Source organism: Notamacropus eugenii, chromosome 2, assembly GCF_028372415.1.
Source record: "Notamacropus eugenii isolate mMacEug1 chromosome 2, mMacEug1.pri_v2, whole genome shotgun sequence".
Classification (NCBI taxonomy): Eukaryota; Metazoa; Chordata; class Mammalia; order Diprotodontia; family Macropodidae; genus Notamacropus; species Notamacropus eugenii.
The window spans coordinates 30,899,189-30,971,277 of NC_092873.1; the positions used below are offsets into that span (position 1 = coordinate 30,899,189).

Below are 72,089 nucleotides of genomic sequence, written 5' to 3' on the forward strand. Positions count from 1 at the left end.
CAACAGTCTACCAGCGTCCCCATGATGACCTCCACAGTGAGAGATTCTATTTCAGAGACTGTAAGAATGACAGTTATGGTGGACATCCCTGCAGGCTCCGCTCCCATTTGGGGTACACTTCTCATTATGGCCATGATCATAAGTGGGCTCAGATCTGAGACATCCAGAAGACCAGTAGATTTTCCCATAAAAACATTAGTTTCACCTAACAGATTCTCTGGAGTGATCCTGGTTTCTCCCATAAACCTCCCATGCTGCTTGTCTCCCGTAGAGCCCACAGTCAGCCAAGGATCTAGTGAGCCTTGAAAGGCCACACTAGTGGCATGGGATACTCAGGCAGGACCAGAGGCAGGTTCGGCTGCCTTGTCCTTCACTGCTCCCAGCACCACCCCAACAGATGGTGGAGGGGACATAAGTCCTTTCTTGTTGTCTGCAGATGGGCCAACAGGAGGTCAAGTGGTGTACAGCAACTTCGTACAGAGCACAGACCTGAACAGAGGCCTGAGTTTCCCTGGAGCTCACTGCATGAGGTGTGAGGGAGGGATGGTCTGACTGCAGTGGGCCTCCTCTCCTGAACTAGAGTACAGGCAGGCTCAGTGGTTGGTGAACTCTGCGTTACTGTCTTCTCAATTCCCGTGGCTGAAATAAGGTACACCTGGAGTCCTGGTGTTGGTGCTTATGGGTTTCACTCCCTCTGGGGTTCAGGATCTCCTCCTGGTTCTCTGAGCTTGGCCATCTGGGACGGCCACAGCAACGGGGTGTCTCCTTATGATTTTCCTAGTCCCTTGAACTAGGAGACTGTTCACCCCTTCAACTGATCCCACTAATTCCAGGACTTTTCCTGGAGAAGTATTCTCTGGGTTTTTGAAAGTCAACAAGGGGAGTGTCCAGACACTTACAGATCACTCTGCTATCTTAGCTCCCAGAAGGTCAGGTGAGTGACTTACATTTTATCTGTGGGCTTATAGTCTCAGGAGGAGCTGACTTTGAGTTTCCGTGCTTCTCTCTCCCTCAGTTCTGCTGCACTCCTGTCCTTAACTGATATGTTTGAGAATCTGCACTGCTGTTTCTGCTTCAATCTGCCCCTGAGGTTCCTGCTGGTATGGCCTGTGCACTCTGGGCTCTCCCGGTTCTGTGTAACAGATCCTTCTTGTCTACCTTCTGGCCAGTCCTGGACTGGAAATCTGCCACATTCCTGTCTGCCAGTGGATTCTGTCACTCTAAAATTTGTTGGGATAATCTTTTTTAGTGATATGTGAAGAAAATTGGGGTAGAAGTTAGGTGAGTACGTAGTCTCACTCCATCACCTTGACTACACCCCCCTCCCCACTTATCCTGTTTTTGTGGGGTTTTGTTTTGCGGGGAATAGGGAAGAAGAGAGCAGAAAGATTTCAGCAGAAAACTCGAAAAGAATTTTTATAACTAGTGTTTGTGATCAAGTCCTCATTTCTAAAATGTATAGAAAAAGAATTCGAATTTACATGAACAGAAGTCATTCCTTAAGTGGGGAATGTTCAAAGGGTATGAACAGGCAGTTTTCAGAGAAAGAAATTAAAGCTATTCATAGTCATATGGAAAAATGTTCTAAATCACTATTGATTCGAGAGAGGCCAGTCAAAACAGCTCTGAGGGAGCCTCTGTTGATCCACTGAGATGTTCGCAATCAGCAGCAGGCTGATGATAGATGTCAGCCCAGGCTTCTCCAGCAACGACAAAATTGAAGAAAAAGACATCTGTAAGTAGGCTCGTCCTCATCTTCAATTAAAATTCGCAATTAGTTTGGCAATTGTATATCAATAATTAGTAAAACTGTCTATCTTTTGTTAATTTCTTAAATAGAAAACACATTACAGCCTTTAAAGATAGATGACTAAAGAATTTTAGTCAATTTAGCGGTTTCTAGAGTACTAGTAACAATTAACAACTTGGGGGAGAGTATTACAAATATAAAGAAATAGAAGTTTTTAATAAACAGTTGTACATACATATGAACACAAATATATACACATTGTACATATTCAAACGACACAACATATTTTAAAATACATTAGGAGTTTTTCACATTCATATTCTTAGTGGAAAATCATTACACATTATTAAACATAGTTCATTACACAAATGAACATTATTTCTTCCTTTCAAGTGAGCATTATTCTGGATCTTGATTTGGCTTTGGCATTCTGGAGGAATCCGATCCTATTGGAGATATAAAAAAAAAGTTCATCAGTAGCTGGTGGAAAAAGTAAGAAGAACAATTCACATCATACACGTGTGTGTGTGTGTATCTGTGTACACACAACATATTTATGTATGTGTGCAATTTCTAAATTTTGCTTGGAACAAATGATTCATGTGAAAAAATTCTGCATGCGAGAAGCATGAAAACGGTCAATGGTCCAACGTTTCCTGAACACTTTGAAGTCAAATGACTTGCCCATGGTGTCATGGGTAGCATATATCATCGGATAGGGAGGACATGAACTCAAGTTTACCTGGAAACCATCTACCGTACAGAGTTGTATGAAAACTCAAGTCAGATCATGTCTGCATAATGCTTTGAAAAGTTAAAAGTGCTTTAATAATGTCAGTAACTATCATTACACTTAAGATGTGTGTTGATTTTGGAAGAATTCATCAAATTGTTAATGTAATACTGCTTTGTCATCCTTTGCAAAAATTACTATGAGAAGTACAATTATAAATATGTTCGTGGCGATCTGTTTACTTATGGTCACAATGAGCTCTATCTCCTACTTAATTAGCATAACGAATTGCTTGACTTTTACCTTTGAGCTCACAATCCAACCAACCAGGCCAATTGTTTCATTTGACTATTTGAGGAAAACGCGAACCGCACTTCCATTTAGCTACAATTTCTATTTTTTGCTTAAATTGTTGGCAAGGGTTTCAGTATGAATATTGCTTTATTCTTTCAGGAGTATTGGTCACTGGACAACCAGAATAACTTAAGATTCTAACACTTCAACTGATATTCGTAGATGGTTTTTGAGTTGTGGGATTCTTAGTATGTTTTCCTCCTCTCATGACCCTCCTCTGTAAAATCACAGTAGAATCACAGAATTAAATAAAATAATAGAATTTCAGAAATGAATATGAGTTTAATGGCACTCTAGGCCAAACAAACCTTGAACAGCAATCTTGATTGCATTCTCCTAAAGTCACTGAATAATTTCATATCTGAAGATCAGAAGGCCCTACATAGAATTGAGGACCGATCGCTCTTCTGTTTCATGGGATGCTGTGGCCAAAAACTGCATTACCTACTGACCAGTCTTCAGGATCTAAGTCACTCTGTAATTGGCCAGCCTTGTCTTCTGGAAACAGCCAGAAGGTGGCTCGTGCTTATTCTAGCCTATTGGAAAAAAATCTGCTAGCTTATTGGAAAGAACCTGTTAAATCACCTGCATAGAAGAATCCAAGGTTACTTCAAAGTGATGAAGAAGAGTGAGATGACACTGAAGCAACAACTTTGTGAGAGAGTTCCAGCATATTTAAAAATCAGGTAAAACATCAAATCATAACATTTTATCTGTGAGCAATTTGGACATACCATCGTTAAGTTCCCTAGTTAATCTTTCTTCATACTCCTTCTGCATCTGAAATAACATTAAAATGCAAGTCAGAACGATGACGTACATGAGGAATAGCGAACTCTAGATAATACACAGAACTCAAAATCTCTTAAGAAGGGGAAACCAGATTGTTGATCAAGGAGCTGAAGAAATAAGAACACATGTATAGATCTTACACCAAAAGATTCAGTGAAACTAGCAAAAAAGTAGTGAAGATGAGCTGATTCTCAAAGCAAAAGAGTAAATATAATTCCTGTCTATGTACAAGTAAAACAAAGTGGCCAACTGATGGTCAAGAAGGAGACTTTCACGTGGCATATTTTACTCAAAATTGCAAAACTACTGCTTTTCAAAATGAATATTTTCATTCAAGTCTTCACAGGGAAGACGGGTTTATTAAGTAACATTCATGTTTCCTTATCATATCTAAATGATGCAGTTGTTGACCTCAAAAGTTTAATCCTTTCATCTTTATGAATAGATCGATTCATTCAATATCTACATTTTTGGGGTATTTTAGCAGTGTCATCAAAAAATCTAAACATTTGCTGGATTAAATGTTTACTGTATAACATTTAGCTTGCTAGTACTGGGAGGTCCTTAGTAATGGGCATATTTTCCAAAGGGAAAGATGTCATAGACATCCAATATCTCGTAAACTTCTAACCCTAGTTGAAGAAAGTCTTTATACAAATATGAACTAAAAAAACTGAATTAGGAAATAATTCTTCATAGTACATGTGATCGCTTTGTAAAAAAATTTCTCTGTGATATTGGGGAAAAAAAGAGGGTGCGTTCCTGTGGGTAAGGTTTTTTGTGTTTATGTAGTTGTTTAAGAAGGTCTGAAAAAAAAACCCAGAAAAATCACAGGTAGACTGTATTTTCAGTGTTAAGATGCCATTGCCATGGGAAAGTAAATAGGAGGAGATCAAGCCTCTCTTTAAGTACTGTCTGGTGGGGAAATAGTATTCCATGTAAAAAATAATTATATGAATGCCACTTGTCAAGGTCACATAAATTGAGTAAAACTAGGTATAACTATTTCTGAGAAGTTCACCAACGATAGTGGTAGATCTAAAAAAAAAAAGTTTTAATACTCAAGATTTAGCACTTCAAAATATTATTAGGTAAAAGGACAATATTTAGTAGATCATTTTAATATCTCACAAAAATCAATATGACGCATTCAAATATCTAACCAGGTAATTTAACGAAGATTAATTACTTTAGATTATAGCTTTAATATAAAGGAAGACAAAAAATTCCAAATGACTAACCTTTGCCAAGAAAGCATCCACACTCCTTTGTGAAGATTTTTGGTTTCCAGTATATTAAATTTCACGAGTTGTTGTCTCGTCTCAGCTAGCCTCTCCTTAGTACTCTGTGCTTTCAAAGCACAAAAATGGTTAGAATTTTTCGTAAATGTTTGGTGTTTTTTTTTTTATTACTGCTATCATTATTGTGTGACTTTTGCAAGAAACTACTGAAAAGAATTAAAGTATGTAGGCTATTAAAGTTTTTCCATAATTGAGTTATTTCCATTAAGATCCTTTCCCAGTAAATGATATTAAAAAAAATTGAGTCAAGAAAAAGGTTTTCATACTGTCCTCGGAAATTAAAAAACCAAACAGATACGTGTAAATCTGAGATTCCTTACTAACCTGATTTTAAAGAAACCGTCAAACTTGCATTCCATAAATTGATATTGGAAATTAGTGGGTTGGTTTTCAGGGTAGCAAATCTGGGTGATTATCCCAGGCAGTGCTTGTGCAGTCTTTCTCCCAGGATTCAAGTAGCACCAAATGAGTCAGGGATGCAGTCTCTTGAGGGGAAAGGAGGTGACTCAGCCGAGGCTAAAATATATTCCTGAGGCTCTGAACTTTATAGGCAGCCTATAATACCTACTAACCATTGTCACCAGTATTTATAGCAAGGAAGATTGCTCCAAACCTTTTTCATGAAGAAATAGTGTCTTCTGGCTGTCCAAAACTCTAATCTAAAACCTCCTGCAATATTTGCTTTCTATCCCTTCCCCTCCAATAAATTCCTTAGATGAGTTTTCATCTGTATAGAAACTGAAGGGATTAGACAGTAGGGCAATTGAGGGACCCAGTTTGACTTGCTCTGGGTTAATAGGATGTCCCTGCATTCTTCAGTTCTGCTTGTCACCATTGGGAGAAGATTATTTACAAAGCGTTACATATTTCTGTAGTCCTTTCATACATTTCCAGAAATAATTTAGACCTTGAAGTGTTGTCATTCAATGAAATGAGAATGATATTCTAATATTCAAAATATCTGCTTCATCCTAGAAGGACTAATCTGTAGTGGACAGTAAAAAGAAAAATATGGTATACTTAAAATAATTTAATACGATTATATATTTATTGAGAACTGAAAGGGATCTCAGAAGCCTCCTAATCAAGCATGCTCATTTCAAAGATGAAAAAAAAAACACCTGAGGTCTCGGAAAGTTAAGTGACTTGTTGAAGGTCATAAGCATCAAAGGCAAGATGTGAAGTCATATCCTCTGTCTCTACAACAAGAGCACCATTTTGCTAATGTACCACACTGCATTCCTTTCTACTTAGTTAACATTAAAAAAAATTTTTGGTTTACCTATATGTGCCAAAATATAGAATCTCTACAGCTAATACTGATTTCCTAATGAAGACATCTATTTGTGCATCAAGAATTTGTTAAAAATCAACATGGAGAGCTTTGAAAGCAATCTGAGAAGTTGATGGACCATTTTAAGTGTCTCTGTTTGGGCTTATAGTTGCTTCACACCCCTCTGGGAAACAACATCTCCTTTTTCATATTCTCACCCTCTTTTTGTATTACTTTATTAAAATACTGACTTTATTTCACATGTATACTTCTGTCTCCCCACCATTTCCATTTGTCTGACCACCACTACAACCATGCCCTAAAATAACATTCAATATACACTTAAATGAAGCAAAGGGTGGAGTTCCATCTTTGAAAACTAAACACGCATTTTGGACAACACATTCTTGGCAACGTAATCTGGATGACATATTTCAGACTGGGTAGGGAAAGTTCTCACTCTGCATTAGAAAAGGACAGCCAGATATCAACTGTTACAGAAATAAGAAGGAAAATTTTAACAAACTGTTCAAACTTATTTTCTTAAAGAGATTTCCTCCACAGCCCGAGATCTTGAATAGCCTCCTGATCAGACATCCAGAAGCAATTCTTTACATAGTGGATGAATTTGCCTTCCACTTTTGGTAGGGAACTACCCTTTTCAATGCTTATGTTCATTTTTGCTTTAATATCCTCTCGAGGAGTAGGTCCTGTGATAGTCTTGGGAGTCTTGTCCTGCTTTCTGAAGGATTCTTGACCTTTTGGTTTTGTTGTGGACGGCTTTGAATCTTTTCCATTTTGATTTCATTTTTGTGCATTTTTTTGCTGCAACATCACCAACAGATTTCTTCTCTGGAAGAAGATGCAGAATCAGATGATGAAGAGGAAGATGTTATGAAAGTCTTAAATATGTCTGGCAAACAATGTGCTCCGGGAGTTGCTAGCAAGATTCCACAGAGAAAATAAAACTGTCTCAAGAAGATGAAGATGATGATGAAGAAGGTGATGATGATGAAGATGATGATAGCTTTGAAGATGAGGAAAGTGAAGAAAAGATCGCTTCATATTCTCTTAATTTATTGTTTGTTGTTATACACAGGCTTTTATATCTGTGAGAATGAACAGAAAAATTTAGTGAAACTTTTTATAATTTAAATATTATACAAAAAAGTCTTATTTTTGATCCACTCCCTTAAATTATTTTCAGTCATAGAAGGGAAAATAAATCCGTAAAGAGTTCTTGACGTCACCCAACTCAACGGACAGTATTTTGTTAACTAAAGCAGAGAAACAGACGCCTCACTAATCGCTTCATTCATCCTCAGATCCTGACTAACATAACTTCATTGTAGAATATTCGCTAAATGATCATTGGTTATGCTGTCATATTTGCAGAAAAAGGGATACCTTCCAGTAATACATTTATTTTGAAAAACAGATATTTTGCAGTAATGTGTTGTGCCTTGGTCATTTTAATTGTAGATCTCTGTAAAGTAGTTGGTGAAGTATTCAACGGTCTCAGTCCACAAAACACTAATAATGTCATTTAATATTAGAATACAAAATTTCATTTAAAATGTTCCTTTAGTGATGTAAATATAGGAAGTCCCTAACTTGAAAAGTCAATTGGATCCCAAAAGTTACTCTCTGAATTGACTGGTTGGAACAGGGAATGCATTTGGAGCTAGTACTCCAAAAAGGAGTTCAATAGAAGCCCGCCAAAACCTAATTTAACCATAACACAACTGAATTACTGTCGTGGAAAATGCATGATGATTTAGAAACTCTCCTCCGCCAATGAAATGGCAGCCTCTAGCCTGTGGTCAGAGGATCTTACATCTCAACAGTGATAGGCTTTTGCCCTGTTCAATTAAAATTCATCTATTGTAACTCAATTAGAAATCATTAAATGCTTATGCTTAAAGGTTGTGATGGAATACAAAATTTAGACAGACCCTGGTTCATGCTTTCATTCAAGTGAAATGTAAGATATATGTGTAGATAACTGAGATATAGAACAAAATGTAAGAGCTTTGGGGGAGTGTAAGAGATATTTTGATGTCAAATCTGATGATAAAGGTCATTCATCATCAACAACAGAGATCAGAATAGGCCGCAAGGAAGAGGTGGACTTGGGGGATGATGAGTGCAGAGGGCATGGGTGAATATCACAGGCACAGGGCAGAGATGGGAAAGCACAGGGCATGTTTTCAAGGAGAGAGAATAGTACAGTTTCACAGCACCTTACGTTGTAGAAGAGGGAATAACATAATTTAAGTGTGGAAAGGCAGGCTGCTGCCACATTCTGAAGGGCCTTCATTTCCAGGGCAAGATATTTTGTAGGGTCTAGCTCAAAAGTCATATCCTTAATGGAATGTTGCTGATCCTACAATGTCAGAAGAAGCCTATGTCTCCTTCAGTCTCTGACTTCATTTTCTTCGGAAAAATCTTAAGCACTTACCTCATTCTTATTTGAACATCTTATTTGAGTCCCTACGTTACCTCTTTTACTAGAATCACCTTCAAAGCAGGAACTGCTTAAATCATCCACCTCTGTCCCTCCAGAGACAAATACATTACTTCATATGCAACAGATATTGAATAATACTTTTTGAATGAGTGGCAAATGAACAAAATGAAGTAAACAATGAAGGAAATAAATTAGGATGGAAAACCTAGAGACTTACCTGACAGAAACATTTATGTGCAGAAACAGTATATTTAACAAGAGACTGTCAAATGCTGTATAGTATAATTCTAGAAAACACACTTTAAGGTACAAGTGCTATACAGAATTTTACTATAGCTTCAAAGTCGCAGGGCAGAAGGCTTGTTTTCCAGCAGTAATTTAGTGAATAAAATGAAAGTGAAAAACTCTTTCTTCACTTCGAGTTATACATATTGTAATTGTTGATGCAATGGTTAATACATAAAATGAATTTGTACTTAGGATGTAACAAAATAATTAAGTCCTTGCTTACTTAATGTTTGGATGAAAAAGCCTACAAAAAGGAGTCTTACCCACTGAGCTCTTTCTCTAATTCTTCATTTCTCTTCAGTTCTCGTTCTAGACGATTTTCCAGGGACTGATTTAATTCAGTGAGTTTCTTCAACTTTTCCCTTTCAGTATAAGGCTGTAAAAATATTTTTACAGAGAAAAATGTTACAACTCAACTGACATTTCTAAAGAGGATGCTTTTCATCAATTCCAGATACAACTGTAAATGTTAGTTAAAGCATAGTTTGTAAAACCCAAACAAATATAAGGAGATTTGAAAACGATTCATCTTACTTTAAACAACAAAGCTTTCCTGAGATTTCACAACAAACTCTTTCTTTTTTTTTAAATCAATGAAAGTTCTCATTTGATTTCAATAAAAGTATTACCTATACTAATAATATTAATAAATTTAAAAATGGTAGAAATGCATAGTATGAATAGAAAGGGGGTCAAGTTTTCCAACATACAACACCGTGGTGGAACGCTGGCTTTTCTCCTTTCTCTAGAGCCAATGGAAAAGTTCCCTTCATCTTCATTCCGCCTCAGTGTTGGCGCAACTGGCCCATGTTGTAAGCATTCCTGTGCTGAGATGTCTATATATGTATTCTCAGGTAAGACTGGAAAACTACTCTCCAAATCTCTTTCTACTTGACTACGTGAGATGCAACCCGTCAATTGGTTTAGATTATGAGCCAGGTAATCTTTTCTGTGGTACACAGGAAAAAGAACCCTCCTCATTCTTCTGAATTCTGCTGCCCTTTCTAGATTCACTCCTATTTCTCATCTTTGCTTCCACACTTCTCCACTGAATGATTACAACAGCTGCCATTTCTTCATCTCTTATTCCTATTTCATTCGTCTATTTACCTAGGATTGTTCACTTATTTATTTCATATGTACTGTGATTTAATTGGTATGCGGAATTCTCAGTGAAAAATTCCATCTCTCAATGCAAGGAATTCCTGCCCTCAACCTGCAATTGAGAATCTGCAACTCTAAGAGTCTTGGCGAATGACTTCGAGTACCCAGAGGTTACAAGGCTGGCCCAGGTTCACACCATCATTTATGTTAGTGTTGGAAATCTGTATTACCTTCCCACTACTTAAAATGCATTCCCAATAGGCACAAGTTCTCTCTGCCAAAATCTTTTTTCTAAGTCCATGACTTCACTGAAACATAGGATTCTCTTGCTCTTATCTGATTTGTCATTTATTATCCTTTCACAGTGTTTGTCTTTCCTCTTCTATCTCATGGCTACCACTTTAGTCTTGGACTAGTACCTCAAAGAGAGGATTAAAAATTGAGGGGGGTGGATATTTTAATCCAACTTTCTCATTTTCCACATTGGGAAACAAGCACAACGATATTGTCATTCGCCTGTGGTTTAATTAAAACCAAAAGGACTACAGGGTCTTTCTGTTCTAGTTTTACCCCTACACCAAACCTTACTACAAGACGCTAAGTAAATCATTATAAAACACTGTTTAGATCATATTGGGACTGCTATGTATGGGCCAGGAGATTGAGGCTAAAATTCTCTGCCTTCTTTCGTCTAAAATCTGACCTCATTCTTTTTTCCCCAACTTTTACTTCTAGTTTCTTTACAGCAACCCTCCTCACCCTCCTGTGCTTCTTCTAGTTTCCTGGACTTTACTGCGCATCTGTCCTGTTGAACCCTTCCCGTATATCAAAGGCAACTCATATTTCTAACCTTTCTTCAAAGCTTTTCTTGGTATCTTGCAACAATGATCCTTGCCTTCACCATATTCTTGGATATTTTGTTCGGCAGCACACAGAGAGTATGCCATTCTTGTTAGTTTTGAAATTTTGTACCATCACTCACTTACACCTTTTATTATTTCAGTATCTATCGGTGATATATTGTGTAAGAATATAGCAGGAATTAAATAAATACTTTTTCACCGTAGATTTACAAGAGCTGACTAGGCTAGAAGTAAGGAGCAACAACTGCAGTAAACTCGCTTATCATCGTCAGAGTGTTAGAGCAAAAAGGGGCCCTAGTGTTGAGCTAGTACATCATTTTAGAAACGAGGAATCTGAAGCCTAAAGACAGAAAACCATTTGTCAAAGTCATATGGATGGCAAGGTCCTGAGGCAGGGCTCAAAATCTGGGAAAAAGGCACTTTCAGGTGTAGGTTTTATACGTGTGTGTGTATGTGTCTGTGTGTGTGTGTGTGTGTGTATGCAAAACATAAATTGAATTTACCTATTTGTCACTTGTTCCAGTAGAGTTGCTAAGTCAGTAAATTTGCATTGAGTAGTATTTTGTGTTGAGAAGAGCAGGACTGGATTAAATACCATCTGCTCTAATCTCCAGCTATAGTGATCTCTACTTTTTATAAATACTTGCATGCTTACAATTCAGTTAGCAATTGTTAATATGCTACCACGTATTGTAAAGGAACTTCCTATATTTTGCGCTGGCATCCCAGAGAGAATGCACATTCTTCAAGGAGAGAGGGCATGTCTTCCACATAATTTTGGTAACCCAGTCTGCACCTATCATAGGGTAATTTACATAATTGGCATTCACTAATTGTTGTCCGTCCTTCGTTGACAAAGAAGACAATGCCATCAGAGAAATAATGACATGATTTGCACTTCACTCTGTTTTTTTGAGTGAGGGAGAACTGTGCAGGTCACCAGCCTCATTTCTCCTCCAAAGTCGTCTGAATCCAGTGACCAGATATTCATCAGTATGACTGGAGATGACCCAAGATGAGGCAATTGGTGTTAAGTGACTTGCCCAAGGTCACACAGTTAATGAGTCTCAAGTGCCTGAGGTGAGATTTGAACTCAGGTCCTCCTGACTCCTGCACTGGTGCACTATCCACTGCACCACCTAGCTGCCCTTCATTCACGAATGAATGAAGTGTTGAACCACAAAGAAATAGTCATTTGGATCAAGTATCTTATAGTGGAAATTGTCAGGGAAATTAGAAAAGCAATGGCTTCAGTTTGCCCTGAATTGCAGTTAACTGTGCTAATTCATATTGCTAAAGATGGACTCTAACTTATTGCTTCCTTGTTATATATTCTAGGGCTCACTTCACACCTAGTTTCTTGACTGCAGCCTGATGCCAAAAGCTTTTGAAGGTTAATATTTTAATCAATATGGGTTAAAAAGAAGATGAGGCAAAGAAAGAGAATGAGTGACAGGGGAGGTAATTGGGAAACAAAACTTATTTCATTCCAATACTGTCTTCTGAAACTTAGAAAAATTTCTCAAGCATAAAAATATGAAAGAAAAGAAGTCTGCTGAAGAATGAGATTGGATCTCACGTTTATTTCTTAGATAAGACAAGTATACTGAAGCTAATCAAGTAAGAGAACACTTTTGTAACATTAGGAGGAACTTATCAAAATGTGGGAGGCAATGATTATTTGCATATAATGGACATTTGCCTTTACGTTTTCAGAGCAGAGAAACAAGAATTTATTAAGTGCCTACTATGTGCCAAGCACCATGCAAACACTTTTACAATTATAATCATTTGATCCTCACAACAACCCTGGGAAACAGAAGCTTTTATAATCCTCATTTTATAGTTGAGAAAAGTAAGAAAGATTAAGTGACTTGCATAGGATCAGATATATAAGGATCTGAGGTCACATGTGAAGTCAGGACTTTCTAACCCCACACCCAATATTCTATCCATTTTTCCCTCAAGGTACGTCTAAGCAGAGAAAAAGCTCATCATCAAAACCTATTTTGGGCCACTTTGGCATAGATTTCGATGACTTTACCATCGGTAATGGGTACTCGCTTGAAAATGTGTTTTGGAGCATATGAGAAATATCCATTTCTGTACTTTTTGGCTGGTGTAATGAAGAATGCCACACCTGTCACTGCCTGTAAGTGTGAGACAGCAACTGATGATGGAAAAATATATTCCATAGTAATAAAGGGAACACTTTAGGAGAATTTGACTGAAACTCTTCTATGCTTAACGTTGCTTTCATTCTAATGATTTTTAATAATAACAACAAAATGATTTAATGCTAAATTTCTATTTGCCCTTCGGGAACTCTGGGAAATTGAAAATTTATAAAAAGTCAGACTAGAAATTCTCAAAGTGCTTTAGTACAAATATCACCTTGGAGAAATTTTAATTTCAGTCAAAACTTCAACTCATGGCAAAGTCAACAAATAGATATTTAGTTTTCTTGTTCCTCTCCTTCCTCTTCATTTTCTTCTACTTTTGTTCCTCTTCTTCCTCTTACTATTCTTCTCCTTTATCTTCCTCTTTTACTGCTACTACTACTACTACTGCTACTACTACTACCATTTCTACTGCTACACTATCACCACTTCCACTACTATTACTCCTAGTACAATAATAACCATTACTTCTTCTACCTACATGCTGTGAAAAGGAAGTTCTATCGAAAATAATGGAGTATAAAAAATCCCTGTCCTCATGAAATTACAATCTAGTTGGGTAAACAAGACATAGACACAGGAAATGATAGTTTGAGAACAGATGTGAACATCATAAGAAAATAAATATAGAGTTAAATACTAACCTATATGTTGACAATGAAAAAGTGGAGCTCAGAAGATTAAGAAATCAATAGGGCTGAAAAGTCACAACAGACTTGTGGCAAAAGAATGATAAGTTTGGAATTCAAAAGCTTCTTAGAGGTGAAGGTGGGTAGGTAGCCTACATGGGGAGGTGTAACTAATCAAGAACAAAAACATGATGAAGTTAGGGAGATGGGAATCAACAGGGTGAGATCAGTTTGATTTAGAGGATAATTATGAGAATATCCATCTAATTACTTTAATTCTCAATTTCAGTTTGCATGCATAATTTCTATATTTACAAATTGTGAAGAAATATCATTTTCCATTTTTTCGAGGAGTAGTTTGAATAAAAGCATACAAATAACTTCTACTTCACAGAGCTGTTTTGGAGATTAAATGAGAAAATGAATGTAAAGGGCTTTCTAAATATAAAGTCGGATAGATATGAAAAACACTTCCTTCTTTGTGTCAGGATGGATAAACAAAATTGTCAACCCCATAAAAAGTGAATAAAATTACTAAAATTTCAGTGTACAAATGGTGGAGGTTATAGGTTTTGTTCTGTCAGTTTAAATGAAAGGCACAGAGTTCAAAAAATACGTAATATTGGTGAAAAAAGAAATATCACGCTGAACACATTTTTCATAAATGGGAAGTTACTGATTTTTTGCATGCACACTTTGTTTTTGGCTTCATCTCTTTCCTTCGGTAGTTTTTTCTCAACTTCAAAATCATTTCGAGCAAATGATGTAACCTCTAGTGAAGTGTCGGTTTTGTGTTGTTCTTTTAAGAAATCAGCAAGTTCTTGTTGCCTTCGTACTGTAGTCTGATAGAGATATGTCCAAATAATTTCTCTTACATGAATCAATATCAGCTCATATAAAATGAATATACCTACAAAATTAGTTGATATCAATATTCTCACATGCACCTAAATTTCATCAACGTATTCATAATTATCATAGATTAGAGCTAGAAAAAATCCAAGGGACTATTTAATAAAAGTACCTCATTTTGCAGACGAGAAAAACTAAGTCTTAAGAGGTTAAATGACTTATCCAAGGTCATAATGGTAATAGTTAATAAAGGAAAGGATTGGAACTTGCCTTCTGAGATTGCAAAACTCTTTTGACTATATCACTCACCCTCCATTCAGCATGGATCAAATGCTATCCTCCGACCTGCTGAGTACACTCCTCATAAAGCAGTTCATTCAGCCTGATTTCCCCATTATCTCTTTTGAGAAGAATTATATCACCTCCAAAGCTTCTTAGGAGCTAATTTTTTTATGCACAATTCACATGGAAGGTGATGGAATAGGGTAGGGAAGAATATACAGTTTCTTATACTTGAGAGAAACATTAGGAGTTTCCCCTTCTATTTTTGAGAAAAGGTAACAATCTTATTTCTGTGCAACTGTAAGAAAAGGTTTCATTTTCCTTGCTCTCATGGTTTCCCCTGGAGAATGAACATAAGCACTGAAACGCTTGTCAGGCTTGGTAAAAGCACTTGATATGAATGAACTGGTCTGCCCAAAGCCAAAATAACCAAAAAAAATAAGGTTTTTTAAGGTGAAGGCTACACTTCACATCTTCCACTGTCTTTGCCAAGTCTTCAAAGCAGTTCCTTTTTCTGTTCTGATAGGAATTACACTCCTGGTAGCAGTCAATGGACAGAAAAAGAGGAAACTATCGAAAATATGGTAGTTCTCATACTTATGTATATATAGTGTAGTGCAGGGTCTCAGTTTTGTAGAAAGGAGGCATGCCATTTCATTTTCTACCCTAGAAGGAAGACGTACATACATGTATTCAAGCATACATATATGTACATATACGTACATATGAATGCATGAATATATACACACAGAAATGCACACTTGTATATGTATATACAGATATGCTACAAAAAATCCTGTTGGTTTTCACTATACAGCAAAGCAAATGATTCCAAAATTACTTATAACAAACGAAGCCAAAAATCAAAAGAAATCAAAACTTTTCTCTTTTTAGATAAGATTAAGTCCCTTGTAAAAATAAATTTAACTAAAGTTTGATAAATTTTTTTAATGCAAATGCAAAACCAATGTACAGTTGTGAAGGATAAAATTGACATAATTAATTGAATTTCTACAAGTAAACTAAATTCTTGTATGGAATGACTAGATTCAAATACATGATCATACACAATTAAGCAAAATTTGAAAAAAATATTTATACAAAATTGTTACCCAGTGTAATATTTCGTAGACCTGCTAGCCACTCCATGTATGAAAAAGCACATATAATGAGAACATCTATTAGACTGTGAAACTATTCATCATCAACAAATAAAATCAGTGATTCCAGAAACTCTAATTTTGCAAACTGAGCAAGAACTGTTAGTAAAACATTGTTTTAAATGGAGATAAATAAAGAAATTAGTAGGGAAGCAAAAACAATTTTTTTGAAAAATGGACTTAGTACCACAGGCAAAAAAATTAATGCTTAATGCATAATCATATCCTTTTTGAATAGAATTATTGTCCTAAATTTTAAAGGAAACTAGTAATTGATCTTTGGAATTTCATTAAAACTTAATCCAGATGTTTCTAAAAGTAGTTCACAGCAGGTTGAATTAAAAGTAGTCATACTGATGAGTATGGTTAAATAGTTATAAAAAGGGTAACTGTAAGATCCAAAACTTGCAAAATAAGCATGCAATGGTCTCAGGCCACAGAACAGCTCAAAAAAGATTTTGAATATCAAGTAAGAGAGTTGCAGGAATAACTGGGAAGAGAAATGAGAGCAATGCAAAAAAAATCATGAAAAGCAAATAAACTGCTTGTTAAAGGAGACCCAGAACATGCTGGAGAAAATGAAACCTTTAAAAGTAGGCTAACTCAAATTGTAAAAGAGGTCTGAAAAGACAATTAGGAGAAGAAGGCTTTCGAAAGTAGAATTAGTCAAATGGCAAAGGAGGTTCAAAATCTCACTGAAGAAAATTCTTCTTGAAAAATTAGAATGAAGAAGATGGAAAGTAATGACGTTATGACAAACCAAGGAATTACAAAGCAAAACCAAAAGCATGAAAAAGTAGAAGACAATGTGAACTGTCTCATGAGAAAAGCAACTGACCTGGAAAAATAGATCCAGGAGAGACAATTTAAAAATTATGGGACTACTTGAAACCCACGATCAAAAAAAAAAAAAGAGCCTAGATATCAGCTTTCATGAAATTATCACGGAAAACTGCCCTGCTATTCTAGAACCAGAGGGTAAAATAAATATTGAAAGAATCGACCAATCACCCGCTGAAAGAGATTCGAAAAGAGATGCTCCTAGGAATATTGTAGCCAAATTCCAGGGTTCTCAGGTCATGGAGAAAATATTGCAAGCAACTAGAAAGGAAGAATTCAAGTATTGTGGAAATACAATCGGGATAACACAAGGTCTAGCAGCTTCTGCATTAAGGGGTCGAGGGCTTAGAGTATGATATTCCAGAAGTCAAAGGAACTAGGCTTGAAACCGAGAATCACCTAGTCAGCAGAACTGTGTATAATAATTCAGGAGAAAAAATGTCATTCAACGAAATACAGGATTTTCAAGCATTCTTGATTAAAAGACCAGAACTGAAAAGAAAAGTTGACTTTCAACACAAGAATCAAAAGAAGCATGAAAAGCTAAACAGGAAAGAGAAATCCTAACGCACTTACAAAAGTCGAATTCTTCACATTCCTACATGGAAAGATAATATTTGTAACTCTTGAAACATGTCTCAGTATTTGGGTAGCTGGAGGGATTATATACATATGTCTATCGACAGAGTGGACAGGGTGAATTGAATAGGAAGGGATGATATCCAGAAAAATAAAATTAAGGGATGAGAGAGGAATATATTGGGAGGAGAAAGGGAGAAATGGAATGAGGCAAATTATCTCTCATAAAAGAGGCAAGAAAATGCTTTTTCAATGAAGGGTAAAAGGGGGGAGGTGAGAGGGAGAAGGTGAAGCTTACTCTCAGCACTATTGGCTTAAGGAGGGAATAACAAGCACACTCAATTTGGTATGAAAATATATCTTCCACTACAAGAAAGTGGGGAGAATGGGAGAAGTGTGGTGGGGGAATGATAGAAAGGAGGGCAAGTGGGAGGAGGGAGTTGTTAAAAGTAAACAATTTTGGGGGAGGGAGAAGGTCAAAAGAGAGAATAGAACAAATGGTGGGCTGGATAGGATGGGGGGAAAGATAGGTAGTCTTACACAACATGATCATTATGAAAGTCTTTTGCAAAACTACGCATTAATAGCCTGTGTTGAATTGCTTGTCTCCTGAGTGAGGATGGGTGGGGAGCAAAGAAGGGAGAGAAGTTAGGACTCCGACTTTTAGGAACTATTGTTTAGAATTGCTTTTGCATACAACTGGAAAATTATAAATAGAGGTAATGGGGCATACACATTTTTCTTGCCATGCAAGACAAGAGAGAAGAGGGGTATAAGGGAAGGCAGGGGTGTGATAGAAGGGACGGCAGGCTGGGGGAAGTAGGTCATCACAATGCACGGCTTTTTCGGGTGGGGAGGGAAGAGATGGGGAGAAAATTGGGAACTCTAAATTTTGAGGAAATGAATACTGAAAACTAAAAAGAAATGAACATTTTAAAAAGGGTAACTAATATTTCACAGTAGTTCAATTGAGATGTCTGACTTGAATTGTTATATTATTACAAGAAAAATTTTGTAGGATTTTCTTAAATTTTATCATGTCAAATTATTTATTCCATTGTATAATTAAATTGGAATATTAGGCATATTATTAGAATGATAAATTTATCAGTATTTATGGAAAAGTAACTAACCTATTTACTAAATCAAAATTGCATGGACTACATAATTTCTTTAGGTAGAGTGAGTCATCTTATCTAAAAGATGATTAAATCATTTCATTTTTAATTTATTTTACACTATTATTGTGATATTTATTATTATTCTCATTTATTCAATCAATTCTTTTGATTTTATTGCATTGTGTTACCAACTTTATAACTGTTATATTTGTATTTCATTATTTTATTATGGCCTACATCCTACTATTGATTCTTATTCTCCTTTCTTACATATCAGAATTTTTACAAGGAAAGTTAGTCACATCATCTGCCAGCTATAAATTCAAATTCCTAATTTATCTTCATGAATATTACCTTGAATTTCATTTCAAAAAGTTAAATACTTATCAAATTACATTATTTAAAGACCTACTTTTATTTCTGCTTTCTCCTTTTTATATTTATGCATCTTCTCTCTTAAGTAGTTATATTTCCTGGGTAATTCTTCATTTCTCTCTTTTCTCATAAGAGCTTGCTTTCCAGTATCACCATGAACGTAATGGCAGCGATCCATAAACTGTCCACAGCTCTCACTCATTACCTTTTCTTTAACGAAACATTTGTTTTGGGCATCTTCAAGCTGTTGTTGAAGTAACACATTTTCATTCTCGAGTTGGGCTAATCTTTTTTGGATAGATTCATGTTTGAAAATGTATTTGTCCGTTTTTTCCTTTTCTACTCGATTTAGGTGTTCAAGTTCATTTGCTTTGTGTTGGGTCTGGTTTAATTCTCTCTGTGTAGTTTCTAAAGTGAGTGTCTTTTCTCTGAGGGAATCATGTACACAGTTTAGCTCCTTTTCTAAACTGCTGGTTTTACCTTCAGCCTTCCAGAGCTTTTGAGAAAGAACACCATTGTTCTCTCTTAGACTACCCAAGTGATGAATTAGTTCGTCCTGTAAACGAAGCAGCTCGTCTCGTTCTCGCTGAATGGTTTGTTCATGGTCTTGATTAGATTTGATAGGATTTGATATCTGACTTCGTTCATGATCGTGAAGAGCAGAAGTCAGACGGGAACGATATAGAGCAATTACTGTCTCTAGTCTGTCTGTTCTTCGTTTTGCCTTCTCCAATTTAGAATTCAGCACTTCATTTTCCGTTGTCAGAACGTTTAGTTGTCCGCTGTATTGGCATGTGATTTTTGTTAATGCTTCTTCCTCCAGTTGTAATTTCTTTTGAAGTTCATCAATCGTTTCTTTTAAAACTTCAGTGTCTTCTGTAAATTGATTTTCTTTTTCCTGAAGCTCCATTTTTACTCTGTGGAGTTCCAGTTTGAGCATGACAACTTCATCCTGTAGGATTTGATTTTTATCCGACAGATCTTTTCCTTTTTCATTGCTTTCAGGAACCTAAACAAAATAAACAGGAAAAAAATGATACTCAAAATATAATTATGCATTCTGATTTGTCCTTGCTATTTCAAAATAGAGCACAAGGTGCCAAAAGGCATAGCACATTGAAAGAAAAAGTAAATTGAGGGAGTTTCACCAATATCACATTTCTGTCAGACTCAATTTTCCCGAAGAAGAGTTCTTAAAAGTGTTTCATCAATCAGAACATATATACTGTATTTTGGGAGCTCAAATCTGTCTGCCATTCAGCATATTTGATTTCCTTTGCTCTCTCCATTCTATCCCACCCTGGCTACTCATGGTGTTACAATAACAATAACAGCACCTAATATGGACACATATTAGTACCTAATAAGGTACTTTGCTTAGTACTTTCAATACATTGTCTCACCAAAGCCTTGCAACATACTTACGAGGGAAATATTCATATTACTCTCTCGATGTTACACTGAGGACTTAGATGAGGAAAAGTTATTAGAGGATCTGTCCATTGTCACACTTACTAAGTATTCTAAGAGGTATTTCAATCCAGGTCTCTTCAGACTCCAAATCTAGCACTCTTTTCTTTTTTTGTTTTATTTGTTTTCACTGTTCTACAATGACTTCTGTATCCCTTTGATTTCTCCCCTCCCTCCCACCCTTGCCCCCTACCTTCCCACTCCCTTCCTGAGACAGAATACAGTTTTATATGGGTTCTGCACATACATTTCTATTAAATACATTTTCACCTTAGACATGTTGCATAGAAGAATGAAAATGAATGGGAGAAATCACAGAGCAAATCAAAATGTAACACAAAAGAAAATGATCGGCTGCATTCTGCAATCAAATTCCATAGTTCCTTCTCTGGATGTGGAAGGCATTTTGCCTTAAGAGAGCACTGGGAATTTTTTAAGTCCTTGCATTGCAATGAAGTTCTAAGTCTGCCAGAAAAATCCTCACACAAAGTTCTCCTGGTTCTGCTCCTTTCATTCAGCATCAGTTCATATAAGTCTTTCCAGGCCTCTCTGAAGTCTTCCTGTTCATCATTTCTTATAGTGAAATAGTATTCTATTACATCCATATACCACAATTTATTCAACCATTCCCTAATTGATGGGAATCCCCTTAGTTTTACGTTTTGGACAACCACATAGAGTGTTGCTGTAAATATTTATGTATGTGTGGGACTCGATCCCACTTTTATGATCTCTTGCTGATACAGTCCTAAAAACAGTATTGCTCAGTCAAAGGGTATGCACATATTTATAGCCCTTTGGGCATAGTAACACATTGCTCTCCAGAATGGTTGGATGAGGTCACAGCTCCACCAACAATGAATTAGTGTTCCAACTCTCCCACATATTCTCCAACATTTATCATTTTCCTGTTTTGTCATGTCAGTTAATCTGGTAGGTTTGATGTGATATCTCAGAGAGATTTGGACTTGCAACTCTCTAATTAATAGTGATTTAGAGCATTTTTTCATATGAATATAGATAGCTTTAATTTCTTCCTCTGAAACATGCCTGTTCACATCCTTTCATTATTTACCAATTGGGGAATGACTTGCATTTTTGTAAATTTGACTCACTTCTCTCTATATTTTAGAAATGAGGCCTTTATCACACACACTACCTGCAAAAATTCTTTCCTAGTTTTCTGCAATCATCTGAATCTTTGGTCCTATTGGGTTTGACTGCGCAAAAGATTTTCAGTTTAATGTAATCAAAAAAAATTCATTTAGCACTTCATAATGCTTTCTATCTCTTTTTCAGTCAAAAATTCTTCCCTTCTCCATAAATCTGATGAATACACTATTCCTTTCTCCACTAAATTGTTTGTAGTTTAAATCTTTATACCTAGATCATCTAACCATCGGAAGTATCTTCTTGTGTATGGATTCAAGCACTGGTCTATGTCTGGTTGCCGCCACACTATTATCCAGCTTTTCCAGAAATTTTTGTCGAAGAGTGGGTTCTTACCCCAGAAAATGGGATCCTTAGGTCTATCAAACAGTAGGGAACTATATTCATTTCCTGCTGTGTCTTGAGTACCTAGAAATATTCCACTTGTCGACGCCTCTGTTGCTTAGCCAATACCAGGTACTTTTGATAATTGTTTTATAATACAATTTCAGATCTGGTAGAGCGAAGCTACCTTCCTTAGCATTTCTTTTCGTGACTTCCCTTGATATTCTGGACTTTTTGTTCTTCCAGATGAATTTTGATATTATTTTTTCTAGCTCTAGGAAACAACTATCTGATAGTTTGATTGCTATGGCACTGAATAAGTGAATTGATTTAGGTGGAACTGTCATTTTTGTTGTATTAGCTCAGCCTACTCGTGAGCAACCGATATATTTCCACTTATTTAGAACTGACTTTACTCGTGTGGAAAGTGTTTTCTGATTGTGTTCATATAATCCCTGGTTTTGATTTGACAGATAGACTCCCAAATATCTTAGAGTGTCTGTCCTAGCTATAAATGGCATTCCTCTTTCTATCTCTTCTGCTTGGCTCTGTTAGTAATATATAGATATGGAGAAGTTGTGTGTCAGTTTATTTTGTAACCTACAATATTGATAAAGTTGTTTATTACTTCAAATAGTTTTTTACTTGAATCTCTTGGATTCTCTAAGTATATCATCATGTCATCTGCCAACAATAATAACTTAGTTTCTTTTTTTCCAATTCTAATTCCTTCAATTTCTTTTTCTTCTCTTATTGTTACAGCTAATATCTCTAGTATCATATTGAATAATAGTGGTGATAATGGACATCCGTGTTTCACCTGTGGTCTTATTGGAAATGCATTTCATTATCTCCCTTGGATGTAATGTTTGCTGAGGGTCTTAGGTAGATGCTGCTTATTATTTTATGGAAAGTTCCATTTATTCCTATGCTCTCCAATGTTGTCAGTAGAAATGGTTGTTGTAGTTTGTCAAAAGCTTTTTCTGCATCTATTAAGATAATCTTGTGGTTTCTGTTAGTTTTGTTGTTGATATGATCAATAATGCTAATAGTTTTCCTAATACTAAACCAGTTCTGCATTCCTGGTAGAAACCCTACCTGATCATAACGTATTATTCTTGTTATGAGTTGCTATATTCTTTTGCTAAAATTTTATTTAAAATTTTTTTCAAGTGTATTCATTAGAGAAATTCGACTATAAATATCTTTCTCTGTTTTGGTTCTTTTTGTTTTAGGCATCAAAATCATATTTGTATCATAAAAACAATTTGGGAGGACTCCTTCTTCCCCAATTTTTTCAAATGACCTACATAGTATTGGAATTAGCTCTCTTCTAAATGCTTGATAGCATTCATTTTTGAATCCATACAGCCCTGGAGACTTTTTGCTAGCGACTCCATTGATGGCTACTTCAATTTCTCTTTCTGAGAAAGTGATATTTAAGCCTTCAGCTTCCTCTTCTATTAATTTGGGCAATTCATATTTTTTAAAGTAATTCTCCATCTGATTTAGATGTCGAATTTATGGGCATACTGTTGGACAATATAATTTCTAATTATTATTCCAATTTCCGACTCATTGGAGGTGAGTTCACCCTTTTCATTTTTGATATTGGTAATCTGGTGTTCTTCTTTCTTTTTTTTTTATAAAAATTGACCGAAGTTTATCAATTTTACTGCTCTTTTTATAAAACCAACTCTTAGTTTTATCGATTAATTTAATAGTTTTCTTAATTTTAATTGTATTCATATCTCCTTTCATTTTCAGTATTTCTAATCTGATTATTTCCTTGGTGATTTTCAATTTGTTCTTTCTCTAGCTTTTTCAGTTGCATGCCCAATTCATTGATTTCATTTTTCTCTACTTTATTCATGTAGACATTCAAAGATATAAAACTTCCCTTAAGAACTGCTTTTGCAGTATCTCACAAGATTTTGTAGGTTGTCTCATCATTGTCATTCTCTTGAATGAAGTTGTTGATGGCTTCCATGATTTCTTATTTAAAAGACTCCTTCTTTAGGATTAGACTATTTAGTTTCCAATTTCTTTTTGGTCTATCTTTCCCTGCGTTTCATTAAATATTATTTTTATTGCATTATGATGTGAGAAGGATGAACTGACTATCTCTGCCTTTCTAGACTGGACCGTGAGGTTTTTATGTCCTAGTACATGGTCAAGTTTTGTATATTTGCCATGTACTGCTGAGAAAAAAGTGTATTTCTATCTATCCCCATTCAATTTTCTCCAGAGATCTATCATATCCGCCTTATCCAGAGTGGAATTCAACTCCTTCTTTCTTGTTTATCTTCATGTTAGATTTGTCAAGTTCAGGGATCGGGAGGTTGAGGTCCCCCACTCGTATAGACTTGCTTTCTATTTCTTCCTGTAACTCCCTTCACTTTTCCTCTAGGAATTTGGATGCTATACCAGTTGGAGAATATATGCTCGTTAATGATATTGCTTTGTGGTTTCTTTGTCTTTTAGTTGGGATATTGTTTCCTTCCTTATCTCTTTTGATTAGATCTATTTCTGCTTTAGCTTTGTAGGAGATAATAATTTCTACCCCTGTTTTTGTTACATCAGATGAAGCGCAATATATTCTGCTGCAACTTTTTACCTGGATCTTGTCCTTCAGTTATCAGTTCATGGATCAGGGGTCTGATCTCCAGTAATTTCAGCACATCCTTCCCAAAGTTGTACCTAAGTCTCCTAACAGTCCAGCCGCACAAGCTACTACTACATCTATGTGATCCTCATCTGCAGCAATGTGATCGATGTAGGAAAGAATAAATTCTACTCTGGACTGCATCAGGCTCGCAACCAGGTGTACATTCTCCTGGTCTCCCTTTAATCCCTGGAGATTCTGGTGTAGGCTTCCAAACACCTTTCCCTTCACTCATTCAGATAATACACCATGTCGTAGTGCAAATTGTCCACCTGGGCTTAGGAAGCCTCCTAAAAAATATTCACTACCACTTCAAGATACCTCTTCAACTCTTCTCCAATCACAAGGGAAATATCACCAAATACTGACAGAATCTGTGGATTGACAAATTTATGGACATTTTCATTTCTCAAGTTCACCAATAGCAACTGCATCACCTCTCACTGAAAGGTAAAATGTTGGAATATAGGGCTTGGCACTAGTCTTCCACCAGGCACACAACAGCCAAACAAACCTGGTACTCAGCATCATTCTTCAAACCAATGCCCAAGAAGTGTTTAAAGGCATCCATCTATTTCAGGATTTCACCACCCAACATTTCTACCAATGTGCTCACGGCCATCAGGGCATCTTCTTAACTCTGCCCCAGACCCAGTTGTGCTCTGGAACATCCTCAGCAAGGATTCATGGCCACATCAGAAATCGGAAAAGCGTCCTGGTGCTGCACTTTCCAGAGAACATTCTGAAGAGAATCATAGAGCAAAGACTGAAGGTCATTAAAATGAATTCTGTCTGATGTGCTCTGTATGTGAGACTATCTTCAGCACTTGCTGCAGTCGTTCCTTGATGACCAAAGTCGTTTCCTGGACTGCAGAATAACAGTCCTTGGCACTGTTTTTCATTATTTCCATCAGGGCTTCATATGCAGCACTCCTCAAGTTATTCTGGTGTTCGTTAGGTCTGTCCGTGGTCTCTAGAAGTTGCAGGACCATGAGTTCAAATGAAGTAGATAAAGAGTAGGTAGTTGGGTTTTTTTGATCATCAGCTACATCTGCAGCCTCACAAGCAGCTTCAATCACACTAGAGAAAGCCCAGCACACGTTGCAAGCCACACTGGGTTCAGCGCTGAGGCCCTCTCAGAGACACTATAGTAAAGGAGCAAGGTAGACTCCACTGATGGCAGCCTCAGGGAGCAGCTCACAGATTCTGCCCACTGTCCAGGCAGTTGTGTTTCGAACCACCGTGCTGGGAACTTTCATTAAGCCTATGTGAGTGGGCATTGCCTGAATAACTACAAGTTTGAACTGATTCCAAGATGCAGACAAAAGCCACTGCATCCCAGTCTTAAAACTTCTTAGTATAAGTTGTGGGAAAAATCGGTCTTTTGATGGATGCATAGCATCTTCATAGCATCATTGATTTAAATTTTCTCGTCCAAATCACTCATTTTAGGGATGGGAAAAGTGAGACCTGGAGTGTGGTCAGTAGTGGGTAACCTAGGCCTAGCCATGCAATTTAAAGGAGTAATGAAAGAACCGTTGAGGCCAAAGTATAAAAAGTTGATATTGCACTCCCATCATAGTAAAACTGGTCCAGGAGCATTGGTCCCCATTCAGGACCAGTGGAAAGAGCTATATCAAAAAGCTAAGAAGCCCCATTCTAGGAGATCCCTTCTGTAAGGCAAGGGGGATTGTGTGAAGAGGTAGCAGCTGAGTTAAATGAAGCTCTCCAGTGACCAGGAACCAAAGGATTACTAAGGACCAAAAACTCAAAGGATTTACCTCAAACCACTGGGGAACAAAAGAAGAAAATGAAAAATTCTAAATTTGCCATTTGATGAACATGTGTTTCTATCATGCTAAGCAATGATGAATGCAAATGAATGAATCCTTGTAATGGATAGAGCTTTATGTCAGAAATCTAAGTGAAATTCATTCTTTCTGAAAATACTTTTATTCCTTCTCTTTCATGAAACATGAGCGAGCAACAATGTGAAGTAGACCAAACTATTAACATATGGTTTGGTGTAACCCTTCCTCTCTGCCCTGGAAAGCAGAAACAGAAGAAATCACTTAATCAAGGAAGAAAAGTGATTTGTGTATGAGATGTCCCCTTCTGCCTGGTTGCACTCCTTTCACCCCCTAGGGACCCTGAAGAGCTGCCCTTTTCCCATGTCCAGAAAGGGCCAAGGCATTACTGAGAAGCAGGGATTTTTTTCAGTAGGAATAACCTAGAGTCTCTGGGGCGATCATGCCATTCAAAGAAAAGAAACAACCGAGCAAAACAACCTGTGCTCATTTTGGTCACCACGTATGTCCCAACCTGTCTGCTGCAGACAGATGGACGTGACTGAGGATGACAAATATGTTCCAAAATGAGGAACAGAAATCCTGACTTTTCAAATATGTCGTTAAATTGGAAAATGACCAAAGTGAATACCTCAGAAGTCTGAGTCGCTTTGGAAGCAACTGCTTCTTTTTCTTTCTGCTTCCAAAGAAGATTATTCAGAGTTGACTCTTGCAAAGTTCTGGCTCTCTGCTCGTGAACAAGTTGTCTTTGAGTGTATTTTAGCTCTTCTTCAACCTGGGGACAACAATTTCATAAAATTTTTAATCATCTTTTTCCTTCAAAAGTCAGCAAATACATTTTACCTTTAACTGGAATATAGAATCTCAAAAAGGAAGGAAAATAGATTTTAAAAAATTAGGAAAAGTAGGCTACTGAAAATGAAAGTAACAAGATGGATAGTAATTGAAAATTACAAATGAACCTCGACAACTGTTTAGTTCAATCCATACCATCGTTATGTATCTAACTCTTACCAAACGCAACTTGAAGTCTTCACAGGTGGGGGAACTCTCAGGGAAACTCATTCTATTTATAGGGGTTCTATTTGTTAGCAATTTTCCCCTGACATTAACTGTAAAAATGTACTTTTTTGCCATTGCATCCATTGCTCTTAGCTCTGTCCCTTACACTGAAGAAGAGCAAAATTCACTCTTCTTCCACCTGACTGTCCTTCAATAACTTGAAGATATAAGGATAAACATCTCTAGTTCCTTTAACTGATCCTCACATGCAATAGACTCCAAGGGCCTTCCTCATTCTGTTTTCCATCCTGCTTACTAGTTACCTTAATTCTGTGGGAGCCACAAATGAATTCAATAGTACAAACAAAGTCTATTCAGGTCACAGTAAAGAGACATGTTTCGAAACTACGCTTCTCTGAATGGGAGGCAAAATTACACTAGGTTTTTGGTGGTCATATAGCAGAACTGACTCAACTTCAGCTTAGAACTGACTAAGATTCCTGTATCTTTTCAGACAAAATGCCATGTAATCATATTTCTCCCAGCTTCTACATATGAAACTATTTTTGCATCTAATTACATAATTTTACATTCATCCTTACTGAATTTCATCTTAGGCTCAGTCCAGTGCTCTGAGTAATGAAGACTTAGCCTTTCCTCCATTTAGAAAGACTTGAATAATGTTAATTGCATAAGAATTGCATCAGTAAAAGGTAAAGATGCTAGAGAACAGTAAACTATTCTGAAAGACGGAAGGATTGGGTGCTAAAGTGTCGCACAAGGGACAGAAAAGGGGATTGAACTTGCAATTTCATTGGCTTAGAGAATCTTCAGGTAAGGAATCTCTATCTACCAATGTGCTCTGGAATTTATATTCTTATCGAAGCTGAGGATAGAGCAGTGCTGTCCATTAGATCCCCCACCCCCAGTACTGGGGTCTGTGGGCAGCTTTGGGGGAATTTGAAACTTTTGGCTTGGGGTCCATCTAGATTGTCTACCCAGGGTCAATCAGTCAGGAAGTGTCCATGGCAACATTTGAACCCTCCTCCTCATGGATTTGAGGCCAGCTCTATTCATTACACCATACTGATTCTCTACTGTGAAACACACTTTCAAAAAGTATCAGCTTCAATTTATTTTTTCCATGGGCATTTAGACTGTAATTTTACATTCAAATGCTAAAATAGAGGCAACTGTTCCTTTTTTAGTTACGTATTTAAGAGTACTCATTTACAAATCATTGAACCCAACCTACTAATACCAGAAATAAAAAGCATAGCCATTTTTAGGATTCAAAAAAATGCAGTATTGATCCCCCCATTCCCAGGGAACCCATACGTATTCTTAACAAGAAAAAATTGAAATAGTGACTTTAGATTCCAATTTACCTGCTGAATATGCTTTCTTACTGTTGTCAGTTCAACTTCCAGAGATCTGGCACTGCATTCAAGTCGCTGGGTGAGATCCACTATTTTGCTATATTGCTCTTCTTCTCTTCTCAACTGTTCCATATGTTCTTCAAGTAGCATTTTTGTAGTCTCTAGCTTTATTTTCCCTTGGTTCAAGGTAAACCTAGATTAAAATTGCTGTTTATAAATGACAGGTCAGTAGAAATAAGGAATAGAATGCCATTTAAATACAGTCATCTGAATGACTAAAGGAAAAGAATATTAATTTAGGGGTAACTGGATCCATGTACGGAACTCACAGTCAAGAAACTCCTTTTAATGATGCAAATTGAACGTTCTGAGTTTTGACGCATTTGAATGACTCTGGTAAAAAGTGTAAAGGGGCATGTAGATAAAATTCAATCCATTTTCCCATCACTATGCATTATTCAGATTTTATTTTTGACCTCATTTTGAAAAAAAAATAAATTGCAAGGAAATGTGCTATCGTTTTGATAATTCACTAAAAATTTAACTCATAGATGTCCATGGAGTAACAAGGAATAAGTAGGGCTTATTCATAACATTGTTTTTCCCTTCCAACTTCAAATTCGCTGTCACATTTCTTCAACGTTAAAAGAAATGCTTCCAAGCCTTTATCGAAAATCTTGAGTTCCATACCTGATGCTACAGAGTTCTCTGTTGCATTCTGCTTTTTGATGCTCCAACTGGGATTTCATTTCTATTGTTTCTGACGTTTCCTTCTGCATTCCACTAATCATGTTTTCCAAATTCTTAACTTTTCTGGCGAGTAGTGTACAATGTGATTTTTTATGATCGACTGATTGATCATATCTTAGAACTTCATCCTTAATTTTCAAATATATAGTAGGATCTATGCAGAGAAAAATACAAGTCAATACAAATTGAGTATTTTAAAATCTGCTGAAGACTAGCAGTACATTTAGAATTCAAATGCTCTGGGAATTACAAAATAATATCTATCCATATAAATCCTACGATTATAGTAAAACACTACTTTGTCACAAGATTTACATTGAATATGAAAATAGCCTACTTCCCTGTGGGCACTGTGGACAATTAAGAAAAATCTCTAAGTTACCCATTACTTTATCAAAAAAAAAAAAACACTTGAGAGTTCCTGATTTTTCACAATATGGGAGAAGTATATGTGAGAAGTAAATATTCGGGTGTGTACTCTGTGTGGACAAATAAGATTAATAAAATGCGTCATATACTTAATATCTATGCATTACAAATATACTGAATTATTTTATAAGTAGAATAAATATTTTACTTTAAATCGTTGTCTATAAACACTGCTTCTTCTTTAGAGACTTATAGCATGAATAAGTATGTAACATGCATACAATAACATCTGTCCTCATTTATTCATTGGTCAGACTTCTGGTAACTTTAAAGAAAATATAGCTGAAACACCAGAGGAAAGTGAAAAAATCTTCTGAGCATTTTGTAAAATAGCTGCTGTCCCTTTATTTTTCAGAGAGATATGTCACCCAATTTAGACCTAATCCGGAGTTAGAAATGTATCAAGTGACAGATTCAACAGAGTTTGTTATTGGGTTTCCCTTGGTAATTTTGAAGTCTTCATATATAGTGTTTAACAGAGTTGAAGCAATGAGAGCTAACACAGTTGCTAGAGGTAGACACACTTATTGGAGCACGAAGTGAAGCTGACAGTAAAGGAAATGATAAGCTCAAAGATTCAAAGCAAAGGAAGAAACTGAGGCACAGAGAAGTGCTTGTTAAGGTTCACAGAATTAGTAGGTGTATAAGGCAGAATCTGAACCTAGCTACTCATGGTGTTGTGTCCAGTACAGTGTCCTATATGCCATGCTGACTGAAGAATTATTACAACGAGGCAGAACATTTGCAAGACTGTTGATACTTTGGCCCATTTTGTGAAAGATTTTAATATTTTGATTGTTTTTTCCATGAAAGAGCTCACTGCCTGTTACCTTTATACATCTAGTCATGTCATTCTCTTCAAATGGTTCTTCTATTACCAACCAAGCAAATCATATTCACATATCGTATCCTAGCATGCAATATTAATAACACATATTATATAATACAGCACGTAGAGCCTTACAAAATATATCCCCCCACAACAATCCTGTAATATATAGCATTTAATAGGTGAAGAAACTGAAGCTCCCAGTTTGAGAGATTTGTCTATAGACAAAATCTAGGCCCTCTCCATTATCTACCTTTCCCTTTTATTTCTTACTGCTATATATTGTCCAGTAAAACTGGATTTTTCACTGTCATTTCCTGGCTTTTTACTAAAAGTTTCCATGCCTGGAATGTTCATTTCATCCCCCTATACTTTCATGTTCTATACTGACTGAGTTCACACCAGTCCTTTAAATCTCAACACAGATGGTACGTTCACACATAGGTTATTTATTCTTAATAGTAAATGTTCTTTCTACACTGACCCTCATGTAGTAATATGACTGTATTCCTCCAACACATATATATTTTAATATTTGAGTTGTCTATGTAGGTTATATCCCCTATTAAATTGCAAACTCAATGAGAAAACTTATCCAAACTTTGTATGTTTCCCACACAGTAGGTACTTAGTAATTCCTTTTGAACTGAAACAAATAGAAGGTGGCTGAGAAATTTACTAGTCTGCAGTCAACATAATTCCTTTCACTTTGGCCACGGTCTGCCAGAGATTAGGCTCACTTCCACTTTACTATGAGTCAGACATCTCTGATTTCTGTTTAACACTGTTATTCTGTCAGAAAATTTCAAAACGTTCTTACTTTTACAATCGGCACTAAGTTGTTCAATCAATATGAAAACATTCTTACAGTTTAGGGGAGGTAAATCGTAATCCTCTGGAGCTGTGTCAGATGACTGAATGAGGTCATCATGATCATTTGCATCTCTCTGTACTTTGTCCTGTAAAATATATAACAGCAGGGTAAAATAACGCAAATTTTAAAATAATAATAACGGCTAATATTTGTGTGGCACTTTAAGGTTTTCACAACACTTTATATACATTATCTCATGCCATCCTCACAACCATTTTGTGACACAAGCATAACTGATAATGATTTTACAAAAGTTATGTGGCTTGTCCAGCATCCTACTAGACATACAAAGCTAGGAGCCCACGGATAGATTCAAATTCAGGTCTTTTTTGGTTTGTTTTCAGTGTTCTACATCCACTTCCATATATCTTTGATTTTTCCCCTCCCGCTCACCCCTCTGCCCTACCTCCCACCTCCCTCCCTGAGATGGCTTACAATTTTATGTAGGTTCTGCACATTCTTAAAATGTATAATGCATTAATACATTCTTATTACATTCTTAATACATTTTTATTAAATACATTTTCACCTTAGTCATGTTGCATGGAAGAATTAAAATGATTGGAAGTAATCATAAAACAAACCAAAATTTAATACAAAAGGAAATGATCGCCTGCATTCTGCATACAAATTCCATAGTTCCTTGTCTGGATGTGGAAGGCATTTCGCCTTAAGAGACCATTGGGAATTTTTTATGTCCTTTCATTGCAATGAAGTTCTAAGTCTACCAGAAAAAATCCTCACACACTGTGGTGGTTGCTGTGTACAAAGTTCTCCTGGTTCTGCTCCTTTCACTCAGTAGCAGTTCATATAAGTCTTTCCATGCCTCTCTGAAGTCTTCCTGTTCATCATTTCTTATAGCACAATAGTCTTCGATTACATTGATATACCACAATTTATTCAACCATTCCCCAATTGATGGGCATCCCCTTGATTTCCAGGTTTTGGCCACCACAAAGAGCACTGCTATAAAGATCTTTGCACATGTGGGACCCTTTCCCATTTCTATGATCTCTTGGGCATACAGTGCTAGAAGCGGTATTGCTGGGTCAAAGAGTATGCACATTTTTGTAACCCTTTGGGCGTAGTTTCAAATTGCTCTTCAGAATGGTTGGATCAGTTCACAGCTCCCCCAACAAAGAATTAGTCCTCCAACTCTCCCACATCTTCTCCAACTTTTATCATCACCCTATTTGTCATGTTAGGTGTGCTGTGATATCTCAGAGCTGTTTTGATTTGCATCTCTCTAATCAATAGGGATTTAGAACATTTTTTCATGTGACCATTGGTAGCTTTAACTTCTTTCTCTGAAATCTACCTGTTCATATCCTTTGATCTTTCGTCAATTGAGGAGTGACTTGTGTTGCTGTACATTTGACTCAGTTCTCTATACACTTTAGAAATGAGACCTTTATCACAGACACTAGTTGCAAAAATTCTTTCCCATTTTTCTGCTTCCCTCCTAATCTTAGTTGCATTGCATTTGTTTGTGCAAAAATTTTCAGTTCAATGTAATCAAAATTATCCATTTGGCACTTCATAGTGTTAGGTCCTCAAGACACAGCAGTCTATGAATCTAGCAGTCTCCTGTTTCATAAACCCACGGATGCCAGCTTCTCAGATAAGGACTCACAGTTGGCCAAACTCAGGTCTTCTTGACTCCCTCTACTATGCCACCTAACTAATTGGAAGCTAAATGATTTAGCTTATAAAAATTATCATAATCATAACATTTCTTTCCACTTATAAATGGTCTTCATTTTATACATGTGGGAAATGAAGGAAAATCCAGCAATATCATTAGGTTTCTAGCATTCACCATGGACACATTTCACTAAGAGACTGTTTTTAAAAGTATCCGTTTTCAGACGAAAGATTCCTATACCTTATTATGCAAAAAAGAAGTCCTATGTGTTCAGTGAAAAATGCATTATGTTTTAAACCAATTTAAATGCATTTAAAAGCAAACTAAGTCCTGAAAAACTTTCAGTAACACTAGCATGAAAAGCAGCTTTAGTAAAGTAAAATATCAGAAATTTGAATGTCATTTTTACATACCTGTTGCAGGTCACTTTTATCAAAACTTTCTGAGCATTCCTCTGATGATCCTTTAAATTCTAAATGTCATGTAAAATTGATATGAATATTTAAGTAACAATTTATATTATTCAGAATTATTTTCTTACATAAATAAAATCCCATATATAATTTACCTATTTTAATCTCTTTTAAAATAAGGAATAAATAACAGAAATTCATACTAATTATGCATTCATCAAATTATATTGTATTTGCAGTCTAATGAAACAATTTACATTTCTAGTGGGACAGTCTTTTCAGACCAAATCCCAAGATGTGTGAGGATAGATTTATGTGGTTAATCTAGATGAAACCTTTATAATTCAAAATTCAAGGTAAACCAAGAGACAGTGATCATACGTGATCAATCTACTAGTTAGGCCAGCAGTTATCAATTAACTGGGTCACTTGTATTTCTCACTAACCAAAGACAACAAATCCAAGATAGGATTACTGCCATCCATGGAATTTGGGGAAATATAAGAGAACAAAGAACGGGGACGGATAGGTGGGAAAACAATGAGTATACAGCATCCTGGGAATCAGGACAATGTGAGTCACGTTGGAAATTGGGAAGGAACCATTAGCAACAACCACTTCCTTCTCTCTTGTGACTAAGAAATATTCATTGCTTGAGTCTGCCTGCAGGGTCAGAGACAGAGGATCTGATTTCTTTCGATAATAAGCCAGACATCCTGGAAGGATAGCTTGGTGGTATAAAGATACTTGATCAGATTCCGTGGTGTCCACATGCCTCCGTTAAGGCTAGAAGATCACCTTGCAACAAGAATAGAAAAATGATCCACAACACAAGTAGATTTCTAAATATAACTCATTACAGGACTGATAAATTTCTGAGTTAAGTTCAGAGACAAAGAATCATGACATAGTCAGTGAGAGGACAAAATAAATAAATGAAAATTGACAAATCCGTTTGGTTATTTCAAGAGACAGAGCACAAAACCTAAATCTTAATATGTGAAACCACTGGCTAGGATCATTGCAAAAGAATGGAAAAACAAGACTTCTTCCTTAATGCCATGTTGCCTAGCGAAGTAAAAGTCCATGAGATCTGTATCATGAAGTAACTCAATAAGCTTTTCTCAGCAAGCCAAAATCTTGGAAGGAAGACATGCAGATAATACTCCAGCAGTGAATTTGAAAGTCACTGTACAACTTTCAGGTTCCTCAGAGCAAGACAGAGGACGATTACATGGAGAGAAAATTCCAGACCTGAACATACATACAGAACTTTAAAAGAATAGGAAGAAATAACTGTATATGTCACAGTACATCAAATCCATAGAAACAAAATCAAAATAATCATTGAAGCCTGAATATGAGACCAATTTCTTAATTTATGCAGCATCTAATAATAGTAATACAAACCAGCAACTAACTAGGTCATTTACTATTTGACATTTTAAAAAATAAAGTAGCAAATCACAGCTATCCCAGAGAAGACTAATTTTTCACAAAGGTCTAGGCTACTGCCTTTCAGTGTAGCTGGATTATGTTACACTGATTAAAGGAGAAAATAAAAATAGCTGTTCAAAAGACACCTGCCACATTATAAGCTGCATGAGAGGAGAAACAAGAAATGAATTTTGTCATCGCATGACTTCATCACTTATTTTGCTTACGTCTTCCAATAACGATTGGAATGCAACAATTTGAGAAAATGATCGACACATGAAAAATTCACAGTGTCAACTGTGCAAGATTCTGCATGAGCTTGTCTACCTTCTATTATTACAGGGGGCGGTGGTTCACCCTGCTTCTGAGGGACTTGCTTTGCTCCTGCAATCACACTTCCAGCTCCAGCTGCTTCATCTTTCAGGATAGGACTCAGTCTAAAGTCTGCGGATCCTGACCAGTTTTTGGTCACTGGCAGTGACTGGTAGGGATGATTCAAGTTAAGAATCAAATCCTTAGGATGTCTGTAACTGTCCTTTTTCCGACAACTAGTGGCAGATGCATCTGACAAGGAAATAGTGGAGTTAAATAGAACATCACTTTTATCCACCTGGCATATTACTTAAATTTATCATGGGATGTCACTCAAATTACTACCTAACTTTATGACTTGATTTTGTTAATTTATGCATCATGTATTTTATCTATGCCATGCGTGGAATAACCAATATCAAGAATGGTTTCTTTTCTTTTTTTTAATCCTACCCTCTCTTTTTGGGATTATCAGTCTTACTCCCTCATCAAGATTTGTCTCCATGTGTAGTGTCAAACAATTTCTTAAGAAGGAAAGGCTTCAGCCAAGGCTTTTCTTTTGGGAGAAACTTTTAAAATTAACATTCACATTTGACTTTCACTACTTAGGATTAGAAAACAGACCCTGAACCTATGAATTTTACCCAGCATGTTATTTGCAAAGAACTCTCAGGTGAGGAAACTCCCCTTGAACAATGGAGACTGGCACTTTCTCTACAGCTTATAGTCTTAGAGAGTTTCCTTGAGAATATAGAGGTTAAAAAATTTGCCCAGGATCACCTAGCCGGGATGTGTCAGCGATGACATTTGAAACCATTTCGTTGTGGCTTCCAGGCCAGCACGCTATGCACCATGTTAAAGTATTTTTGCACAAGACATGCTCACAATTAGGATCCGTTCACTTCCTTTCTTTTTTTGGCGAACTCCCATTTGATCTATGTATAGTCGCAACCATTTTGTAACATGTGAACTACATTAATTAAATGGGAAGATAGCTTTTTTTTTGAACCATCTAACTTCTTAAAGATTAATCATTTGAATTTTAACATCCACAATAAATTTACCATGAAAATAACAGTTTATAGAGTTTAAACATTCCCTTTTAAAATATAACAAGATTACTTCTATACTAGACTCAAAAAGGGCAACTAAAGGACAATGATGTAGGAAAGTAACAGCAACACAAAGACAGAGAATCAACATTTAATTTCTGGGTCTTTAAAATTTCTCTCATCCTTCATTTAACCACGGCATCCCTTCAAGTTATTATTGCCCACTATCTCTCCTCCGTTTCACTCTCTAAATAATAGAGTTATTTATATCCACTCAGCACACTTTTTTTCTGGCTATGAGGCTTAAGATGAGGTTGATTACATATTTTCTTCAGTTTGCATTTTCTCTGGTAGACAGAGGGAATGAATAACCAAAGGTTTCAGAGCCAGGGGATCAGAGGGAGACGAATGAAGTTTGAGAGACAGTGTGGATGAAGATCTGACTCCAGAATGAGGAAGTCCTGAGCTTGAGTCCCACCTGTGATTTTGATGTTGCCTGTGTGATTATTAGCACACCATCTACCTTGTCAGTGCTCCAGCCCATTGTCTGAGACCCTTAGTTTCACAGAAGGTACTAACTTGTCCTGGTCAAGGAAGTTAGTTCTTCTCAATGGAATTACAAGCCTAGTCTCACAAACAAAAACAAACATGTGCCATGGACTGCTATAGCATGGAAGACACATGTATACCAAACTCATTTAACTGAAATTGAGCTCATGGTGGCTCCTGAAAGTAACCACCTAAATAGAAAAGGGATTTAAAGAGAACTCTCTCTTCCTTCAGAAACTTTGTGTGGTGTAAGCTCGAGGACAAATTCCTGCATTTTATCAGTCTTCCTGACAATTATGTGCCATTATATCGATTTGTTGGTTGCTTTGAAATGGATACTTGTTATGAAGAATATGAGTTGATGTTACCGAGCACACATTACTACATGCATGGATATGCAATCCTTCCCAAGTTTACTAAAGTAGACCCAAGAGTCATTGTTCTTTCAGAACTCCTCAAAAAGAGAAATATAGTTTAAATCTGGCAATAGGGAGATCCTTAGGGTTAAATGCACAAAGTAGAAAGCTCTGCGTGTATGTGTGTAGGGAGAAAGAATATGTGTTTGGCTCATGCGAGCCCCAGTGAGACTTTGATCTCACCTCTGATTTGGATACGGGAGTTCAAAAGCTGTGGCTGTCTGGACTGGCACAGCAAGATATAGGGTCCGTTGCCCCCATTTTCGCCAGGCCCTGCGATAAGGGTGATTAGGGAATGTTGTAGCAAGCAGCTCTCCCATGGCCAGCAACTCCCTTTGAAGAAATCAGACTAGAATAAAGTCAGAATATTAAGCCCTCTGACGTGTCCCCCTATCAAACCAAATCAACAATGAAGTTATGCAAGCAGTCATCCTGTACGCTTGTATTTATCACTCTTATAATCAACTAACTGGGTCATTTCACATCTTAGAAAAGGTAAATTGATTAAATTCCAGCTTGAGGAAGATACCTCTAAAGAGTTCAAAATGAGAGCAAAACCACGCCTATATGGCCATTGTGTGTGAACGGGAATTCATATAACCCGAATTGTTTAACTTGTTAAACATTTAGAAAGGGAAGTAGCAAATCACAGTTATCCCAGAGGAGACTAATTTATTACAATGGTCCAAGTTACTGTCTTTCAGGGCTTGTGGAATATGTTACAGTGATTAAAGGAGAAAATAAATATACCTGCTCAGAAAACACCTGCTTGATTCTAGGCTGCATGAGAGGAGAAAAAAGAAATGAATTTTTTCATTGCATGACTTTTTCATTTATTTTCTCTTGTCTCTTGTAATAAAGATTGGAACGTAAGAATTTCTGGAAGAAATTGACCCATGGAAACTTCATAATGTTAACTGCACAGCCTTCTTCATTAGCATCTTTACCTTCCATTTTTCGAGGGAGCTGTCGTTCACCGTCATTTTGAAGGACTGCTTCTGCTTCTGGATTCACAGCCTTGTACGCATGCTTAGAGCCACTTCCAGCTCCAGGTGATTCATTATCTTGGACAGGACTCATTCTAGAGCGTGTGGATCCTGACAGACTTTTGGTCACTGGCAGTGACTGGAAAGGATGATTCAAATTATCAGTGAAGTCTTTAGGATTTCTGTAACTGTTCTTTTTCCCACAATTAATGGGAGATGCATCTGAAAAGGAAATAGTGGAATTGAATGGTACATCAGTTTTATCCACCTGACATATTACTTAAATTTATCATGGGATGTCACTCAAATTACTACCGAGCTTTATGACTTGATCTTCTTAATTTACACATTATCTATTTTGTCTCATGTGTAACCGATAATGGTTTCTTTCTCTTTTTCAGCCTATCGTCTCTTTCTTGGAAATCCACCTCTTACTTCCTCATGAACATTTATCTCTATGAGTAGTCCCAAAGAATTTCTTAGCCAGATGTTTGAGGAAAGGCTTTACTTTTGGGATAACTTTCTAAAAATAACATGCACATTTGACTTCTCAAAGTCCTTAGAGTTAGGAAATAGATTTTCAACCAATTATGTTCAACCTGTGCTTCATTTACAGAGAATTCTCAGTTGAGGAAATTCCCCTTGAGTAATGAAGGTGGCCAACTTCTGTGCAACTTACAGTCTTTCACAGTGTCGAAGAGAACATAGAGGTTAAACAATTTGCCCAGGAATGGCTTAGCAAGGATGTGTCAGAGATGACACTTGAAGCCATGTCTCTGTGTCTTTGAGGCGAGCTCTCTTTCCACAATGGTCAAATATTTTGCCATAGAAAATACTCACAATTAGCATTTTTTCATTTACTTTATTTTTTGTAACGAACTTTCATTTGCTTTCTATATAGTCGATACAATTTTGTAACATTTGAACTACTTTAATTACATGAGAATTTAGCTTTTTATAGAATGATCTAACTTTTATGAATTAATCTTTAAACTTTCAATACTCCATATCAATTTAGTATGAAAATAAGAGCTTATAGAGTTTAAGCATTCCTTTCAAAAACATGACAAGACTACTTCTATACTAGGCTTAAAAATTGTAACTAAAAGACAGTGCTTTAGGAAAGTGAAAGAAGCAGCAGAAGACAGAATCAACATTTACTTTCTGTGGCTTTAAACTTTCTCTGATCCTTCATTCAATGGTGGTATCCCTTCAAGGTATTATTATCCAATATCTTTCCTCTTTTATACTCTCTCAATGATAGAGCTATTTATATTCTCTCCACACACACTTTTATCTTGGTATGGGGCTAAGACTCTACTGAAACTGCTGACTCCCAGATTATCAATGGTATCTTCACTGCTAAATTTGATAGCGTTTTTCTCCGTCTTCCTTTTGCTGCAACTTACACAGCAGGATAGCCTTGCTCAGGAGGTTGATACACGTATTGGTAGAACAAGCTCATTGCTGGGGAGGCAGTACTAGCTCAGTACTTGGAGGCTTCAAAGGAACTTATGGAAGAGAAGAGGTAATGGATTTTGGTGTGCTACCGAAACCTGGAGAGTTTACCAGTGTCATGCCAGGGAACTGAATCGCTTCCATCTAAATTTTTTTATTAAGGTACTGAAGATCATCTAGCAAGATAAGATAAGGTTTCAGATGCTGTGGTCCTTACTCGGAATTGAACTGCCAAGCATTCAAACTCCCCAACTCCATTTAAGCTGGTCATGTTGAATGCAAAATTTACGCCAGCCAAAGAAGCTATTTTATGAAGAACTGCCAAAGGGCAAGTGTTCCTATGGGGTTTCTTTCTCTTTCTGGTTCCAATGAAGCCACGTAATACTCTGCAAGTTTATGATTTCTTGATGGCTACTCTTTGGTCACTATGTACTGTCATCAGGCTATGTAATATCTTTTCCATAGTTAAAAGTGTCTGAAAATTCACAGGCTTTAGAAAGGAGATATGAAATGTCTTTTGAAAGATGGATTTTATTACATATTTTCTTCAGTTTGCATTTTATTTGATAGACACAGGAAATCAACAACCAAAGGTTTCAGAGCCAGGGGATCAGAGACACAAATGAAGTTTGAGATGCAGTGTGGATGGAGATCTGACTCCGTATTGAGGAACGCCTGAGTTGGAATCTCTCCTGTGATTGTATTATTGCCTGTGTCAGTTCAATGAAAACTTACTTTCACAGAAAGTAATAATCTGCCCTGCTCAAAGGAGTTAATTGATCCCAGTGGATTACACGTCTAATCTCGAGCACCAAAAAGGATTGTATGACATGGACTTGTATCATAGGGAAGAAATCTGCACAACAAAATCATTAAACTGAAATTGATCTGATTATGTTTCGGCAAATTAACCACCAGTTTATAAAAGTGATTTCCAAGAGAACGGAATTTCTAAACTTAACTCATTTCAAGACACATGAACATCTGAATTAAATTCAGAGACAAGGAATCAATAGTGAGGCAGGACGAGGATGATTTTTTTAACGACAAAATCAGTCTGATTATCTCAAAAGAGAGAGAGAAGAAAAACTAACTGTTAATATGTGAACCACTGGCAAGGGCTGTCTCAAAAGAAGTAGGAAAAAAGTCCTCTTCCTTGGTACCATATTGGAAGGGGAAGTCAAAGTAAATGGGATCTGAATCACTAAGTAACTCTCTAAGCTACTCTGATTGGGCCAAGAAACATGACAGCAAGATATGTATATAACACTCCAGCAGTTCATGTGAAATTCACTGTAAAAATATCAGTTCCCTCAGACGTAGACAAGAGTATGATTGCGTGGACTGAAATTCACAAGAATGAAAAGATTAACAGAACTTCCAAAGATTAGCCCCAGGTCAACCATATACTACTGTCCATATTTCTGATTTCCTGATGCCTACTCTTTGTTATAATGGATTGTCATGAGGCTGTGGAATCTCTTTTCAAAATTTACAAGTGCCTGAACATTAACAACTTTTACTAAGCAGATAGGTCATTTTATTTTAAGATGAAGTTTGTTACACATTATCTTCGGTTTGCATCTTATCTAATACACGGAGGGAATCAATAACCAATAGTATCAGAGCGAGGGGATCATAGAGAGACGAATGAAGTTTCATACGCAGTGGGTATGGTAACATGGGGAGGGGAAATATGTACCTGGATGAATAAAAATAAAAAATCTCTCATTAGAGACTGACGCCCTCATACCCTCTTCCCCCATATTGTTGAAAGCAAAGGGATCCTTGATTGCTCTCTCTTCCTATTTCCAATGAAGTTACATACTACTATGTACTTTTAGGACTTACTGATGCCTACTCTTTTCCCATGATTTATAGGCATCAGGCTGTGAAATCTCTTGTCTAAAGTTTCTAAACATTCCCACGTTTTAGTAAGGAAACATGTAAGTAGATTTGAAAGATGAAGTTTATTACCTATTTTCTTCAGTTTACGTTTATTTGATAGACATAGGGAATCAATAAGCAAACGTTTCAGAGCCAGAAGATCAGAGAGAGACGAATGCAGTTTGAGAGGCAATGTGGATGGACATGTTACTCTGGAATAAGGAAGGCCTGAGGTGGAGTCTCACCAGTGATTTTGATATTGCCTGTGTGACTCTTAACAAGCCACTTCTGGTTTCAGAGTAACCTTAGTTTGAAAGCAAGTACTAACCTGTTCTGGTGAAGGAAGTTAATAGATTCCAGAGGATTACACGTCTAATCTCCAGCACTAAAAAAATTGTGTGATATGAACTGGTGCTATAAGGAAGACATCTTCATAACAAACTCAATAAACTGAAATTGATCTTATTGTGTTTCCTGAAAATACCCACCAGAAGAGAAAAGAGATTTACAAGAGAATGGACTTTGTAAATATACCTCATTACATGACACATGAATTCCTGAAAGAATTTCAGAGACAAAGAATCAGGACTAAGACGGTACCGGGATTATTTTTTTTTTTCTTTTTAAATGACAGAATGAATCTGATTATCTCCAAAGAGAGAGAGAACAAATCCTAACTCTTAATACGTGAAACCACTGGGAAGGACCATCTCAAAAGAAGTGGGAAAAAAGTCGTCTTCCTTGATATCGTATTGCTAAAGGAAGTCAAACTAAATGACATATGAATCACTGAGCAACTCTTTAAGCTACTCTGATTAGGCCAAGAAATATAACAGGAAGATATGCAGATAACACACCAGCAGTTAATGTGAAATTCACTGTACAACTGTCACTTGCCTTAGAGATAGACAAGAGTATGATTTCATGAAAGGAAATTCACAAGATTAAACAGATAAAAAGAGCTTTCAAAGATTAGGAAGACATAACTCCATATGCCCCAGGTCAAACAAATCCATGGAAATACAACCAACATAAACACTGAAACGCGAATATAACACAATGATCATCATTTGTGGAGGTTGTAAGGACAGTATTACAAACATATTCCCTTCTATGATAAATGTATTCCATTTCATATAATTTCATGGAAGCAATTACTCAGATTTTGTACTTAGAATTTTCATTCCTTGGTATTAGATATGAGATCTCATGATTAAGGTTTAAAACATTGCTGTCACACTAAACCTAATCATATCAGCCCTCTCTCATTTCAAAGTCAAGTGGAAGTCATGTCATCATTTCTCTGATGGCATGGTGTTCTTCACCAATGGTGGACAAAAAAAACAACACTATAAAATAAAAACAATAAATAAACGCTAGCGTTAGAATGTTTTAGACTGTGCAATGAGACAGAGGAATCATGTAAAGTAAACCCGGAAGTTATTTCTGGCTAAACACTTGTTTATGTTTGACGCCCTATAAAGCAGGTGGGCACTCATCAGTGATTGGGGAATCCTCAGGGTTGAATGCACTAACTAGAATGCTGTGCATGTGGACGTGGACGTGTCCGTGGGGGGGGAGGGGGAAGAATGCGTGTTTCCCTCACTCGAGCCCAATGGAGATTGGATCTCAGCTCTAATTTTGATTCTAGAGTTCAAAATTGTGGCTGTCTTGACTGACACAACAAGTTGTTAGAGTCGTTGAACTCCATTTTAACCAGGCCCGTGGACAAGGGTGATTAAGGAATGTTGTAGGAAGGGGTGCTCCCATGCCAGGAAGTCCCATTGAAAATATAATTCCGGAAGAAAGTCAGAGTGTTAAGTCCTCTGACGTGATGGAATTTTAAACCGAATTAAAAAAAAAGAGGTTATGCAAACAGCCATTCTATATGCTACTATTTATCACTCTTATGCTCAACAAATTAGTTCATTTTATATCTAGGAAAATGTAAATTGATTAAACTAAAGTTTTGGGAGAGCAAGCTCTAAGAATTCAAAATCAAAGAAAAACTACGCAGAGATGGACATTTTGTGCGAAAATTAGTTCATATAGGGTGAATTGTTCAGCTTGTTAAATACTTAAATAGGCAAGTAGGAAATCACAGTTATCTCGGAGAAGATTTATTTATGACAATGGTCAGTGCTTGTGGAAAACCTTGCACTGAGTAAGGGAGAAAAGAAAATACCTGTCCAAAAGCATCTGCTTGATTCTAGGCTGCACGAGAGGAGAAATAAGTATGAATTTTGTCATTCCAAGATTTATCATTTATTCTTTCTTGTATATTGTAATAAAGACAGGAATGTAACAATTTGAGAAAAGAAGTGACCCACGGAAAAACCATAATTTGAAGTGCAGAGATTTCTTCTATAGTTTCTTTACATTCTGTTTTTTGAGGGAGCTGTCGTTCCCCGTGAATTTAAGGTACGGAAGTTTTGCTTCTGGAATCACAGCCCTGTATGCGTTCTTAGGGCCACTTCCAGCTCCAGCTCCTTTTTCACTTTGGAGAGGCCTCACTCTAGAGAGTATGGATCCTGACAGGCTTTTGGTCACTGGCAGTGACTGGACAGGATGATTCAAGTTTACAGTGACATCTTGAGGATGTATGTAACTGTCCTTTTTTCGCCAACCAATGGTAGATTCATCTAAAAAGGAAATAGTGGAGTTAAATAGTACATCAGTTTATCCACCTGATATAAGACTTGAATGTCTCATGAGACGTGACTCAAACATACTACCCAGCATTATGACTCGATCTTGTTAATTTACACATCATCTATTTTATCTCTTGTGTCACGTGTGAAAAAATAATCCCAGCAATGGTTTCTTTCTTTGTTTCAGCCAATCGTGTCTTTATCGGATATCCAGCTCTTACTTAATCATGAAGATTTATCTCCATGAGTAGTCCCAAAGAATTTCTTCATAAGATGCTTGGGAAAAGGCTTTTCTTTTGCGATATGCTTTTAAAAATACCATGCACATGTGACTTCTCCAATTCTTTACTGTTAGGAAAGAGATTCTTAACTAACAATGTCCAACCTGTGCTTCACTAACAGCGAAACATCAAGTGAGAAAATTCCTCTTTAGTAATGCAGTTTGGCACGGTCTCTGCCACACATACTCTTAAAGCCTGTCCCAGAGCAAAAAGAGGTGAAGCAATGTGCCGAGGATCACCTAGCTAGGATGTGCCAGAGAAAATACTTCAATCTTTGTCTCTGTGACTTTGAGGAGAGCTCTCTATCCACCATGTTCAAACACTTTCTCACAGAAAATACTCACAGGTAGCATCCGTTCACTTACTTTGTTTTCTGTAACGACCTCCCATTTCCTCTATGTATAGTCACAATGATATTGTAACATTTGAACTATTTTAATTACATGGCAAGATTGATTTTTATTCAATAATCTAACGTTTTATACACTGATATATTAACTTTCAATACCCACAATCAATTCAGCATGAAAACCAGAGTTTATTGAGGTTAACCATTTCCTTTTAAAATATGACAATACTATTTCTACACTAGGCCTCAAAAGTGCAACTAAAGGACTACGATGGAGGAAAGCAATAGAAGCAGCAGGCTAGGGAATCCACATTTACTTTCTGTGACTAAAAACTTTCTCTGACACGGCATTCAATCACGGCATTCCTTCAAGGTATTATTGCCCAATACATTTCTCCTTTATACTCTGTCAATGCTAGAGCTATTTATATTCAGTCCTCTCACAAGTTTATCTTGCAAAAAGGCTAAGACTCTATGGAAGCTGTTGACTCCCAAATTGTCAATGGCATCTTCACTGTTAAAGCTGATAGTCTTTTTCTCCGTCTTTCTCTTCTATCAACGTATACAGCAACATAGCCTTGCTTAGAAGATTGACCCACATTTTAACAGAACAAGCTCATTGCTTGGGAGGCTCCAAAGAAAATTATGGGAGAGAAGAGGTAATGAATTGTGGTGTGCCTCTGAAACCTGGACAGTAGACCAGCGCCATGCCAAGAAACTGAATCGCTTCCATTTGAATTTTCTTATTAAGGTACTGAAGATCATCTGGCAAGATAGGATAAGGTTCCAGACCTTGTGGACCATATTCACAACTGAATTGCCACGTATTCAAACTCTCCAATTCCATTTGGGATGGTGATGGTGAATCTCAAATTTGCGCTAGTCAAAAAGCTATTCTACGAATAACTGCTGAAGGGAAGTGCTCACTTGGGGGATAGAAGAAACCATAAAGAGACACTCTCAACTTCTCTCTTAAGAATTTTGGAAATGATTGCTAGTCCTGGGATAGACTGACACAGGAACATTCATCGTCGCTTGCCCACATCAGAGAAGGTTTTGTGCTCTGTGAACAAAGCACAATTGAGACAGCAAAAAGGAACAGCCCGATGCTTATATTGGGAATATCCAACTCAACTATTCACACGGACTATTCATGTCTGAGTTGTGGTAAACAATTAAAAATAACTTTGGTGTGATCCTCCAGAGTCGAACACATTAAAATTTGACTCTGGCACAGTTATGCGAGTTTGGTACTCTTTGGGAAAAAAGGATACTAATGATGGCAGCATAGGCAGACTACAGAAAGACACAGTTGATTGCAGGTGAGAACTGGATCACATCTTTAATTTCCAAGAAAGAGGGATAGCTTCCGCAGCTATAACTGAGCAATATTTCATAGCATCAACATATTCTGTGTGGATATCATTATAAATCTGGCAATAGACAAATGACATTCCGCCGGTAGAAATAAAAGAAGCAGACTACACGTAGCTCACAACATAGGCAGATGGCAATGAGGGCTCAATTTCTCTCAGTTTCCACAGTATTTAGAGCAGTGTCAAGAAAAATGAAATCATGCTTCACTGGGCTCAATGAACATGTAATGCCTTTTTTGTCTACTGACTTTTTCATCAGTAATTCTCTTTCTGAGGAGTTCCTAAAGAACAATGATCCTTGTGTCTACTTTCCTAAACTTGAGTGGGATTGCATATTCATGCATGTAGTAATGTGTGCTCTGTAATATTAAGTCATAATCTTTATAACAAGTATCGATTTGAAAGCAACGAACAAATTGATATAATGGGACAGAATTGTCAGGAAGACTAACAAAATGCAGGAAATTCTGCTGGAGCTTACACCACACAGAGTTTCTGAAGAGAGAGTTGAAGAGATGACCTGAAGGGATACAAGGAGGGAACACCAGGCAGCAAGATGTGGAGACTACCCGATGTATTTGTTTGGTTTGAAGATGAGAGTGAAGATGAGCACGATTAAGTAAGGCTGGCTAGGGTCTGACTATCAAAGTCCTTAGTAGTCAAGACTTCTTCTCTTCAGAAACATTTCCAAGCACGTAACTCCGCTGAACCGCAGGAAATTTCTTTTGGAACTTTCTCTGTTATGCTATGGTCACCTAATTCAAGGATCTGTAGACTATGTAACTCGATGCCAACATGCAGGACAGCAAGCCACAAGCTGCGGAGAATGACGAGAAGAGACAGCATCAGGGCCTCATGGGGAAGTGAATATGGGGAGGGGAAACATGTATCTGGATGAGAAAAGTCAAGGAAACCCGAATTAGAGAGTGAGGTCCTCATCATCTCCACCGTCAAATTGAAGAAAGCCAAGGGATCGCTGGTTCCTTTCTCTTCCTGGTTGCAATGAAGCCACGTACTACTATGGTCGTTTAGGATTTCCTGGTGGCTGCTCTTTGTTCATGCTTTATTGGCATCACGCAATGAAATCTTTCTAAACGTTGAAGGGTCTGAAAATTCAGAGGTTTTAGTAAGGAGACTTGTCCGATTTGGAGAAAGAAGAAGGTCATTGCACATTTGCTTCAGTTTGCGTTTTATTTTAATAGGCATAGGGAATCAATAAGCAAAGGCTTCACCAGCCAGGAGATCAGAGAGAGAGATGAATGAAGTGTGAGAGGCAGCGTGGAGGGACATCTGACTCCAAAAGGAGCAAGGCCTGATCGGGAGTCTCAGGCGTGATTTGGATACTGCCAGTGTGTCTCTTAACAAACCACTTCTGCTTTCAGAGCTCTAGTCAGTTCTCTGAAACCTTCCTTTCACAGAAAGTACTAACCTGCCCTGGTCAAGGGAATGAATTGCACCCAGTCGCTTACAAGTCTAATCTCTAGCACTAAAAGGAATTGTGGCATACTCACTTGCACTGTAGGATGTCATCTGCAGAACAAGCTCGTTTTAATGCAGTTGATCTTCTTGGGTTTTCTGAATGTAACCACCAGAATACAAAGGTGATTTCCAAGAGAACGTCATGTGTAAATTTCACTCCTTACAGGACACATGAATTCTGAACTAAATTCACAGACAAAGAATCCGGTCTGAGGAAGTGCCAGGATTCTTTTTCCTTTGGAAATGACAAACTCAATTTGATGATCTCAAAAGAGAGAGGGAAAAAAACCTAACTCTTCAAATGGAAACCACTAACAAGGACCATTTCAAAAGAAGTGGGAAAAAAGTTCTCCCCTTGAAAACATACTGCAAGGCGAAGTCCAAACATGGGATCTGAATCACTAAGTAACTCTTAGGCCAAGAAACACGACAGCAAGTTCTGCAGAGAATACAGCAGCAGTTCTGTGCAGTTCACTGAAAAAGGGTCAGTTGCCTCAGACGTAGACAAGCATATGGTTGCACGCAGTGAAATGCACATGAATGAAAAGACTGGCAGCACTTCTATAGAGGAGGAAGAGATAAGTGCATATGCCCCAGGTCAACTATTTCTGTTGAAACACAATCAACTTCCACATTGAAACCTGAATATGACACCATGATCATCATTTCTGGAGTTTGTAAGGACAGCATTAGTAAAGAATTAATGTTATTACTGTTAATTCATATAAGCCGAATTGTTTCCCTTGTTAAATACTTGAAAAGGCAAATAGCAAATGACAGTTATCCGGCAGAGGACCTCTTTATGACAATGGTCAGTGCTTGTGGAATACGTCCCAGCCATTAAGGATGAAAACAAAATAGCTGTCCCAACAGACCTGCCTGATTGTAGGCTGCATGAGAGGAGCAATGAGCAAGAAATTTGGCAGCGCATGATTTGTCATTGATTCTTTCTTATCTATTGTAATAAAGAGTGGAATGTAACAACTTGAGAAAAGAAGCGACCCACGCCAAATTCATAATGTGAACTGCAGAGGCTTCTCCATGAGCTTCTTTACCTTGTGTTTTTGGAGGGAGCAGTCGTTCCCCGTGCGTTTCAGGGACGGGTTTTGCTTTTGGAATCACAGCCGTGCGTGCGTTCTCAGAACCACTTCCAGCTCCAGCTCCTTCTTCACTTTGGACAGGACTCATTCTAGAGCTTGTGGATCGTGACAGGCTTTTAGTCACTGGCAGTGACTGGACAGGATGATTCAAGTTCACAGTGACATCTTAGCACGTCTGTAGCTGTCCTTTTTCCGACAACTGATGGTAGATTCATCTGAAAAGGAAAGAGCGGAGCTAAATTGTGTATCACTTCAATCCACCTGACAGATGATGTAAATTTCTCACGAGATGGAACTCAAATTACTCCCGAAGGTTAGGACTTGGTCTTGTTAATTTACACATCATCGATTTTATCTCTTGTGTCACGTGTGAAAAAATCATCCCGACAATGGTTTCTTTCTTGCTTTCAGCCAATCGTCTCTTTCTCGGATATCCAGCTCTTACTTCCTCATGAAGATTTCTCTCCATGAGTAGTCCCAAAGAATTACTTAGTAAGATGCTGGAGGAAAGACTTTTCTCTTGAGATACCCTTTTAAAAATACCGCCCACATTGGACTCTTCCAATTCTTCTTTTGTCTTAGGAAATAGGTTCTTCACCAACAAGGTGCAACCTGTGCTTCACTAACAGCGAAATATCAGGTGAGAAAACTCCCCTTTAGTAATGGAAGTTGGCACGCCCTCTGCCTCATTTAGTCTTACAGAGTGTCCCAGAGCACAAAATGGTGAAGCAATTTGCTGAGGATCACCTAGTCAGGCTGTGTCAGAGATGACACTTCAATCTCTGTCTCTGTGACTTTGAGGAGAGCTCTCTATCCACCAGGTTCAAACGCTTTCTCACAGAAAATACTCACAGTTACCATCCATTCATGGACATTATTTTCTGTAACGACCTCCCATTTGTTCCATGTTTAGTCGCAATAATATTGCAGCACTTCAACTACTTTAGTCGCATGGCAAGACTGCTTTAATTCACTAATTTAACTTGTTATAAATTAAACTTTTCGCTTTCAATACCCACAATTAATTCTGCATGAAAATCACAGTGTATTGAGCTTAAGCGTTTCCTTTGAAAATATGAGAAGACGAATTCTATAGTAGCAGACAAAAGTGCAATTCGAGGACTATGACGTAAAAAAGTGGTCCAAGCAGCAGAGGAGGGAATGCACATTTACTTTCTTTGGCTTTCAACTTTGTCTGACACTTCGTTCAAACATGGCATTCCTTCGAGTTATTATTCCCCAAGTTCCTTCCCCCTTCATACTCTCTCAGTGCTAGAGGTATTCATATTCACTCCTCTGGCAATTTTATCTTGCAGGAAGGCTAAGCCTCTACGGAAGCTGTTGACTCCCAGATTATCAATGGCATCTTCACTGCGACAGCTGAGAGTCGTTTTCTGCGTCGTCCTCTTCCTGCAATTTACACAGCAACATAGCCTTGCCCAGGAGGGTGACTCACGCATTGGCAGAACAAGCTCATTGCTTGGGAGGCTCCAGAGCAAACTATGGGAGAGTAGAGGTAATGGACCCTGCTGTGCCTCTGAAACCTGCTCCCTAGAGCAGCGCCACGCCAGGGAACTGAGTCGCTTCCCTCTGAATTTTCTTATTAAGGTACTGCACATCATCTGGCAAGATAGGTTAAGGTTCCAGGCCTTGTGGTCCTTACTCGGAACTCAACTGCCAAGTCTTCAAACTCTCCAACTCCAACTTGGGATGGTGATGTGGAATCTCAAATTTGCGCTACCATAAAAGCAATTTTAGGAGGAACTGCCGTAGGGAAGTATTCACATGGGGGTGAGACGAATCCATAAAGGGACACTCTCAAGTGTTCTCTTAAGAATTTTGGAAGTGACTGTGTGTCCTGGGAATACACTGACACACGACCATTCATCGTCGCCTGCCCACATCAGAGAAGGTTTTGTGCTCTGTGAACAAGGCCCAATTGAGATGGCTCCAAAGAACAGCGGGATGCTCATACTGGGAGTATCCAACTCAACTATGTACACTCAGTAATGGTGCCTCTGGTGTGGTCGACAATGAAAAGAAACCGTTGGTGTGATCTTCCCCAGCTGGACACATCGAATCTTGACTCTGCCATAGTTACGCCACTTTAGTCCTGTTTGGGAGCAAAGGGCACTCATGCTGGCAGCACTGGCAGACTGAAGAGAGAGACACTCAATTGCTGGTGACAACTGGATCACATCTTTCATTTCCAGGAGGGACGGATAGCTTATGCAGCTACAGCTGAGCAATATTTGTTCGCATGTGCCTATTCTGTGTGGATATCCTTCCAAATCTGGCAATAGGCAGATGACTTTCCCCCGGCAGAAATGCAGAAAGCAGACTCTACGTAACTCAGAACATAGGCAGAGGACAATGAGGCCTCAATCTCTCTCACTTTCCACAGCATCTAGAGCAGCATCAAGAACGATGAAACCATGGTTCCTTGGGCTCAATGAACATATAATTCTCTTCGTATCTCCCTACTTTTGAATCTGTATTACTCTTTCTGAGGAGTACCTAAGGAACGATGACCCTTGTGTCTCCTCTCGTAAACGTGGGAAGGATTGCATAATCATGCATGTAGTCATATGTGCTGTGTAATATTAACTCCTATTCTTTATAACAAGTATCCATTTACAAGCAACCAAGAAATCGATACAATGAGACATAATTGTCAGGAAGACTAGTGAAATGCAGCAAATTGCCCAGGAGCTTACAGCACACACAGTTTCTGAAGGAAGAGAGCGTTCAAGAGATGACCTGAAGGGATACAAGGAGGGAACACCAGGCAGCAAGATGTGCAGACTAAGTGATGTATTTGTTAGGTTTGAAGATCAGTGTGAAGATGAGCACTATGAAGTAAGGCTGGTTAGGGAATGACTGTCAAAGTCCTTAGTAGTTAAGACTTCTTCCCTTCTGAAACATTTCCAAGCACGTGAGGTACTCTGCTGAACCACAGGGAATTTCTTTTGGAACTTTCCGTGTTATCCGAGGGTCACCTAATTCAAGCATCCTTAGACTATGTAACTCGATGCCAACATGCAGGACAGCAAGCCACAAGCTGCGGAGAATGACGAGAAGAGACAGCATCAGGGCCTCATGGGGAAGTGAATATGGGGAGGGGAAACATGTATCTGGATGAGAAAAGTCAAGGAAACCCGAATTAGAGAGTGAGGTCCTCATCATCTCCACCGTCAAATTGAAGAAAGCCAAGGGATCGCTGGTTCCTTTCTCTTCCTGGTTGCAATGAAGCCACGTACTACTATGGTCGTTTAGGATTTCCTGGTGGCTGCTCTTTGTTCATGCTTTATTGGCATCACGCAATGAAATCTTTCTAAACGTTGAAGGGTCTGAAAATTCAGAGGTTTTAGTAAGGAGACTTGTCCGATTTGGAGAAAGAAGAAGGTCATTGCACATTTGCTTCAGTTTGCGTTTTATTTTAATAGGCATAGGGAATCAATAAGCAAAGGCTTCACCAGCCAGGAGATCAGAGAGAGAGATGAATGAAGTGTGAGAGGCAGCGTGGAGGGACATCTGACTCCAAAAGGAGCAAGGCCTGATCGGGAGTCTCAGGCGTGATTTGGATACTGCCAGTGTGTCTCTTAACAAACCACTTCTGCTTTCAGAGCTCTAGTCAGTTCTCTGAAACCTTCCTTTCACAGAAAGTACTAACCTGCCCTGGTCAAGGGAATGAATTGCACCCAGTCGCTTACAAGTCTAATCTCTAGCACTAAAAGGAATTGTGGCATACTCACTTGCACTGTAGGATGTCATCTGCAGAACAAGCTCGTTTTAATGCAGTTGATCTTCTTGGGTTTTCTGAATGTAACCACCAGAATACAAAGGTGATTTCCAAGAGAACGTCATGTGTAAATTTCACTCCTTACAGGACACATGAATTCTGAACTAAATTCACAGACAAAGAATCAGGTCTGAGGAAGTGCCAGGATTCTTTTTCCTTTGGAAATGACAAAATCAATCTCATGATCTCAAAAGAGAGAGGGAACAAAACCTAACTCTTCAAATGGAAACCACTAACAAGGACCATTTCAAAAGAAGTGGGAAAAAAGTTCTCCCCTTGAAAACATACTGCAAGGCGAAGTCCAAACATGGGATCTGAATCACTAAGTAACTCTTAGGCCAAGAAACACGACAGCAAGTTCTGCAGAGAATTCAGCAGGAGTTCTGTGCAGTTCACTGAAAAAGGGTCAGTTGCCTCAGACGTAGACAAGAATATGGTTGCACGCAATGAAATGCACATGAATGAAAAGACTGGCAGCACTGCTATAGAGGAGGAAGAGATAAGTGCATATGCCCCAGGTCAACGATTTCTGTTGAAACACAATCAACTTCCACATTGAAACCTGAATATGACACCATGGTCATCATTTCTGGAGTTTGTAATGACAGCATTAGTAAAGAATTTTTGTTATTACTATTAATTCATATAAGCCGAATTGTTTACCTTGTTAAATACTTGAAAAGGCAAATAGCAAATGACAGTTATCCGGCAGAGGACCTCTTTATGACAATGGTCAGTGCTTGTGGAATACGTCCCAGCCATTAAGGATGAAAACAAAATAGCTGTCCCAACAGACCTGCTTGATTGTAGGCTGCATGAGAGGAGCAATGAGCATGAATTTTGGCAGCGCATGATTTGTCATTGATTCTTTCTTATCTATTGTAATAAAGAGTGGAATGTAACAACTTGAGAAAAGAAACGACCCACGCCAAATTCATAATGTGAACTGCAGAGGCTTCTCCATGAGCTTCTTTACCTTGTGTTTATGGAGGGAGCAGTCGTTTCCCGTGCGTTTCAGGGACGGGTTTTGCTTTTGGAATCACAGCCGTGCGTACGTTCTTAGAACCACTTCCAGCTCCAGCTCCTTCTTCACTTTGGACAGGACTCATTCTAGAGCTTGTGGATCGTGACGGGCTTTTAGTCACTGGCAGTGACTGGACAGGATGATTCAAGTTCACAGTGACATCTTAGCACGTCTGTAGCTGTCCTTTTTCCGACAACTGATGGTAGATTCATCTGAAAAGGAAAGAGCGGAGCTAAATTGTGTATCACTTCAATCCACCTGGCATATGATGTAAATTTCTCACGAGATGGAACTCAAATTACTCCCGAAGTTTAGGACTTGGTCTTGTTAATTTACACATCATCGATTTTATCTCTTGTGTCACATGTGAAAAAATCATCCCGACAATGGTTTCTTTCTTGCTTTCAGCCAATCGTCTCTTTCTCGGATATCCAGCTCTTACTTCCTCATGAAGATTTCTCTCTATGAGTAGTCCCAAGGAGTTACTTAGTAAGATGCTGGAGGAAAGACTTTTCTCTTGAGATACCCTTTTAAAAATACCGCCCACATTGGACTCTTCCAATTCTTCTTTTGTCTTAGGAAATAGGTTCTTCACCAACAAGGAGCAACCTGTGCTTCACTAACAGCGAAATATCAGGTGAGAAAACTCCCCTTTAGTAATGGAAGTTGGCACGCCCTCTGCCTCATTTAGTCTTACAGAGTGTCCCAGAGCACAAAGTGGTGAAGCAATTTGCTGAGGATCACCTAGTCAGGCTGTGTCAGAGATGACACTTCAATCTCTGTCTCTGTGACTTTGAGGAGAGCTCTCTATCCACCAGGTTCAAACGCTTTCTCACAGAAAATACTCACAGTTACCATCCGTTCATGGACATTATTTTCTGTAACGACCTCCCATTTGTTCCATGTTTAGTCGCAATAATATTGCAGCATTTCAACTACTTTAGTCGCATGGCAAGACTGCTTTAAGTCACTAATTTAACTTGCTATAAATTAAACTTTTAGCTTTCAATACCCACAATTAATTCTGCATGAAAATCACAGTGTATTGAGCTTAAGCGTTTCCTTTGAAAGCATGAGAAGACGACTTCTATAGTAGCACACAAAAGTGCAACTCGAGGACTATGACGTAAGAAAGTGGTCCAAGCAGCAGAGGAGGGAATCCACATTTACTTTCTTTGGCTTTCAACTTTGTCTGACACTTCGTTCAAACATGGCATTCCTTCGAGTTATTATTCCCCAAGTTCGTTCCTCCTTCATACTCTCTCAGTGCTAGAGGTATTCCTATTCACTCCTCTGGCAATTTTATCTTGCAGGAAGGCTAAGCCTCTACGGAAGCTGTTGACTCCCAGATTATCAATGGCATCTTCACTGCGACAGCTGATAGTCGTTTTCTGCGTCGTCCTCTTCCTGAAACTTACACCGCAACATAGCCTTGCCCAGGAGGGTGACTCACGCATTGGCAGAACAAGCTCATTGCTTGGGAGGCTCCAGAGCAAACTATGGGAGAGTAGAGGTAATGGACCCTGCTGTGACTCTGAAACCTGCTCCCTAGAGCAGCGCCACGCCAGGGAACTGAGTCGCTTCCCTCTGAATTTTCTTATTAAGGTACTGCACATCATCTGGCAAGATAGGATAAGGTTTAAGGCCTCGTGGTCCTTACTCGGAACTCAACTGCCAAGTCTTCAAACTCTCCAACTCCAACTTGGGATGGTGATGTGGAATCTCAAATTTGCGCTACCATAAAAGCAATTTTAGGAGGAACTGCCGAAGGGAAGTATTCACATGGGAGTGAGAAGAATCCATAAAGGGACACTCTCAAGTGCTCTCTTAAGAATTTTGGAAGTGACTGTGTCCTGGGAATACACTGACACACGACCATTCATCGTCGCCTGCCCACATCAGAGAAGGTTTTGTGCTCTGTGAACAAGGCCCAATTGAGATGGCTCCAAAGAACAGCGGGATGCTCATACTGGGAGTATCCAACTCAACTATGTACACTCAGTAATGGTGCCTCTGGTGTGGTCGACAATGAAAAGAAACCGTTGGTGTGATCCTCCACAGCTGGACACATCGAATCTTGACTCTGCCATAGTTACGCCACTTTGGTCCTGTTTGGGAGCAAAGGGCACTCATGCTGGCAGCATTGGCAGACTGAAGAGAGAGACACCCAATTGCTGGTGACAACTGGATCACATCTTTAATTTCCAGGAGGGACGGATAGCTTCTGCAGCTACAGCTGAGCAATATTTGTTCGCATGTGCCTATTCTGTGTGGATATCCTTCCAAATCTGGCAATAGGCAGATGACTTTCCCCCGGCAGAAATGCATAAAGCAGACGCTACGTAACTCAGAACATAGGCAGAGGACAATGAGGCCTCAATCTCTCTCAGTTTCCAGAGCATCTAGAGCAGCATCAAGAACGATGAAACCATGGTTCCTTGGGCTCAATGAACATATAATTCTCTTCGTTTCTCCCTACTCTTGAATCTGTATTACTCTTTCTGAGGAGTACCGAAGGAACGATGACCCTTGTGTGTCCTCTCGTAAACGTGGGAAGGATTGCATATTCATGCATGTAGTTATGTGTACTCTGTAATATTAACTCCTATTCTTTATAACAAGTATGCATTTACAAGCAACCAACAAATCGATACAATGAGACATAATTGTCAGGAAGACTAGTGAAATGCAGCAAATTGCCCAGGAGCTTACAGCAAACACAGTTTCTGAAGGAAGAGAGCGTTCAAGAGATGACCTGAAGGGATACAAGGAGGGAACAGCAGGCAGCAAGATGTGCAGACTAAGTGATGTATTTGTTTGGTTTGAAGATCAGTGTGAAGATGAGCACGATGAAGTAAGGCTGGTTAGGGTCTGACTGTCAAAGTCCTTAGTAGTCAAGACTTCTTCCCTTCAGAAACATTTCCAAGCACGTGAGTTACTCTGCTGAACCACAGGGAATTTCTTTTGGAACTTTCCGTGTTATCCGACGGTCACCTAATTCAAGCATCCTTAGACTATGTAACTCGATGCCAACCTGCAGGACAGCAAGCCACAAGCTGCTGAGAATGACGAGAGGAGACAGCATCAAGGCCTGGTGGGGAAATGAATATGGGGAGGGGAAACATGTATCTGGATGAGAAAAGTCAAGGAAACCCGAATTAGAGAGTGAGGTCCTCATCATCTCCACCGTCAAATTGAAGAAAGCCAAGGGATCGCTGGTTCCTTTCTCTTCCTGGTTGCAATGAAGCCACGTACTACTATGGTCGTTCAGGATTTCCTGGTGGCTGCTCTTTGCTCATGCTTTATTGGCATCACGCAATGAAATCTTTCTAAACGTTGAAGGGTCTGAAAATTCAGAGGTTTTAATAAGGAGACTTGTCCGATTTGGAGAAAGAAGAAGGTCATTGCACATTTGCTTCAGTTTGCGTTTTATTTTAATAGGCGTAGGGAATCAATAAGCAAAGGCTTCACCAGCCAGGAGATCAGAGAGAGAGATGAATGAAGTGTGAGAGGCAGCGTGGAGGGACATCTGACTCCAAAAGGAGCAAGGCCTGATCGGGAGTCTCAGCCGTGCTTTGGATATTGCCAGTGTGAGTCTTAACAAACCACTTCTGCTTTCAGAGTTCTAGTCAGTTCTCTGAAACCTTCCTTTCACAGAAAATACTAACCTGCCCTAGTCAAGGGAATGAATTGCACCCAGTCGCTTACAAGTCTAATCTCTAGCACTAAAAGGAAGTGTGGCATACTCACTTGCACCATAGGATGTCATCTGCAGAACAAGCTCGTTTTAATGAAGTTGATCTTCTTGGGTTTTCTGAATGTAACCACCAGAATACAAAGGTGATTTCCAAGAGAACGTCATGTGTAAATTTCACTCCTTACAGGACACATGAATTCTGAACTAAATTCACAGACAAAGAATCAGGTCTGAGGAAGTGCCAGGATTCTTTTTCCTTCGGAAATGACAAAATCAATCTGATGATCTCAAAAGAGAGAGGGAACAAAACCTAACTCTTCAAATGGAAACCACTAACAAGGACCATTTCAAAAGAAGTGGGAAAAAAGTTCTCTCCTTGAAAACATACTGCAAGGCGAAGTCCAAACATGGGATCTGAATCACTAAGTAACTCTTAGGCCAAGAAACACGACAGCAAGTTCTGCAGAGGATACAGCAGCAGTTCTGTGCAGTTCACTGAAAAAGGGTCAGTTGCCTCAGACGTAGACAAGAATATGGTTGCACGCAGTGAAATGCACATGAATGAAAAGACTGGCAGCACTTCTATAGAGGAGGAAGAGATAAGTGCATATGCCCCAGGTCAACGATTTCTGTTGAAACACAATCAACTTCCACATTGAAACCTGAATATGATACCATGATCATCATTTCTGGGGTTTGTAAGGACAGCATTAGTAAAGAATTAATGTTATTACTGTTAATTCATATAAGCCGAATTGTTTCCCTTGTTAAATACTTGAAAAGACAAATAGCAAATGACAGTTATCCCGCAGAGGACCTCTTTATGACAATGGTCAGTGCTTGTGGAATACGTCCCAGCCATTAAGGATGAAAACAAAATAGCTGTCCCAAGAGACCTGCTTGATTGTAGGCTGCATGAGAGGAGCAATGAGCATGAATTTTGGCAGCGCATGATTTGTCATTGATTCTTTCTTATCTATTGTAATAAAGAATGGAATGTAACAACTTGAGAAAAGAAGCGACCCACGCCAAATTCGTAATGTGAACTGCAGAGGCTTCTCCATGAGCTTCTTTACCTTGTGTTTTTGGAGGGAGCAGTCGTTCCCCGTGCGTTTCAGGGACGGGTTTTGCTTTTGGAATCACAGCCGTGCGTGCGTTCTCAGAACCACTTCCAGCTCCAGCTCCTTCTTCACTTTCGACAGGACTCATTCTAGAGCTTGTGGATCGTGACAGGCTTTTAGTCACTGGCAGTGACTGGACAGGATGATTCAAGTTCACAGTGACATCTTAGCACGTCTGTAGCTGTCCTTTTTCCGACAAATGATGGTAGATTCATCTGAAAAGGAAAGAGCGGAGCTAAATTGTGTATCACTTCAATCCACCTGGCATATGATGTAAATTTCTCACGAGATGGAACTCAAATTACTCCCGAAGTTTAGGACTTGGTCTTGTTAATTTACACATCATCGATTTTATCTCTTGTGTCACATGTGAAAAAATCATCCCGACAATGGTTTCTTTCTTGCTTTCAGCCAATCGTCTCTTTCTCGGATATCCAGCTCTTACTTCCTCATGAAGATTTCTCTCTATGAGTAGTCCCAAGGAGTTACTTAGTAAGATGCTGGAGGAAAGACTTTTCTCTTGAGATACCCTTTTAAAAATACCGCCCACATTGGACTCTTCCAATTCTTCTTTTGTCTTAGGAAATAGGTTCTTCACCAACAAGGAGCAACCTGTGCTTCACTAACAGCGAAATATCAGGTGAGAAAACTCCCCTTTAGTAATGGAAGTTGGCACGCCCTCTGCCTCATTTAGTCTTACAGAGTGTCCCAGAGCACAAAGTGGTGAAGCAATTTGCTGAGGATCACCTAGTCAGGCTGTGTCAGAGATGACACTTCAATCTCTGTCTCTGTGACTTTGAGGAGAGCTCTCTATCCACCAGGTTCAAACGCTTTCTCACAGAAAATACTCACAGTTACCATCCGTTCATGGACATTATTTTCTGTAACGACCTCCCATTTGTTCCATGTTTAGTCGCAATAATATTGCAGCATTTCAACTACTTTAGTCGCATGGCAAGACTGCTTTAAGTCACTAATTTAACTTGCTATAAATTAAACTTTTAGCTTTCAATACCCACAATTAATTCTGCATGAAAATCACAGTGTATTGAGCTTAAGCGTTTCCTTTGAAAGCATGAGAAGACGACTTCTATAGTAGCACACAAAAGTGCAACTCGAGGACTATGACGTAAGAAAGTGGTCCAAGCAGCAGAGGAGGGAATCCACATTTACTTTCTTTGGCTTTCAACTTTGTCTGACACTTCGTTCAAACATGGCATTCCTTCGAGTTATTATTCCCCAAGTTCGTTCCTCCTTCATACTCTCTCAGTGCTAGAGGTATTCCTATTCACTCCTCTGGCAATTTTATCTTGCAGGAAGGCTAAGCCTCTACGGAAGCTGTTGACTCCCAGATTATCAATGGCATCTTCACTGCGACAGCTGATAGTCGTTTTCTGCGTCGTCCTCTTCCTGAAACTTACACCGCAACATAGCCTTGCCCAGGAGGGTGACTCACGCATTGGCAGAACAAGCTCATTGCTTGGGAGGCTCCAGAGCAAACTATGGGAGAGTAGAGGTAATGGACCCTGCTGTGACTCTGAAACCTGCTCCCTAGAGCAGCGCCACGCCAGGGAACTGAGTCGCTTCCCTCTGAATTTTCTTATTAAGGTACTGCACATCATCTGGCAAGATAGGATAAGGTTTAAGGCCTCGTGGTCCTTACTCGGAACTCAACTGCCAAGTCTTCAAACTCTCCAACTCCAACTTGGGATGGTGATGTGGAATCTCAAATTTGCGCTACCATAAAAGCAATTTTAGGAGGAACTGCCGAAGGGAAGTATTCACATGGGAGTGAGAAGAATCCATAAAGGGACACTCTCAAGTGCTCTCTTAAGAATTTTGGAAGTGACTGTGTCCTGGGAATACACTGACACACGACCATTCATCGTCGCCTGCCCACATCAGAGAAGGTTTTGTGCTCTGTGAACAAGGCCCAATTGAGATGGCTCCAAAGAACAGCGGGATGCTCATACTGGGAGTATCCAACTCAACTATGTACACTCAGTAATGGTGCCTCTGGTGTGGTCGACAATGAAAAGAAACCGTTGGTGTGATCCTCCACAGCTGGACACATCGAATCTTGACTCTGCCATAGTTACGCCACTTTGGTCCTGTTTGGGAGCAAAGGGCACTCATGCTGGCAGCATTGGCAGACTGAAGAGAGAGACACCCAATTGCTGGTGACAACTGGATCACATCTTTAATTTCCAGGAGGGACGGATAGCTTCTGCAGCTACAGCTGAGCAATATTTGTTCGCATGTGCCTATTCTGTGTGGATATCCTTCCAAATCTGGCAATAGGCAGATGACTTTCCCCCGGCAGAAATGCATAAAGCAGACGCTACGTAACTCAGAACATAGGCAGAGGACAATGAGGCCTCAATCTCTCTCAGTTTCCAGAGCATCTAGAGCAGCATCAAGAACGATGAAACCATGGTTCCTTGGGCTCAATGAACATATAATTCTCTTCGTTTCTCCCTACTCTTGAATCTGTATTACTCTTTCTGAGGAGTACCGAAGGAACGATGACCCTTGTGTGTCCTCTCGTAAACGTGGGAAGGATTGCATATTCATGCATGTAGTTATGTGTACTCTGTAATATTAACTCCTATTCTTTATAACAAGTATGCATTTACAAGCAACCAACAAATCGATACAATGAGACATAATTGTCAGGAAGACTAGTGAAATGCAGCAAATTGCCCAGGAGCTTACAGCAAACACAGTTTCTGAAGGAAGAGAGCGTTCAAGAGATGACCTGAAGGGATACAAGGAGGGAACAGCAGGCAGCAAGATGTGCAGACTAAGTGATGTATTTGTTTGGTTTGAAGATCAGTGTGAAGATGAGCACGATGAAGTAAGGCTGGTTAGGGTCTGACTGTCAAAGTCCTTAGTAGTCAAGACTTCTTCCCTTCAGAAACATTTCCAAGCACGTGAGTTACTCTGCTGAACCACAGGGAATTTCTTTTGGAACTTTCCGTGTTATCCGACGGTCACCTAATTCAAGCATCCTTAGACTATGTAACTCGATGCCAACCTGCAGGACAGCAAGCCACAAGCTGCTGAGAATGACGAGAGGAGACAGCATCAAGGCCTGGTGGGGAAATGAATATGGGGAGGGGAAACATGTATCTGGATGAGAAAAGTCAAGGAAACCCGAATTAGAGAGTGAGGTCCTCATCATCTCCACCGTCAAATTGAAGAAAGCCAAGGGATCGCTGGTTCCTTTCTCTTCCTGGTTGCAATGAAGCCACGTACTACTATGGTCGTTCAGGATTTCCTGGTGGCTGCTCTTTGCTCATGCTTTATTGGCATCACGCAATGAAATCTTTCTAAACGTTGAAGGGTCTGAAAATTCAGAGGTTTTAATAAGGAGACTTGTCCGATTTGGAGAAAGAAGAAGGTCATTGCACATTTGCTTCAGTTTGCGTTTTATTTTAATAGGCGTAGGGAATCAATAAGCAAAGGCTTCACCAGCCAGGAGATCAGAGAGAGAGATGAATGAAGTGTGAGAGGCAGCGTGGAGGGACATCTGACTCCAAAAGGAGCAAGGCCTGATCGGGAGTCTCAGCCGTGCTTTGGATATTGCCAGTGTGAGTCTTAACAAACCACTTCTGCTTTCAGAGTTCTAGTCAGTTCTCTGAAACCTTCCTTTCACAGAAAATACTAACCTGCCCTAGTCAAGGGAATGAATTGCACCCAGTCGCTTACAAGTCTAATCTCTAGCACTAAAAGGAAGTGTGGCATACTCACTTGCACCATAGGATGTCATCTGCAGAACAAGCTCGTTTTAATGAAGTTGATCTTCTTGGGTTTTCTGAATGTAACCACCAGAATACAAAGGTGATTTCCAAGAGAACGTCATGTGTAAATTTCACTCCTTACAGGACACATGAATTCTGAACTAAATTCACAGACAAAGAATCAGGTCTGAGGAAGTGCCAGGATTCTTTTTCCTTCGGAAATGACAAAATCAATCTGATGATCTCAAAAGAGAGAGGGAACAAAACCTAACTCTTCAAATGGAAACCACTAACAAGGACCATTTCAAAAGAAGTGGGAAAAAAGTTCTCTCCTTGAAAACATACTGCAAGGCGAAGTCCAAACATGGGATCTGAATCACTAAGTAACTCTTAGGACAAGAAACACGACAGCAAGTTCTGCAGAGGATACAGCAGCAGTTCTGTGCAGTTCACTGAAAAAGGGTCAGTTGCCTCAGACGTAGACAAGAATATGGTTGCACGCAGTGAAATGCACATGAATGAAAAGACTGGCAGCACTTCTATAGAGGAGGAAGAGATAAGTGCATATGCCCCAGGTCAACGATTTCTGTTGAAACACAATCAACTTCCACATTGAAACCTGAATATGATACCATGATCATCATTTCTGGGGTTTGTAAGGACAGCATTAGTAAAGAATTAATGTTATTACTGTTAATTCATATAAGCCGAATTGTTTCCCTTGTTAAATACTTGAAAAGACAAATAGCAAATGACAGTTATCCCGCAGAGGACCTCTTTATGACAATGGTCAGTGCTTGTGGAATACGTCCCAGCCATTAAGGATGAAAACAAAATAGCTGTCCCAAGAGACCTGCTTGATTGTAGGCTGCATGAGAGGAGCAATGAGCATGAATTTTGGCAGCGCATGATTTGTCATTGATTCTTTCTTATCTATTGTAATAAAGAATGGAATGTAACAACTTGAGAAAAGAAGCGACCCACGCCAAATTCGTAATGTGAACTGCAGAGGCTTCTCCATGAGCTTCTTTACCTTGTGTTTTTGGAGGGAGCAGTCGTTCCCCGTGCGTTTCAGGGACGGGTTTTGCTTTTGGAATCACAGCCGTGCGTGCGTTCTCAGAACCACTTCCAGCTCCAGCTCCTTCTTCACTTTCGACAGGACTCATTCTAGAGCTTGTGGATCGTGACAGGCTTTTAGTCACTGGCAGTGACTGGACAGGATGATTCAAGTTCACAGTGACATCTTAGCACGTCTGTAGCTGTCCTTTTTCCGACAAATGATGGTAGATTCATCTGAAAAGGAAAGAGCGGAGCTAAATTGTGTATCACTTCAATCCACCTGGCATATGATGTAAATTTCTCACGAGATGGAACTCAAATTACTCCCGAAGTTTAGGACTTGGTCTTGTTAATTTACACATCATCGATTTTATCTCTTGTGTCACATGTGAAAAAATCATCCCGACAATGGTTTCTTTCTTGCTTTCAGCCAATCGTCTCTTTCTCGGATATCCAGCTCTTACTTCCTCATGAAGATTTCTCTCTATGAGTAGTCCCAAGGAGTTACTTAGTAAGATGCTGGAGGAAAGACTTTTCTCTTGAGATACCCTTTTAAAAATACCGCCCACATTGGACTCTTCCAATTCTTCTTTTGTCTTAGGAAATAGGTTCTTCACCAACAAGGAGCAACCTGTGCTTCACTAACAGCGAAATATCAGGTGAGAAAACTCCCCTTTAGTAATGGAAGTTGGCACGCCCTCTGCCTCATTTAGTCTTACAGAGTGTCCCAGAGCACAAAGTGGTGAAGCAATTTGCTGAGGATCACCTAGTCAGGCTGTGTCAGAGATGACACTTCAATCTCTGTCTCTGTGACTTTGAGGAGAGCTCTCTATCCACCAGGTTCAAACGCTTTCTCACAGAAAATACTCACAGTTACCATCCGTTCATGGACATTATTTTCTGTAACGACCTCCCATTTGTTCCATGTTTAGTCGCAATAATATTGCAGCATTTCAATTACTTTAGTCGCATGGCAAAACTGCTTTAAGTCACTAATTTAACTTGCTATAAATTAAACTTTTAGCTTTCAATACCCACAATTAATTCTGCATGAAAATCACAGTGTATTGAGCTTAAGCGTTTCCGTTGAAAGCATGAGAAGACGACTTCTATAGTAGCACACAAAAGTGCAACTCGAGGACTATGACGTAAGAAAGTGGTCCAAGCAGCAGAGGAGGGAATCCACATTTACTTTCTTTGGCTTTCAACTTTGTCTGACACTTCGTTCAAACATGGCATTCCTTCGAGTTATTATTCCCCACGTTCCTTCCTCCTTCATACTCTCTCAGTGCTAGAGGTATTCCTATTCACTCCTCTGGCAATTTTATCTTGCAGGAAGGCTAAGCCTCTACGGAAGCTGTTGATTCCCAGATTATCAATGGCATCTTCACTGCGACAGCTGATAGTCGTTTTCTGCGTCGTCCTCTTCCTGCAACTTACACAGCAACATAGCCTTGCCCAGGAGGGTGACTCACGCATTGGCAGAACAAGCTCATTGCTTGGGAGGCTCCAGAGCAAACTATGGGAGAGAAGAGGTAATGGACCCTGCTGTGCCTCTGAAACCTGCTCGGTAGAGCAGCGCCACGCCAGGGAACTGAGTCGCTTCCCTCTGAATTTTCTTATCAAGGTACTGCACATCATCTGGCAAGATAGGTTAAGGTTTCAGGCCTCGTGGTCCTTACTCGTAACTCAATTGCCAAGTCTTCAAACTCTCCAACTCCACCTTGGGATGGTGATGTGGAATCTCAAATTTGCGCTACCATAAAAGCAATTTTAGGAGGAACTGCCGTAGGGAAGTATTCACATGGGGGTGAGAAGAATCCATAAAGGGACACTCTCAAGTGCTCTCTTAAGATTTTGGAAGTGACTGTGTGTCCTGGGAATACATTGACACACGACCCTTCATCGTCGCCTGCCCACATCAGAGAAAGTTTTGTGCTCTGTGAACAAGGCCCAATTGAGATGGCTCCAAAGGACAGCGGGATGCTCATACTGGGAGGATCCAACTCAACTATGTACACTCAGTAATGGTGCCTCTGGTGTGGTCGACAATGAAAAGAAACCGTTGGTGTGATCTTCCCCAGCTGGACACATGGAATCTTGACTCTGCCATAGTTACGCCACTTTGGTCCTGTTTGGGAGCAAAGGGCACTCATGCTGGCAGCATTGGCAGACTGAAGAGAGAGACACTCAATTGCTGGTGACAACTGGATCACATCTTTAATTTCCAGGAGGGAGGGATAGCTTCTGCAGCTACAGCTGAGAAATATTTGTTCGCATGTGCCTATTCTGTGTGGATATCCTTCCAAATCTGGCAATAGACAGATGACTTTCCCCCGGCAGAAATGCATAAAGCAGACTCTACGTAATTCAGAACATAGGCAGAGGCCAATGAGGCCTCAATCTCTCTCAGGTTCCACAGCATCTAGAGCAGAATCAAGAACGATGAAACCATGGTTCCTTGGGCTCAATGAACATATAATTCTCTTCGTTTCTCCCTACTCTGGAATCTGTATTACTCTTTCTGAGGAGTACCTAAGGAACGATGACCCTTGTGTGTCCTCTCGTAAACGTGGGAAGGATTGCATATTCATGCATGTAGTCATGTGTGCTGTGTAATATTAACTCCTATTCTTTATAACAAGTATCCATTTACAAGCAACCAGCAAATCGATACAATGAGACATAAATGTCAGGAAGACTAGTGAAATGCAGCAAATTGCCCAGGAGCTTACAGCACACACAGTTTCTGAAGGAAGAGAGCGTTCAAGAGATGACCTGAAGGGATACAAGGAGGGAACACCAGGCAGCAAGATGTGCAGACTAAATGATGTATTTGTTTGGTGTGAAGATGAGTGTGAAGATGAGCACGATGATGAGCACGGTTAGGTTCTGACAGTCAAAGTCCTTAGTAGTCAAGACTTCTTCCCTTCTGAAACATTTCCAAGCACGTGAGTTACTCTGCTGAACCACAGGGAATTCTTTTGGAACTTTCCGTGTTATCCGACGGTCACCTAATTCAAGCATCCTTAGACTATGTAACTCGATGCCAACATGCAGGACCGCAAGCCACAAGCTGCTGAGAATGACGAGAAGAGACAGCATCAAGACCTCGTGGGGAAATGAATATGGGGAGGGGAAACAAGTATCTGGATGAGAAAAGTCAAGGAAACCCGAATTAGAGAGTGAGGTCCTCATCATCTCCACTGTCAAATTGAAGAAAGCCAAGGGATCACTGGTTCCTTTCTCTTCCTGGTTGCAATGAAGCCACCTACTACTATGGTCGTTTAGGATTTCCTGGTGCCTGCTCTTTGCTCATGCTTTATTGGCATCACGCAATGAAATCTTTCTAAACGTTGAAGGGTCTGAAAATTCTGAGGTTTTAGTAAGGAGACTTGTCCGATTTGGAGAAAGAAGAAGGTCATTGCCCATTTGCTTCACTTTGCGTTTTATTTTAAAAGGCGTAGGGAATCAATAAGCAAAGGCTTCACCAGCCAGGAGATCAGAGAGAGAGATGAATGAAGTGTGAGAGGCAGCGTGGAGGGACATCTGACTCCAGAAGGAGCAAGACCTGCTCGAGAGTCTCAGCCGTGCTTTGGATTTTGCCCGTGTGACTCTGAACAAACCACTTCTGCTTTCAGAGCTCTAGTCAGTTCTCTGACACCTTCCTTTCACAGAAAGTACTAACCTGCCCTGGTCAAGGGAATGAATTGCACCCAGTCGCTTACAAGTCTAATCTCTAGCACTAAAAGGAATTGTGGCATACTCACTTGCCCCATAGGATGTCATCTGCAGAACAAGCTCGTTTTAATGAAGTTGATCTTCCTGGGTTTTCTGAATGTAACCACCAGAATACAAAGGTGATTTCCAAGAGAACGTCATGTGTAAATTTCACTCCTCACAGGACACATGAATTCTGAACTAAATTCACAGACAAAGAATCAGGTCTGAGGAAGTGCCAGGATTCTTTTTCCCTTGGAAATGACAAAATCAATCTGATGATCTCAAAAGAGAGAGGGAACAAAACCTAACTCTTCAAATGGAAACCACTAAGAAAGACCATTTCCAAAGCAGTGGGAAAAAAGTTCTCTCCTTGAAAACATACTGCAAGGCGAAGTCCAAAACATGGGATCTGAATCACTAAGTAACTCTTAGGCCAAGAAACACGACAGCAAGTTCTGCAGAGAATACAGCAGCCGTTCTGTGCAGTTCACTGAAAAAGGGTCAGTTGCCTCAGACGTAGACAAGAATATGGTTGCACGCAGTGAAATGCAGATGAATGAAAAGACTGGCAGCACTTCGATAGAGGAGGAAGAGATAAGTGCATATGCCCCAGGTCAACGACTTCTGTTGAAACACAATCAACTTCCACATTGAAACCTGAATATGACACCATGATCATCATTTCTGGAGTTTGTAAGGACAGCATTATTAATGAATTAATATTATTACTGTTAATTCATATAAGCCGAATTGTTTCCCTTGTTAAATACTTGAAAAGGCAAATAGCAAATGACAGTTATCCCGCAGAGGACCTCTTTATGACAATGGTCAGTGCTGGTGGAATACGTCACAGCCATTAAGGATGAAAACAAAATAGCTGTCCCAACAGACCTGCTTGATTGTGGGGTGCATGAGAGGAGCAATGAGCATGAATTTTGCCAGCGCATGATTTGTCATTGATTCGTTCTTATCTATTGCAATAAAGAGTGGAATGTAACAACTTGAGAAAAGAAGCGACCCACGCCAAATTCATAATGTGAACTGCAGAGGCTTCTCCATGAGCTTCTTTACCTTGTGTTTTTGGAGGGAGCAGTCGTTCCCCGTGCGTTTCAGGGACGGGTTTTGCTTTTGGAATCACAGCCGTGCGTGCGTTCTCAGAACCACTTCCAGCTCCAGCTCCTTCTTCACTTTGGGCAGGACTCATTCTAGAGCTTGTGGATCGTGACAGGCTTTTAGTCACTGGCAGTGACTGGACAGGATGATTCAAGTTCTCAGTGACATCTTAGCACGTCTGTAGCTGTCCTTTTTCCGACAACTGATGGTAAATTCATCTGAAAAGGAAAGAGCGGAGCTAAATTGTGTATCACTTCTATCCACCTGACAGATGATATAAATTTCTCACGAGATGGAACTCAAATTACTCCCGAAGGTTAGGACTTGGTCTTGTTAATTTACACATCATCGATTTTATCTCTTGTGTCAAGTGTGAAAAAAATCATCCCGACAATGGTTTCTTTCTTGCTTTAAGCCAATCGTCTCTTTCTCGGATATCCAGCTCTTACTTCCTCATGAAGATTTCTCTCCATGAGTAGTCCCAAAGAATTACTTAGTAAGATGCTGGAGGAAAGACTTTTCTCTTGAGATACCCTTTTAAAAATACCGCCCACATTGGACTCTTCCAATTCTTCTTTTGTCTTAGGAAATAGGTTCTTCACCAACAAGGTGCAACCTGTGCTTCACTAACAGCGAAATATCAGGTGAGACAACTCCCCTTTAGTAACGGAAGTTGGCATGCTCTCTGCCTCATTTAGTCTTACACAGTGTCCCAGACCACAAAGTGGTGAAGCAATTTGCTGAGGATCACCTATTCAGGCTGTGTCAGAGATAACACTTCAATCTATGTCTCTATGACTTTGAGGAGAGCTCTCTATCCACCAGGTTCAAACGCTTTCTCACAGAAAATACTCACAGTTACCATCCGTTCACGGACATTATTTTCTGTAACGACCTCCCATTTGTTCCATGTTTAGTCGCCATAATATTGCAGGATTTCAACTACTTTAGTCACATGGCAAGACTGCTTTAATTCACTAATTTAACTTGCTATAGATTAAACTTTTAGCTTTCAATACCCACAATTAATTCTGCATGAAAATCACAGTGTATTGAGCTTAAGCGTTTCCTTTGAAAGTATGAGAAGACGACTTCTATAGTAGCACACAAAAGTGCAACTCGAGGACTATGACGTAAGAAAGTGGTCCAAGCAGCAGAGGAGGAAATCCACATTTACTTTCTTTGGCTTTCAACTTTGTCTCACACTTCGTTCAAACATGGCATTCCTTCGAGTTATTATTCCCCAAGTTCGTTCCTCCTTCATACTCTCTCAGTGCTAGAGGTATTCATATTCACTCCTCTGGCAATTTTATCTTGCAGGAAGGCTAAGCCTCTACAGAAGCTGTTGACTCCCAGATTATCAATGGCATCTTCACTGCGAAAGCTGATATTCTTTTTCTGCGTCGTCCTCTTCCTACAACTTACACAGCAACATAGCCTTGCCCAGGAGGGTGACTCACGCATTGGCAGAACAAGCTCATTGCTTGGGAGGCTCCAGAGCAAACTATGGGAGAGTAGAGGTAATGGACCCTGCTGTGCCTCTGAAACCTGCTCCCTGGAGCAGCGCCACGCCAGGGAACTGAGTCTCTTCCCTCTGAACTTTCTTATTAAGGTACTGCACATCATCTGGCAAGATAGGTTAAGGTTCCAGGCCTTGTGGTCCTTACTCGGAACTCAACTGCCAAGTCTTCAAACTCTCCAACTCCAACTTGGGATGGTGATGTGGAATCTCAAATTTGCGCTACCATGAAAGCAATTTTAGGAGGAACTGCCGAAGGGAAGTATTCACATGGGGGTGAGAAGAATCCATAAAGGGACACTGTCAAGTGCTCTCTTAAGAATTTTGGAATTGACTGTGTGTCCTGGGAATACACTGACACACGACCATTCATCGTCGCCTGCCCACATCAGAGAAGGTTTTGTGCTCTGTGAACAAGGCCCAATTGAGATGACTCCAAAGAACAGCGGGATGCTCATACTGGGAGGATCCAACTCAACTATGTACACTCAGTAATGGTGCCTCTGGTGTGGTCGACAATGAAAAGAAACCGTTGGTGTGATCCTCCACAGCTGGACACATGGAATCTTGACTCTGCCATAGTTACGCCACTTTGGTCCTGTTTGGGAGCAAAGGGCACTCATGCTGGCAGCATTGGCAGACTGAAGAGAGAGACACTCAATTGCTGGTGACAACTGGATCACATCTTTAATTTCCAGGAGGGAGGGATAGCTTCTGCAGCTGCAGCTGAGCAATATTTGTTCGCATGTGCCTATTGTGTGTGAATATCCTTCGAAATCTGGCAATAGGCAGATGACTTTCCCCCGGCAGAAATGCATAAAGCAGACTCTACGTAATTCAGAACATAGGCAGAGGCCAATGAGGCCTCAATCTCTCTCAGGTTCCACAGCATCTAGAGCAGAATCAAGAACGATGAAACCATGGTTCCTTCGGCTCAATGAACATATAATTCTCTTCGTTTCTCCCTACTGTTGAATCTGTATTACTCTTTCTGAGGAGTACCTAAGGAACGATGGCCCTTGTGTCTCCTCTCGTAAACGTGGGAAGGATTGCATATTCATGCATGTAGTCAAGTGTGCTTTGTAATATTAACTCCTATTCTTTATAACAAGTATCCATTTACAAGCAACCAACGAATCGATACAATGAGACATAATTGTCAGGAAGACTAGTGAAATGCAGCAAATTGCCCAGGAGCTTACAGCACACACAGTTTCTGAAGGAAGAGAGCGTTCAAGAGATGACCTGAAGGGATACAAGGAGGGAACACCAGGCAGCAAGATGTGCAGACTAAGTGATGTATTTGTTTGGTTTGAAGATGAGTGTGAAAATGAGCACGATGATGAGCACGGTTAGGTTCTGACTGTCAAAGTCCTTAGTAGTCAAGACTTCTTTCCTTCTGAAACATTTCCAAGCACGTGAGTTACTCTGCTAAACCACAGGGAATTTCTTTTGGAACTTTCATGTTATCCGAGGGTCACCTAATTCAAGCATCCTTAGACTATGTAACTCGATGCCAACATGCAGGACAGCAAGCCACAAGCTGCTGAGAATGACGAGAAGAGACAGCATCAAGGCCTCGTGGGGAAATGAATATGGGGAGGGGAAACATGTATCTGGATGAGAAAAGTCAAGGAAACCCGAATTAGAGAGTGAGGTCCTCATCATCTCCACTGTCAAATTGAAGAAAGCCAAGGGATCACTGGTTCCTTTCTCTTCCTGGTTGCAATGAAGCCACGTACTACTATAGTCGTTTAGGATTTCCTGGTGCCTGCTCTTTGCTCATGCTTTATTGGCATCACGCAATGAAATCTTTCTAAACGTTGAAGGGTCTGAAAATTCTGAGGTTTTAGTAAGGAGACTTGTCCGATTTGGGGAAAGAAGAAGGTCATTGCACATTTGCTTCAGTTTGCGTTTTATTTTAATAGGCATAGGGAATCAATAAGCAAAGGCTTCACCAGCCAGAAGATCAGAGAGAGAGATGAATGAAGTGTGAGAGGCAGCGTGGAGGGACATCTGACTCCAGAAGGAGCAAGGCCTGCTCGGGAGTCTCAGCCGTGCTTTGGATATTGCCGGTGTGACTCTTAACAAACCACTTCTGCTTTCAGAGCTCTAGTCAGTTCTCTGAAACCTTCCTTTCACAGAAAGTATTAACCTGCCCTGGTCAAGGGAATGAATTGCACCCAGTCGTTTACAAGTCCAATCTCTAGCACTAAAAGGAATTGTGGCATACTCACTTGCCCCATAGGAT

General features: G+C 39.1%; 1 protein-coding gene and 1 pseudogene across 3 annotated transcripts; both read right to left on the reverse strand.

The window, feature by feature from the left end:
* Positions 1-5,955: 5,955 nt before the first annotated feature.
* Positions 5,956-53,897, reverse strand: LOC140524851 (ankyrin repeat domain-containing protein 26-like). 3 transcript variants are annotated; one of them, XM_072639686.1, is made up of 13 exons: positions 53,816-53,897; positions 48,993-49,252; positions 38,418-38,678; positions 37,654-37,803; positions 35,469-35,705; positions 33,705-33,763; positions 31,641-31,731; positions 29,455-29,668; positions 28,774-28,957; positions 27,015-27,158; positions 18,984-19,955; positions 9,225-9,337; positions 5,956-7,312 (listed from the first exon to the last, which is right to left on the reverse strand). In XM_072639686.1, exons 2-13 carry the CDS (start codon positions 49,123-49,125, stop codon positions 7,177-7,179), a joined length of 2,694 nt encoding a protein of 897 aa, XP_072495787.1. In that variant the 5' UTR covers positions 49,126-49,252; positions 53,816-53,897; the 3' UTR covers positions 5,956-7,176. The 3 variants fall into 3 exon arrangements, with proteins under 3 accessions (XP_072495787.1, XP_072495789.1, XP_072495790.1); XM_072639688.1 differs by lacking the exon at positions 37,654-37,803 and having other exon boundaries at positions 53,816-53,894; XM_072639689.1 differs by lacking the exon at positions 48,993-49,252 and having other exon boundaries at positions 53,816-53,873.
* On the reverse strand, positions 21,542-26,995 carry LOC140524852 (importin subunit beta-1 pseudogene; annotated as a pseudogene).
* Positions 53,898-72,089: the final 18,192 nt, after the last annotated feature.

Bases quoted from the DNA above. Each gene is read 5' to 3' on its own strand.
- LOC140524851 (XM_072639686.1), bottom strand. From the start codon at position 49,125: ATGAGTCCTGTCCAAAGTGAAGAAGGAGCTGGAGCTGGAAGTGGTTCT. The intron at 27,159-28,773 runs GTAAATTGGAAT...TGTTGTCCCCAG, and splicing joins TAAGAAAGCATATTCAGCAG to GTTGAAGAAGAGCTAAAATA. The intron at 7,313-9,224 runs GTAAGACTCCTT...TCATTCTCACAG, and splicing joins TTAGAGAAAGAGCTCAGTGG to ATATAAAAGCCTGTGTATAA.